The sequence below is a fragment of the Lepisosteus platostomus genome, unplaced genomic scaffold (assembly GCF_059453375.1).
Source record: "Lepisosteus platostomus isolate fLepPlt1 unplaced genomic scaffold, fLepPlt1.hap1 Scaffold_70_H1, whole genome shotgun sequence".
Taxonomy (NCBI): Eukaryota; Metazoa; Chordata; class Actinopteri; order Semionotiformes; family Lepisosteidae; genus Lepisosteus; species Lepisosteus platostomus.
Window position 1 is genome coordinate 323,380 of NW_028291682.1, and position 71,333 is coordinate 394,712.

General features: G+C 43.0%; 1 protein-coding gene, 3 long non-coding RNA genes and 3 other non-coding genes across 9 annotated transcripts in view; 6 read left to right on the forward strand and 1 right to left on the reverse strand.

Moving 5' to 3' along the window:
- Positions 1 to 7,621: 7,621 nt before the first annotated feature.
- Positions 7,622 to 7,763, reverse strand: LOC148632079 (U4 spliceosomal RNA). Its single transcript, XR_015934491.1, has one exon. It is a non-coding gene; the product is annotated as a U4 spliceosomal RNA (small nuclear RNA).
- Positions 7,764 to 8,408: 645 nt separating this feature from the next.
- trnag-ucc (transfer RNA glycine (anticodon UCC)) lies at positions 8,409 to 8,484 on the forward strand. Its single transcript has one exon. It is a non-coding gene; the product is annotated as a tRNA-Gly (tRNA).
- A 603-nt stretch (positions 8,485 to 9,087) lies between these two features.
- On the forward strand, positions 9,088 to 9,169 carry trnas-gcu (transfer RNA serine (anticodon GCU)). The gene has a single exon. It is a non-coding gene; the product is annotated as a tRNA-Ser (tRNA).
- A 7,982-nt stretch (positions 9,170 to 17,151) lies between these two features.
- Positions 17,152 to 36,125, forward strand: LOC148632082 (uncharacterized). Its single transcript, XM_088623913.1, has 2 exons — positions 17,152 to 17,396; positions 27,084 to 36,125. The coding sequence occupies exon 2, from the start codon at positions 32,680 to 32,682 to the stop codon at positions 35,770 to 35,772; it is 3,093 nt and encodes a 1,030-aa protein (XP_088480039.1). The 5' UTR covers positions 17,152 to 17,396; positions 27,084 to 32,679; the 3' UTR covers positions 35,773 to 36,125.
- On the forward strand, positions 23,416 to 25,134 carry LOC148632083 (uncharacterized). The gene is made up of 3 exons (XR_015934485.1): positions 23,416 to 24,121; positions 24,503 to 24,606; positions 24,900 to 25,134. It is a non-coding gene; the product is annotated as an uncharacterized LOC148632083 (long non-coding RNA).
- A 6,830-nt stretch (positions 36,126 to 42,955) lies between the features above and the next one.
- On the forward strand, positions 42,956 to 54,697 carry LOC148632084 (uncharacterized). Its single transcript, XR_015934483.1, has 3 exons — positions 42,956 to 44,688; positions 44,945 to 45,048; positions 52,552 to 54,697. It is a non-coding gene; the product is annotated as an uncharacterized LOC148632084 (long non-coding RNA).
- Positions 54,698 to 63,679: 8,982 nt separating this feature from the next.
- Positions 63,680 to 71,333, forward strand: part of LOC148632085 (uncharacterized) — a 13,586-nt gene continuing 5,932 nt past the window's right edge. Inside the window, exons 1-5 of one of the 3 annotated variants that reach the window (XR_015934482.1) lie at positions 63,680 to 69,577; positions 70,219 to 70,372; positions 70,560 to 70,655; positions 70,747 to 70,810; positions 70,907 to 71,333. The exon at positions 70,907 to 71,333 is cut by the window's right edge and continues 3,705 nt beyond it. This is a non-coding gene — a long non-coding RNA (uncharacterized LOC148632085). The remainder of the gene's footprint in view (positions 69,578 to 70,218; positions 70,373 to 70,559; positions 70,656 to 70,746; positions 70,811 to 70,906) is intronic. The other 2 variants (XR_015934480.1, XR_015934481.1) reach the window with 2 other exon arrangements.

Genomic DNA, 71,333 nt, shown 5'->3' on the forward strand with positions numbered 1-71,333 from the left:
CTGGATGAACTGCAGAGAACTACAGCTGAGGTGGGAGAGTCTGTCCATAGGACAACAATCAGTCTTACACTGCACAAATCTGGCCTTTATGGAAGAGTGGCAAGAAGAAAGCCATTTCTCAAAGATATCCATAAAAAGTCTCGTCTAAAGTTTGCCACAAGCCACCTGGGAGACACCCCAAACATGTGGAAGAAGGTGCTCTGGTCAGATGAAACCAAAATCGAACTTTTTGGCCACAATGCAAAACGATATGTTTGGCGTAAAAGCAACACAGCTCATCACCCTCAACACACCATCCCCACTGTCAAACATGGTGGTGGCAGCATCATGGTTTGGGCCTGCTTTTCTTCAGCAGGGACAGGGAAGATGGTTAAAATTGAGGGGAAGATGGATGCAGCCAAATACAGGACCATTCTGGATGAAAACCTGTTGGAGTCTGCAAAAGACCTGAAACTGGGACGGAGATTTATCTTCCAACAAGACAATGATCCCAAACATACAGCAAAATCTACAAAGGAATGGTTCACAAATAAACGTATCCAGGTGTTTGAATGGCCAAGTCAAAGTCCAGACCTGAATCCAATCGAGAATCTGTGGAAAGAGCTGAAAACTGCTGTTCACAAACGCTCTCCATCCAACCTCACTGAGCTCGAGCTGTTTTGCAAGGAAGAATGGGCAAGAATTTCAGTCTCTCGATGTGCAAAACTGATAGAGACATACCCCAAGCGACTTGCAACTGTAATCGCAGCAAAAGGTGGCTCTACAAAGTATTAACGCAAGGGGGCCGAATAATTTTGCACGCCCCACTTTTCATTTTTTTATTAGTTAAAAAAGTTTCAAAAATCCAATAGATTTCGTTCCACTTCACAATTGTGTCCCCACTTGTTGGTGATTCTTCACATAAAATAAAAAATTTATATCTTTATGTTTGAAGCCTGAAATGTGGCAAAAGGTTGAAAAGTTCAAGGGGGCCGAATACTTTCGCAAGGCACTGTAGCTCCCACCCTGGTGCACGGCCGGCACCAGTGGTGGCAGATACATGAGAAAAAAAAGAAATTGGGATGTGACTTCTTAAAAGTGTGTTTACGGGGAAAACAAAAACCTGGAAGAAAAGATACTTTACTCACTATGAAAGAGTATAAACAAAAGCGAAAAGAGGCAGTGCAGGAGAATCAGAAACTAAAAGAAGAATTAGTTCCTGGTCGCACTGCACTAGTTAATGTGTTATATCCTGCTCTCCCATAGGGGAACAGACAGGCAGGAAATGAAAATAATTGGGATCAATTCCCACAGTGACCATATGGAGACGGAGGGTCTGGGTGGGATGACACCTGGTACGAGTGTGATAGAGACGGAACAGGGACTCCCTTCTTAAACAAAGGGCGCCCGCAGACCTGTACTCTCACCCTAAGTGGGAGAGAGCCTGATGTAGCGGGGGCTGGCGCTGTTGATGACAGCGTCACTCTAAGTGTCTCGCACCCCGTCGAGGGGGTCCGCACTCGCACCTACCTTCCCTGATTCCCCCATACGATCAAATCCAAAACCGGAAGATATTGACCGGTGGGCTAAAGTACCGCACCCGAAATTAGGAATGCAGCGAACCTGGAGTGCGCTTCAGGAATTAAAAGGATTCATGTAGAAGTAAAACAAGAAAACAGCACATTGTAGTACGAAGAGAAAAATATATTCTCGAAGTGTATGTGTGTTTTATGAATTTGTGTGCCGGCATGTATGTGTGTAGCTGTGAGTTTTGGTATACTAAATGACGGTGTGAGTGTGTTTAGCCAGCGGGACTGGCTAGAGACATAACTAAAGAGACTTGACGAAAATCAACTTAAGGAAATTGGAAAATATAAGAGCGTCTGAAACATATAAGTACAGTACAGGTGGACGTAAAAGTAGTTAGATAAACAGTTTTTGTATTTTTATACAATTAGTTGCAATAATGGAAACAATTTGGATTTATTCGAATGTCTCGAAACCAGACATGCTGAAACGCTGTAGGTTTAGAATCGAGACTGGGGAGAATAACGTCTTGTGAGAAGATCTGTTTACCTAACGATTAGATCCTGTAAATCCCTTGTATATGGGAAGACGGCAGGAGGCCACAGGAGTATTGGGGCAGCAAGTTTTACTTGCCGAGTACCAGATTTTAATGGGTGGTTTTATTCCAGATCTATTGGGTTGGAATACTATGCATTACAAAGAATGACTATCCAGAACAGGGTATCACGTGGCTTCAACTGACTGTGATCACTCAGTATGTTGATGGTATTCTGAGTGCTTCCCCTGACGAGGAAACCCACAAGTCTGAGTTGCTTCAGCTTTAGAGTGTCTAATAGAAGCAGTTATGATAAGGCCCTTTTGTGTCTAGCATTGTGAAATTTTAACAGGGCCTGGGTGCAATGTTTTTACGGGGTGAGCACAACTCTTAACAGATCTGCTTAAGGGGGGAGTGCAGTACAAGGACAAGATTGCCTTGGTTCCCGCAGCAAAAGCCGCCTGTAATAATTTGAAACAAGCTCTCTTACAGGTGCTGAGACTGGGGTTTCCTCAGATGGATCAACCATTCCTTTGTATGTAAGTGTGGACAAAGGGTTACTGTATATGTATATAATGTATGTATTTGTTGCATGTAGGCCACAATTCTGGATGGCTATGGAGAAATAGGATTCTCTCACAACGGCAGGGACTCCAGTTAAGAATACTGGGCTTGTCTCTGAACTGATTTGTAGTTTTACAGCTGCCGACAGAAGCAGCTTGAGTAAGGTGTCAATAACACAATAAATAAAGAATTCCAGTAACTCAAGGTAACAACCATGCAGATGCAGATGCCAGACGAGCGGCACTGGGAGAGCGGGAGTCTGAGACCCCAGTGAAACCTCTATTGGGGAAAGGGGAGAATTCAGGTTGAGGCCTTTAATAGATGTTTAATAGTGGTTAGAACAAATGTGTAAAGAATGTGGGGTTGTATGATGATGTGATGTGGGCTGGCACATACCCAAGTGTATGACAAAGATGATCCCATGGTACGGACTGCCCTGCCCCTTGGATACTGATCTAGGGGCAGACTACACTGGGAAGGTGTGCCAGGCTGTAATTGCCTCACTAGGGGTAAGTTGGAAGTCACATTGCCCCCATCACCCACAGTCTGAAAGACCAACTAAGGAAATATCGACTGAAGGGACACCATGGGTAGATGCTCTACCTGCAGTCCTGTGCGGTTTGCGGGCTGGAGCAAACGGAACTTTGAGACTGAGCCCATTTGAGATCATCACGGGCAGCCAAAGAAACTCCCTGGAGGCCAAGTTTGGCTAACGCAATGATGAATTTACTAACTCTCTATTAAAGTGTTGTAGGTTTGTTAACTGAAGCGGTGCACAGGGCTCGTGAACAGGTGCCGGACCCTTGGGGACCTCCAGCAGAGGGGAGACACGACCGGATACCTGGCGAGTGGGTGTAGGTGAAGAAGAGATACCCTGCCAGACGTTGCAATCCTGCTGGGAGGGACCATATCAAGTGCCACCAACTACTGATTGTGCCATCTGAGTGACAGGATGAGATCGCTGGATCCGCGCATCGCACTTTCACCGACCCACGGCACCAGAGACTGAGTGAAGAGAAAGAAGGATGTTGTTACCTTTTCTGTATCTGATGCTTCCTAAGACCAACAGTGTGCTTGTTAGGCCTGAGGAGCATTACTGGGAATATGGTATCAATACATTCCGGGTGTTGGCATATCTATTCAGCCAAAAAAATTATAATCGGAGTTGGGTCAATATTGCTGTTCCAAGATCCTGACGATAGATCTCCACATGGCTGAGGTCTGCATTTGGGTCCTGTGGGGTAGGACTTTATGTATTTGTAGGATTAGGATTGTTTTATGTGTATAATTGTAACTATCACTTGTACAAAAACATCAATAACATCTTGTTGTAACCGTGGAATGCACAATGTCATGGTAATGCATGCCTGTACATCTAAAAAGGAAAGATCTGCCCTGACATTGTATGTGTAAAAATAGGCAATCCTGACGTATGCCATATTTTATAAAGGGGGAATGGGGGAATGAAGTAAGAGACAAGATGTTAAAAGAGTTAATAACTTAAGTCAGTTCTGCCTGAAAATTAGACTTCTAAGCAACAGGGGTTTATGGCAGGAAAGGGGGTTAACTGATAAGGATTCCAGATGCGAGCAAGGAACCCCCTGGGGGCATAATCTTAAACTGACCATTTAGCAAGGGCCTCTTAACTGGCCAAATACCATGACCCCCCCCCCTTACCATAACATCGAATGACGTCTGAAGCAGCAAGCAAGGACTATATAACCTAAAAGTTTGTACCGGCACATCGAACAATACTTCAGTTTTGTTGTTTCTTGCTGGAAACAAGACTTCGGCTTTATTGTTCCTTGCATGCAATAAACTCATCTGTTTTACTTCATCTCGGGATCAAGAACCTTATTCCTTCTGTTACAACAGGGCTTTCTCGCGCAGTTTCATGGTTCTTGTAACCCAAATCCTACACTGGCCGAAGTGCCCCCCCATTTCACAGAATTTGTCAGCTGATTTAAAATGTACCTAAAGGAGAAGCATTATTGAAGACCATCAATTACCAAGAGCTTTTGTCAAAGGTTTTGGTGGTCATTTTTAATGACCACAGAGCGCTGTGACCTCGGTTTTACATCTCATCCAAACGACAGCGCCCTTTTACAACACAGCATCTCTGTCACTATACTGGGGCATTGGGACCCGCACAGACCTCAGGGTGAGCGCCCCCCCGCCGGCACCATTAACACCGCTTCCAGCTGGAAGCTTTGTTTTTCCCTGTAGCTCACCCTCATCCGAGTACTGACCTGGCTCACACCTGCTTAGCTTCAGTGGGTTTTCAGTTACGAGTTGCAAGGGGATGCAAGTGATGGAGCCGCTCGCTGCAAAAGCCACTGCATTGGCCGGGAATCAAACCCGAGCCTCCAGCGTGGCAGGCGAGAATTCTACCACTGAACCACCAATGCTCAGTGCCTGGACCTTCAAAAAAGACGCTTTTTTGGTGCTCTGTGCAAAAAGCGTCGACATCTGCTTCCAGCTGCAAAATGCCATTCGTGGACGCTGAAGAATTTATTTCCAAGGGAGCGGGTACAAGCAATTTGGCGTTTTAAAACCACCAGGAACAGCAAAGAGGCGCGCTTCTTTGCTTGCGCCGGAACACAACGACAGGAGGTGGACAACGTAGTCGGCAGGATTCAAACCTGCGCGGGGAGACCCCAATAGATTTCTAGCTCATCGCCTCAACCACGCGGCCACGACTACAGCAAGCCCTGCTGCCGCTGCGTTCTTGCTACAATCTTACCTGGATCGCGAGGCGCGGGCGGAAGCCTGTTTCAAAGTCGTTCTCCGTTTCAAAAAAACATTTCCAAAATACAAGCCTTGCAGACAGACACGCCTCAGAGGACTTAAGGGTGGCTTCATGTCGGAATGATAAAGTCTCCCCGTCCGGACATGAAAATGCCACTTTGTTACACAAAAAAAGAATCATCAACAGAGACAACAGAGAAATGCCCACAAGCATTTGAAAAGCCGCACCACGCCGCACTTGAAATAGCTCTTACATTAGTGGTAGACGCAGGAATCGCCTTTTTATTTACGCTCTTATCAAACTGTCAAAGGACATCGCACAATCTCTTTTGAACGAGGACAAACAATTTCTTATGGGGCGCAGTAAGTACAGACGTTTAAACAGCTCCACTCATGCCGACGATGCAGCATGAAGAAGCGCAACCTAACGTTTGACAGACAAAAGCCGGGCGCCGCTACGAGCAATATGAAATCAAACTGACAGCACACGGCGTTTCGCGCTGACTCAAAAGTGATCTCGACAGACGCTGTTCTCTGCATAACGCTGAAAGAGCTAAAGAGCGTTTCTTTCTACCATGATGTCACCATGACCAAATCTGTCTTTAAACACCTTGCTCAGTCTCTGACGAGACTGTCAAAAATTGCTTTCGCCGATTGTATTGCAAACCGGCGGAAGCGGGGTATTGGGAAAAGTTTGCCTCACGATCTCTATTCTGTGGTAATCCACAATGACCCCGTTCTTCAGGTGATTCATCATGTCCTCCCTCGCCTGTTGAGAGGCCATCCTGATCTCTTCTGGCGTGGCGTGCTTCATACACGCCCTCTTCAAGTGAGCAGGAAGCTGATCAAAAGTATTTAGGCACATCTTGCACACCAGGGGAATCCTCGCGGGTTTCCTTTGAAAATAAATAATACCATCTGTGTATAGAAACAAGCTAAGACTGATTTCTTAAATTATCCTTAAAATTCTCTCTCATAGTTTGAGCATAATGATTTTATTGCATTTATATAAGAATTGCTCATTGCTCCAAAATAAATAATGGTTTAATAAAAAAGTGAACACTTACTTGGTCTCAGTCACAGACTTTCCAATAGAAGCCATTGTGGAGTTCAGCAACTGCAGGTCCTAGAAGTGGGGAAGGAATTTTAAAAGAGAAATTGAATTACAATACAGAAGGAATGGCTGAGGGATCACTGAAATATATATACACAATTTCCAAAGACTGAGTCCATATAGAAACAACTACCTTTCATTTTCAGTATAAGAAAAAAAAAACATTATCTTCCAAAGCATCATAAAATTGTCCCTTCTTCCAGACTCTACTTCTCTCTTGTAGTAGTACAGCAGACCTTTCCAGGTGAGCAGATCACAGAGTCCGAAATGAGCTTCCTCCATCAAGCAAAGTACCTGAACATGACTCTGTCTTCATAAAAGCGCCCCTGTAATAAAGAAATTAAATCCGAAATCAAGAGGGCAGTTGCCTACTGAAATACAAGAAGTCATCAATTTTAACCTAGCAACACATTAAAGGCCGCATCTATACAAGTACGATTCTAGAAATGCTCACCAGATTACGTTTTAAGAAGGAACTGCGCCTCAGGTTCCGCCGAGATCTTAACTCGGATGGCAGGATTCAGAGTCCGGAGTGCGGACTGATGGCGCAGACAGTCCGGAGTGCGGACTGTGGATCCCTCAGTGATCTTCCGCGTATTCAAACCGCCAGCGTGTGACTCCCCTGTCCCCGTGACCTCATTGCTCTGCTCTCTCCTCTGTGCAGCCGAGCCCGACTCACGGTAAAGTGAAAAAAAAGATGCCCTCAACGTGAGATTTACTCTGGAGCGAGGATAGATGTTACCTTTTTATCATTGAACAGGATGTATGTGATGTGGCGACTAGGTTCAATTTTGTATCCTCTTTAAAAGATTAAGGACTGGGGTGAGCGTGATTTACCACCCTTTCAGCTAAGATCCCGACGTGCGCACCGTTTAAGCTGCATAGACTCGGTTGTTTAACTCTTCTCCATTAGCAAGGTTAAGGTTAAAGAAAAAAAACATTGCTGACTTCTTTTTTTTTTTGCCTGCCGCTAGCGCTGATTAGCAAGGTTTGTATTTCATGTTTTGCAAGTTGCATTCATTTTAAGAAAAACAAGTCGCGTTTCTGCATAACGCTGAAAGAGCTAAAGAGCGTTTCTGTCGAGACGTAAAAAGCTCGTTTCTTTCTACCATGATGTCACCATGACAAAATCTGTCTTTAAACACCTTGCTTAGTCTCTGACGAGACTGTCAAAAATTGCTTTCGCCGATTGTATTGCAAACCGGCGGAAGAGGGGTATTGGGAAAAGTTTTCAACTAGCAATAATCGCGCCTCGGCTAAACCTCACAGGCTACGGTACTGCCACTGCGCAAAGCTGACGGGTTGCCAGGCAACTGCGGGGATCCTATGGAAATCGTTATCAATCGTCTCATGGCATGTCATTGCTGTAACGCTTCATATTTGCCGTCTTCTTCTTCTAACTTGAGGTTTTGATGAATTTCATGACAGACAAGGGCTCCGTCGGGAACAAAGGGTGTTGTGAGAAAACCGTTGCTTATTTTCAGCAGCAGAAATACAACCCTTTAAATACAAGATGACAGAACAATGACGAAGGGCATGCCGGGAGGAACTCATGCATTACAGAGGAAAGGGGGCGGGCACGTACAGTTCACATTCAAGCCACAAGTACTCTTCTCGGATGTTGCACAAACAAATCCTAACGTCTTGAAAGCATTGCAGCATGTTTGTGTCCCACTTCCCGTGGCTGCAGGACGACTGACACGAACGGACAAACACAATCTGTGGCGTTTAGCGTGACATAGTCTTGCAGGCATCGTGCTGTCTCACTGCAATACTATACCGCTGGAGGAAACAGTCCATCTGGCCATGAAACTCATTTGAATGTCTAGCTACAGCAACTAACAATATCATGATTTATTCAGGATGTGTGGAATCAGCACGTCAGCTTCAGCTTCCGAAATCGTGACCATTCTCTGGTGGTGTCCTGCAGGGCTCCCGTGGGCGTTTGTTGGTGGTATAGTGGTGAGCATAGCTGCCTTCCAAGCAGTTGACCTGGGTTCGATTCCCGGCCAACGCAGTGGTGAATGTTTTCAAATGCTGTCACGAGCCTTGGATTGTGACTAGCAAAGCGAAGCCTTTTGAAAGAGCTAAAGCACTGCAAAACGGAATTGAAGGAGAATCGTACAGGGGATTCTGAGCGGTGTCTGCATACACGCAGTCCGATACGGGTGCTGAAAGCTTGAGCTACTCTCAATGTCATGCTGCCTTTCCCTGGAGTAAATCTGTTACATTGAAACAGCCCCGGGAGTGCTGTCCTTTTGCAGCCACTTGGACACACCACTCAGACACATCTGCATTTGGTGTGCGCTCCGCCTGCTCGCTGAGCAAGTTGCCACCTTTACATACAATAGCAACATCGACACCAAGAGAAAGGATGACAAATGGCTTTTATCTGGAACTTTTCATGTCCAAGGAGCTCAATGTGCTTTCTGTGTACAACAGGGCCACTGAACTCCATACTGGCCACTGAACCACAGCAGTGGCTTGCTGGCTTGACATCTCCCAAGGAAAATGTTGAAATCGCATGTGGAACAGGAAAATGACCCTCGAGTACGAGGGAAAAAAAAGAAAAAGATCATCTGGAGCGCGCCAACCCATGTCCGGACAGCCCACTTTCGTTGACGAGGTGGCAGAGTGGTTAAGGCGATGGACTGCTAATCCATTGTGCTCTGCATGCATGGGTTCAAATCCCATCCTTGTCGCTCTCCATGTCTGACACGTGTGCCCGTTCGACGTTGGCCCTCCTGTTGTTTGCTCCGGTACTAGAGCCGTACATTTTCTAGCGGTGGCTGAACATGGTATAGTAGGCTAATGTCGGTATCAAGCAGTGACAGTAACAGTATTTACGTGCCGCTGCTGCCAAGTGTCTCTGGGTTGAGACCGCGTTTTCACTTACTTGCAACGCAAACGGAGAAAGCGATTTTTGACAGTCTCTCGAGAGACTGCGCTAGGTGTTTAGGGATAGACTTTGTCAGTTCCCCCTGGGATGATGGCCTCTCAAATAGTTTGTGATTCCTCTAGACGTTTATACAGTAGAAGCCTGCTTCATGGCTTAAATCCAAGCTAAGGAAACGAGTTAGAGGTCTGATGCAGAACTGCGAATTCAATGAAGGGGAACACTACAGTACATTGCACTGTATGTGTGAGGAAAGCTGCCCCCTTCTGTCCCTTGTTGACCGAACAGAGGACTGTAAAGGATACCACCAAGAAACTTTAGGATGCTGGTTGGAATCCAGCTCCAAAGAAGCCCCTTTGGGTGTTATGTCATCAAAAAGTAAGAACAGCGAATCTCCCTTTGATCAAAAGCGCAACAAAACTGTTTTCCTTGGAGCAGGTTTCAGACCCGTAGACCTGTTTTATTTGTAGGGCAGGGCGCATTCCCAAACGCGAATCTCCTGTTTTAGAAATGCTTTGGGTGGCGTGAAGTGAAAATAAGAAATGAGCTACAGATGCACATGGAAGCAATCAAGTGTTTCATCCGAGCTGTTTCAAAGACTGCTCAAGAGCTTTCCTTTCACCGAGGCGCAACGATAAGTGATGGGGGTGCACCCTTCAATGCGTCTTACGACTCTAGGGAGTGAGTGAGACAATTCGTAGCGTGTGCTCATTTCCCTCTATTCCCCGTGTTGCAGTGGTAGGATGACGTAAATTCCTGCTTCGACACATAACGGCATTATAATCAAGTGTAGGGACGTTCAAGATGGCGTTCAGGTGGGAGGTAAAGTTTAGTGGTTGAGGAGTTTTTTTGAGTTTTTCATGACCTGAATGTTAATTTTTGCTTTTTTTGACTACTGAAAAGTAAGGACTTAACAGTAGTTGTTTAAACTTCAGTTATAACTGAAAGAAAAAAAAACGATTTTTTTTAGGTTTAAGAATTTCGATATGAGTAACACTGGGAAAAGAAAAGAGAGTGCTGGGTCTTTGAAGGAGAAATCTAAGATACCTCAATCGTATATGTATAGCACTACAAGAAAATTGATGGCAACTAAAGGGAAAAGTGAAGCAGCTGGAGGGGACGTGGAAAGAGTGCTGGAGATGCGCTCGTACGCGAGCGCTCGCAGCCCTAGTGAGACTCAGCTGCCGGAGGAAGAGCCGGAGTCCCTGCCCAGCACACCTGTGAAAACCCCGGCAGCCAAGAGAGGAAGGGGCGACCTGACGCTGGAGGAGATCCAGAGCAACATCTTCAACATGATGGCACAGAGCATGGGTGAGCTGAAGGAAATGATTCGATCTAATACAGTCGCAATCGAAAGTCTTAAAAAGTCCATGGACTGTGTGTTTAAAGAGGTTGAAGACTTAAAGAGTGAAGTAAAAGTTCTTAAACAAGTAAATACCGAACAAGAAAAGCATATTAAAGAACTTGAATTGAAAGTGAACGATGTAGATAGATACCGTCGATGATGGAATTTAAAATTATTTGGAGTTAAAGAGGAACGTGATAAGGACCTTGTTGCAACAGTGAAGGGTATCTGTAAAAGGACCCTGCCGGACCAGGAGGACGTGATATCGGCCATTGACTTTGTTCACAGGCTCGGGAGAGCGTACATGTCTGGGCAAGTGCGCCCCAAATCGATTATAATACAGTTCACCAAGAGGACGGTGAGGGACATGCTGTGGCGAGCAGCGAGGGGGAATGAGTATTTGAATGGGAACAAACTGAGGTTTGCAGAGGACCTGTCTGCCGCGGACAGGAGCACCAGGAACCAGCTGTGGCCCCAGGTTGAAGCTGCCAGAAGAGAGGGGAGGAGAGCCTACTTTGTGGGAGCGAGGGCCTTTGTGGACGGGAAGGAGATTTGCTCCCAGTGACTGCTCAGTTAATGATTATGTTTGGTTTTATTTGTTATACCAGTATATACTAGTGTTTCTTTAGTGTTAGTTTGGAATGGTGTAGTTAAGTGTTAAGGACTGTTATAGTTCTGGTTCTTTGAAAAACTCAATAGTTTAGACAGTCTTAGAGTTAGTTATTTGCTTTTGTGTATGTCTTTTTCTATTTTCTCTATTAATGTCAGAGGTATTCGAAATGTTATGAAAAGAAAAGCAGTTATTTTGTTTTGTAAGAAAGCGAATGCTGATTTTTATTTTATACAGGAAACGCATGCATGTCAATCGGATTTGCAGTTTTGGAGGAATCAGTGGGGGGATGATATTTGGCTTTCCAATGGTACTAATCACTCAGCAGGTGTTGCTGTTTTGAAAGGAAACTTTAAAGGGAAAATTCTTCACAGTAGTATGCACCATTCTGGGAGATGGATCATTTTAACAGTTGATATTGGGGGGAAACAGTTTATACTTGTTAATGTATATGCCACCAATAATAAAATACAAAATAGACTTCTTTTTCAGGAACTAGAAGATAGTATAAAACAGGTTTTAAATAGATTTTCAGAAGCTAAAATAATTTTGGGTGGAGATTTTAATACAGTGTTTGATGAGAGTATGGATAGATGGCCTCAAAGGGTTAATCATAGAGGTGAGTCTGTTCATTTGGAAAATCTATGCTTTAGCTTGGGTGTAATTGATATCTGGAGATGTTTGAACCCGGGATTAAGTCAGTTTTCATGGAGTAATCGAGATTTTTCTAAACAGTCTAGAATTGATATGTGGCTCATTTCAAAAGAATTGGAGAACCTCACTACTGATGTCTATATGAGTCCTGCAGTTTTGACGGATCATAAAGGTATCTTTTTGTCGATTAATACATCTGGATCTTTAAAAACCAAAAAATTTAATTACTGGAAATTTAATAAAACTCTTTTGGAAGATGACCAATTTGTAAAGGATGCTAACTTAATTATAAAAAAATTGTTATAGAAAGGCATTACAGAACAATTCTTTCGGCAGTAATTGGGAATTTATGAAGTATAAAATTAGGGAGTTAGCTATTAAAAGGAGCAAAACCCTAGTTATGTTAAAAAGAAATAAAGAAGATACTCTTATTAAAGATATAATCGAATTAACGCAGATTACTGATTACAGTCAGGAAGAAAAAGAAAAATTGAATCTTTTGCAATTGCAATTAGATCAGATTTATGAAGAAAAAGCTAAAGGTGCATTTATACGATCAAGAAGAATGTGGATGGAAGAAGGGGAAAAAAATACTAAATATTTTTATAATTTAGAAAAAAGAAATTTAGAATATAAATTGATTGACAAATTAAAAATTAATGGCAGTATTACAGATAATCTCAGAGATATAGCTTTATATGTTACAGATTTTTACAAAACTTTATACTCAGCAAGACAGAACAGGTCGGATATGGATGTATTTTTGCATTCCATAAGGAGAGACACTAGATTTATAGATGAGGAATTCCGTATACAATGTGATCAACAAATTACTAAGAACTAAATAAATATTAATATTGATAAGTTAAAAGACAATAAATCCCCTGTGAATGATGGTTTATGTAGTGAATTTTATAAATTTTTTCAAGATTTGTTAATTGATTTTTTATTTGGTGTTTTTGAAGAAGCTTAAAAAAAAGAAATGCCACCTTCTCTGAAACAGGGTTTGATTTCACTTATTCCCAAACCTGACAAGGATAAGCTAATATTAGAAAATTGGAGACCTATAACTCTGTTGAATAATGATGCAAAATTATTAGCTTTGATATTTGCGAATAGATTAAAGAAAGGGTTGGCTCAGATTATTGATGAGACGCAATCTGGTTTTATGAAAGGCAGGCATATTTGTAATAATATCCGTTTAATTCTGGATCTGATAGATGACAGTGATCTTATAGAAGATGATAGTTATATCTTATTTGTGGACTTTTATAAAGCTTTTGATACAGTAGAGCATACATTTATTTTTAAGTGTTTAGAATTTTTTGGTTTTGGTGAATATTTTCAGAATGTTGTTAAGACTCTTTATAATGGGTGTAATAGCTCAGTCAGATTACATAATGGTACATCTCCGAGATTTGAAATTGGAAGAGGTATTAGGCAGGGATGTCCAATATCTCCTTTTCTCTTTTTATTAGTAACTCAGACTTTGACTCTTCATATTAATAATAGCATTATGGAAGGCGTTAGTATCTTGGGAAGGGAAATTAAGACTTGTCAACTAGCAGACGATACCACTATTTTTCTTAAGAATAGTAAAGAGGTTTCTAAAGCAATTGAGGTTTTAAATGTGTTCTCATCAGTTTCAGGATTGTCTTTGAATATTGACAAGTGTGAACTGTTTTCTCTGAAGGATTCTAATTTGGATGCAATAGTGAATATACCTGTGAAGAAAGTGGTTCGTTGTTTGGGTATTATAATCTGTAAAGACCAAGATGAAAGATGTAAATTGAATTTTATGCCTATATTAGATAAAACTAAAAAAAGATTTCAGTCTTGGTTAATGAGGGACCTATCGTTGGCAGGTCGGGTTCTACTGTCGAAAGCAGAAGGTATATCTCGCTTTGTGTACGCCTCGCTTTCACTGAATGTACCTTCGCATCTTATTGATGAGTTTGATAAACTATTATACAACTTTATTTGGAAGAATAAACCTCATTATATTAGGAAACACCTTCTGAGTAAACCGAAAAACCAAGGTGGCTTGAATGTTATAGACTTTTATATGTCAAATATAACTTTTAAAATAAATTGGATTAGGAAATTTATTAATAATAAAAATAGTATTTGGAATTTTATTCCAAACATAATTTTTCAGAATGTTGGGAATCTTGACTTTTTGATAAAATGTAACTTTGAGATAAAGAAAATCCCAGTTAAGTTATCTAATTTTCATAAGCAAGTATTATTATACTGGACTTTATTATACAAACACAACTTCTCACCACACACATATTATATTTGGAATAATAAAGACATTAAGTTTAAAAATAAAAGTTTATTTTTACATAATTGGTTTAATAACAAAATTTATTTAGTAGCTCAACTGTTGAATGAAGATGGTAGATTGCTTACTTATCCTGAATTCCTGGAGAGATTTCAGTTCCCTGTTACTCCAAAGGAATATGCAATAGTTTTTGATGCCATTCCGGAAGGTGTAGTGTGCTTATTAAAAGCCAATCAAAGTGTTAATAGGACTGACCTCCTTTTGGGTCCTACAACTGATTTATTCTTGGATGGCGTGGAAATAAAGGATAAGAAGTGTAACAATACTCATATTAGAAATCTTTGTAAACCCCATCTTATCCCTTCTTGTTTGTCTTTTTGGAATGCAATGTTTGAAAATATAAACTGGAAGTTAGTTTGGACAATTCCTGATAGATTTTGTATTACAAATAAAGTTAAAGAGATATCGTTTAAAATCATTCATATGTTTTATCCAGTGAAATTAGTACTCTTTAAATTTAAGCATGAGCAGGATGATCTGTGTGTTTTTTGTCGGGCGGAAAAGGAATCTTTGGTGCATTTATTTGTTAGGTGTAGGTTTGTGAAGTTGTTTTGGACGGATTTACAGAGTTTTGTTTGCAGGCAGTTAAAGGTGTTTTTTAGATTGAAGGATTTTGACATTTTATTGTACTGTTTAGTAGGAAATTTGGAAAAAGAGCATTTATTTATAGTCAATTTATTAATCATTCTTGGTAAATTTCACATCCACAAATCCAAATGGTCTAATAATACTCCCCTGTTTAGTTCTTTTGAGGTGGAGCTGAAACATTATTTAAATTCTATTAAAAATGTGAGCAATAATAAAGCACGGAAAACATATGATATATGTAAAAAATACAATATAATAATAATAATAATAAACTTTATTTTATATAGCGCCTTTAAAGGTGGCTTCTCAAAGCGCTTTACAGGATGACAATAACAATAAATAAGAAGACTACAACAATAAATAAGAAAATTTCACAAGACAGGACACAATTATAATTACAACAATACAGTACAATACAATAACAATAGAGGAGACCGTGGAAGATGGTATTAAGAAGAGCAGAGGGGTGAAGAATGGAACCAGTTAAGTAAAGGCTTTTCTGAAAAGGAGGGTTTTGAGTCTGGATTTGAAGGAGTTTAGAGAAGGTGACTCTCTAATATCCTTGGGCAAGGAGTTCCAGAGCTTGGGGGCATAGCAGGAGAAGGCCCTGTCGCCCATATATAACTTACCTATTACCTCTGGCGGTTAATTGTTTATTTTTCTGTTTGTGTTTGTTTACTTACACCTAATTTGATCCTCTGATTGTATTTGTATTTGTAAATTATTTACAAGTTTAATAAAAAAATATTTAAAAAAAAGACGCGAATCGATTACGTCAAAAGGAAGTCGCCCACAGGGCTTGTGGGAAATGTAGTCTCTCTAGTGCTCTATAGCGCACTACAGAACACGTGCGCTGCCCACGCGTTCCGCAGATTTGATTGAGCATCAGAATTAATTATACAATTTCAGCGTATTTATCGTGTCGCGGATTTCTATGTCTCTCTTACAAGACGGACTCGGCAGGAGCTGTTTCTTGCTCTCCGGAGTGAAGGTGCTCTGGGAAGAGACGAGCAAATCTTCAGACTCTTTGTAAATGAGACATCATGACAGCTGGTGGACCTGCTCTTTATTGACCTGTTGAACCTGTTTGTGTAAAGAGCACGAGTCTTGTGTACCCCTGATTGTGTTATGTGTACTCTAGTGTGTTTGCAGCGCTTGTCCTGCCTGGTTTATCTACTCGACACAGAAACAAAACCCACTGCCGTCGTGTCTGTGGGTTTCTGAACTCTCTTGTCTTGTTTGCAAACTTTTCTCCTGTGTTTATTTTACTTTGTTAAATAAAACGTGGTTGCCGGGGCAACGGAGCTGCAGTAGTTGTTGCCGGAGCGGGTCTGACCTCCAGCAGGTCAACAGGCGGCTTTTTTAATCTAATCTGCGAGAAAAACAGAAATTTAAGAAACTTTAGTCTAAAAAGCGCTGGCTGGAGTATTTTGTGGAAGAAACGGTGACTCGCAGGCTGTGGGACAGGACTATCAGTCTGCATGCTCTGCCCCTGTTCTCATGGGTCCTGTTCCCGGGGTGCTGTCTGTGTGGAGTCTACATGCTCTGCCCCTGTTCTCATGGGTCTGGTGTCCTGGGGTGCTGTCTGTGTGGAGTCTGCATGCTCTGACCCTGTTCTCATGGGTGCTGTTCCTGGGGTACTGTCTGTGTGGAGTCTACATGCTCTGCCCCTGTTTTCATGGGTCTGGTTTCCTGGGGTGCTGTCTGTGTGGAGTCTGCATGCTCTGCCCCTGTTCTCATAGGTCTGGTTTCCTGGGGTGCTGTCTGTGTGGAGTCTGCATGCTCTGCCCCTGTTCTCATGGGTCTGGTTTCCTGGGTGCTGTCTGTGTGGAGTCTGCATGCTCTGCCCCTGTTCTCATAGGTCTGGTGTCCTGGGGTGCTGTCTGTGTGGAGTCTGCATGCTCTGCCCCTGTTCTCATAGATCTGGTTTCCTGGGGTGCTGTCTGTGTGGAGTCTGCATGCTCTGCCCTGGTTCTCATGGGTTCAGTTTCCTGGGGTGCTGTCTGTGTGGAGTCTGCATGCTCTGCCCCTGTTCTCATGGGTCTGGTGTCCTGGGGTGCTGTCTGTGTGGAGTCTGCAGGCTCTGCCTGTGTTCTCATGGGTCTGGTTCCTGGGATGCTGTCTGTGTGGAGCTGATTAAAACAGTGACCTCCTTCCTCTACAGATATTTTTTTTATTCCGGTGGGATCATCTGCAGACTTGATTCCTTTCACAGCAGTAGATACACAGTTGTTAGCATAGGAGGAGTACAGAAGAGGTGACAGCAGTGCTGGGGACCCTGGTATCTCTTCCACTGAGGACCCTCTGGTACAACCAGAGGTGTGAAATTGCCTCCATTCTTTGTAAAATTACAGGTTTCTCTGGACTGCAGTCCCCTCCCGCTTCGCTTTGGATATGCTGTGCTGTTCTCTACAACAGAAGGCCCTTTGTTTGGAAGGAATGGGAAGCTAAAAGCAGAGTCACAATCTCTGATACATCTAATCAAAACAGTAAGTTCTTTAAAACAACTAAAAAAAACTGTCATAAAGTAAAAACGAATTTGCAAGTCAAGGTGCACCACTTAAACCCCCAGGAAAACAAAATCCCCACCTGATCGTATCCCAGTCGAGGAGAAAGCCAGGGCTGCAACGCCAACCAGCCATGTTTCATTCACACCAGAACTCACAACACACACTAACAGTGCAAGTTAACGTGACCGTAAAAATACGCATTGTATTACGTAATATATTTGTAAAGCAGCCCGAAGGTGCTGATTTCACAGGCGTCTGTCTGATGTGCTGTAGAGTGGGCCTGCTGGACGATGGATGGACGAGTTGCCCCTTCCTGCAGATGCAGTACTTTGACACCAGAGGAGTGAAAACATTTGTAGAAAAGTCATTTTCAGATGCGTTGTGTTTTCTTGAGAGAGGGAGTCTTCATTATCCCCGAGGTGGACGTGTTTCACGGCAGCAGGCAATATATAGAAAAGCACACAAACTAACAACACACAGGCGCATGCCCAAGAATCATCTGTTGAGATCACACACTGTGTTATTATTACTGAGAGACAGACTCACTGTTCCTCAGGCTGGGACAGGAGATCACACACTGGATTATTATTATTGAGAGACAGGCTCACTGTTCCTCAAACTGGGACAGGAGATCACACACTGGATTATTATTATTGAGAGACGGGCTCACTGTTCCTCAGGCTGGGACAGGAGATCACACACTGGATTATTATTATTGAGAGACAGGCTCACTGTTCCTCAGGCTGGGACAGGAGATCACACACTATTATTATTATTGAGAGACAGGCTCACTGTCTGTTCCTCAGGCTGGGACAGAAGATCACACACTATTATTATTATTGAGAGATGGGCTCACTGTTCCTCAGGCTGGGACAGGAGATCACACACTGGATTATTATTATTGAGAGACAGGCTCACTGTTCCTCAGGCTGGGACAGGAGATCACACACTGGATTATTATTATTGAGAGACAGGCTCACTGTTCCTCAGACTGGGACAGGAGATCACACACTGGATTATTATTATTGAGAGACAGGCTCACTGTCTGTTCCTCAGGCTGGGACAGGAGATCACACACTGCATTATTATTATTGAGAGACAGGCTCACTGCTCCTCAGGCTGAGACAGGAGATCACACACTGTATTATTTCTCTTCCAGCAAAAACATTGGAGGATGTTTTTACTCTTTTGGATGGAGTATCTACAGGCTGTTTGTCCCATTTAGTGTAATCTTGCTCACTGAGGGGATCCCACACTTCACTGCAGTATAGGGTAAAGGGTTCAATTGCACTTTTGAATATTCAGAGCCAATTGTATTTGGGGGACTGATGTTGTAGAGCCTCTTTTTACTGCCATGGAAAGCCCTGTGTGCCTTCTCCTTCAGTGACTTCACTGCCAGGAAAACTCCCAGATGAACTGATTGTCCGTCAGAGGTATGTGTAGTAGGTTGTGTTTCAAAGTGTTGTTGTTCACTGTGAAGTTGTAACTGTTTTCCTGAGATCTGAATCTGTTCTGGGAACCAATGACTCTGGTCTCACGCAGAAGGGCTATCAGTGTCCAGGTGTGACCATGCTGCTCCAGCAGTGCCAGGCTCTGCACTTCTGGGTCCAGATGGGCTGGCAGTGCCCAGGTCTGACAGTCCTGCCCCAACAGTGCCAGGCTCTGCTGTTCTGGGTCCAGATGGGCCATCAAAGCCCAGGTGTGAATGTGATGGGATGTGTGGCGGTTTGGTAGGAAGCCAGTCTGACTCGAATGCAGGACATTGTGCTCAGTAAGGAGGGCCGGTTATCAGATATTCAAGATACGACAGAGTTCCTTCCCCAGGTTACTGTTCACACTGAAGCCCCGGTACCTGTTGGGGTCGAGTCTGTCTCCATTCTTACAGACGGGCGTGATCAGTCCTTGATTCCCGGCCTCAGGGAAACAGCCGGCCGTCAGGACGAGGTTGAGGAGTTTGAGCAGGCTTTGCTGCAGGTCTGAGCTGCAGTTGGGTCAAGCGTTGTTGACTGTGTCTTGGCCACAGTTCTTTCATGGTCTGAGAGTTGTCTGTTTGTGTATGTGCTTATCTTCTTTAGGGTGTGCATGTAATGTCTAACCATCTCACAGTATCTGAGGTGCAGTTCAGAGTGGTGTGGTTGTGTTTTTGTTGTTTTAGTTCTGGTAGTTCTCTTCAGTTGTTTCTGCACTCTGTATCAAACCATTTGATATTGTTTCTGAGTGTGTTTCATATGAATTTAGTCATTTTGATTTTAAGGCTAGTTTCTCAAAAACATGGTTTAAATTTATGCCCGATTTGTTGGTTTGATACAGAGCGTTTTGAAATGTAAGGGATCAAGTAATGGGTTTATTTGCTGCTGAAAAGAGAAGAATGAAAAAAAAGAAATGAGACAATTAGCTTGTAATGAGTTTATAACAACAGTAATTAGATTCCTGCAAGCACTCTTTTCATTATCAAACAACTGAAAGCTTTTAGGTATAAAGGAAGGGTCCTCTAATATTTGATGTGTGAGATTGTCGTTCTATTGGAGATGTTAGTGAGTCTGAGGATTTGTGTTAATATGACAATATTGCTACTACTATTAATAATACAGCATGGCAAGACTTCTTTCAGTCATTTCCCACCCCTCCACCTCAGTGAATCACACATGTTAAACTTCCATCTCGTGTTCCAGATCAGACATGAGCAATCCTATATTACAAATACTTACCACCAGACAATTTAACCAGACAATAATTTAAGCAATTATTAATTCAACAGAAGCAGCAGGACGAGTAAAGTGCCCCTCTGATGGCCGGTCAGTGGAATTAAACTGGAAAATTTCTTAGAAATGATTATTCTTACAATGATGTGCCAATGGCGCCGCTTGGTGGTCATTCAGCAAAATTTCACCGAAAGTTTTTTTAAATTAAAATACCGTTAGTAATGTTCGTATTAAACCAATTTATAAAACAGTTGCCTTTATTGGTGTCTGATGGGAATGCCCTGCATTTTTTATTTTATGTTGTGGGAATATTGCCAGATGCCATTTTGCACCACCAGCTTCCTACACCATAGAATAAATAGTGGAGACTGATTTTTAGATTTCAGTTTTTGGATTGACATTAAATTCTATGCTGTACGGTTTATACAATATTTCATATACAGTCCTATTGTTTCATTTTTGCTGATTCAAAAATGCATTTAAAACATGCAGATAAATCCTATTTAAAAAACATTCTCTTTAAAAAACAAGACACCCATCTTAGATACACTTCAAACAGAAGATCTTTAAAAGATTGATTATGTATTAGAAATCTCCAAGTGAAAGATCTTTTGCACTATGCAGTACTGTATATCTAGTACAGAATTTAAAGAGTTTGAACTGTCTTCAAAATTACTAACCTCCAAAGAGAGTTTTAAATTCATATTGTCTTGTCTTTTATTTGGTTTGTATATTGTATGAACAGTCATTAAAAATGCATTAAATAAGTATTGGAACCAACAACATTTGTTTTGTTTTAATTTTTCTCAGTGTGCAATTATGTTGGCATATTTTGATGAAAATACCAAATATATATTCTATTTAAGAATGATTATACATATTATACACAAACGTGTGAGGTAAAACAGTACCCCATGATATATTTTAAATCAATATTTTTGAAACTTTAGTAATGAAAGTGGACCATCTGTGCAGGTAAATGTATAACTTTTAAATATAAATATGATTATTGTACCATAATACAGTAATTATTTTGTAGATAACTGTGTGCAATATATGAATAAGTTATTTTAATTTTAAAAATATTTAAGCATTTTCAACAGCAAAGAATACATTGCATTACAAAGAGTAATGAATTAATGTATTGTACATGGATACAAAATACAAAATAAATACAATAAACCAAAAATTAAAATAACATTCAAAAGGCGCGAGTAGATGACGTCAGAAGGAAGGCGCCCACAGGGGGTATGGGTAATGTAGTTTCTGTAGTTATCTGGCCCGCGCTGCCCACGTGTTTCGGTGATGTGATTGAACATCAGAATTAATTATATTGTACCATGTGTGTTTATCGTGTCATGGATTTCTATGACTGTCTTATGGGTTCTCTTGTGTGTCATGTTTATTTTAGTGGGTGGCAGTGCTGGGGCCCTGAACTGTAATCATTCGTGTTTAGTATTTGTTACTGTGACCCTCCTGGGAGGAGGGGACCTTTGTAAGATTCCTGTCCTGGCAAGCAGCAGGTGAGAGTTTGCTGTCCGACTCAATTACACCTCCGCTACCTCGTTTCACCTCTTTCACCAGCCTGTAAAGGGGGTTGTGATAGTATGGGGTCTTTCTCTTTAACAACCTCAAACCGCAGGAAAGAAATGCTTCATTTATAAGATTGAAATATAACCAGAAAGTATAAAAATAGCTATTTGTGTGTATCATGTCAGAAATATTTGTTTTTATTTTAAAAGAATTTAGAAGAGAAATATGATTAATAAGGCAGTAGAATCAATTTAAATTTTCCTGTTTAGGTTGGAAAGTTTAATTTGATCAAGTCCACTTGAGTGCCTAAGCAACTGTTTGGGTAGTTTGGCTGGTGTGGTTTTGCTCTCCAAATACCTGATCCAAATGGACAGAGAGACAAAGTGAGAAAGAAAAGGTGTAAATAACAGACATATCATATGCAGAATACAGTAATGTGCTGTACAGCACAGTGACCTAGAGTGAAGATGGAAATCAGTCATTCTAGTGCTCTCAATGGTTTTCCATTACAAATGGACCAGGGTTTCCTGAGACACAGGCAGTTGGAGTTATATAGAGTTAGAGGTTGTTTTCACGGCACCAGCCGACTAAAGCAGAGACCTCCTTCCACTCCAGAATTTTTTTTTTTATTTGGTTGGGATCATCTGGAGTCTTGATTCCTTTCACGGAGTCAGCAGTAGATACACAGTTGTTAGCATAGGAGGAGTACAGAAGAGGTGACAGCAGTGCTGGGGACCCTGGTATCTCTTCCACTGAGGACCCTCTGGCACAACCAGAGGTGTGAAATTGAAATTGTTTGGAAGGAATGAGAAGCTAAAGGCAGAGTCACAATCTCTGATTCATGTAATCAAAACAGTAAGTTCTTTCTTCAGGCAGCTTCATTAGAACATTTTAAATAGATGTAAAAGTGTATTTACAGACTATATCAGCCCTTATCTTTATTAACCTGGTTTAATCTTTTTTTCAGAAGTGTAAATATATTATACTATGTACCCCTGATGGTATTATTGATGTGCTATAAATATACTCTTGTTTTTATTGTATCTATTTTTATTGCTACAATAAAAAGTTAAAAAGAACTGCACTTTCGAGAAACGTCCACTGGGCGGCGACAGAGATACACGAGTCTATGGCGGCGAGTCCAATAGCGCCTCCGTACAGATCCTCGTTGTGCAGAGATTGAAAATCAATACAGATGATAACTGTGACGTTTGTGACAGCAACTCTGAAAGATAACGTAAAGAAGGAAACTAATATTGACATTACTTTTAAAGAAGTTAAATAATACTACATTTTAAACCTATTGAAAGTAATATGAAAATATCGTTTGTATTTAAAAAAAATATGATACTTCCACGCTATAATAATTAACGAAATGCTATGAGAGGAGACTCATGTTTAAACACTTTAAAACGGATGTAAATGCGTCTGTACAATTTGAAACATGTATGGACCTTATCTGCTTTTGTTTACTATTAAACAAGATTACTTGTTTAATCTTTTTCCATAACATGTACATGTATTATCGTATGTATCCCTGACTATACTCTGTGTTATATGTATTCTTGTTTTTATGGCATGTATTGTTGTTCTAATTAAAAATAAAAAGACGCGACTCGATTACGTCAAAAGGAAGTCGCCACAGGGCTTGTGGGAAATGTAGTCTTTATAGTGCTCTGGACTGCGCTCCACACGTGTGCCGCAGATTTGATTGAGCATCAGAATTAATTATACAATGTCAGTGTATTTACCGTGTTGCGGATTTCTATGTCTGTCTTACAAGACGGACTCGGCAGGAGCTGTTTCTTGCTCTCCGGAGTGAAGGTGCTCTGGGAAGAGACGAGCAAATCTTCAGACTCTTTGTAAACGAGACATCATGACAGCTGGTGGACCTGCTCTTTATTGACCTGTTGAACCTGTTTGTGTAAAGAGCACGAGTCTTGTGTACCCCTGATTGTGTTATGTGTACTCTAGTGTGTTTGCAGCGCTCGTCCTGCCTGGTTTATCAACTCGACACAGAAACAAAACCCACTGCCGTCGTGTCTGTGGGTTTCTGAGCTCTCTTGTCTTGTTTGCAAACTTTTCTCCTGTGTTTATTTTACTTTGTTAAATAAAACGTGGTTGCCGGGGCAACGGAGCTGCAGTAGTTGTTGCCGGAGCGGGTCTGACCTCCAGCAGGTCAACAGGCGGCTTTTTTAATCTAATCTGCGAGAAAAACAGAAACTTAAGAAACTTTAGTCTAAAAGGCGCTGGCTGGAGTATTTTGTGGACATTATGCAGAAGAAAAGAAAGAAACGGTGAGTCGCAGGCTGTCGGTAAATATCAGCGCTGGACACCAGACTCACACCGCTGGGCTCACTGCACCATGAGCGAGTCCGTCGGCGCCTCCTCCTGCTGGGGTGTGTTACTGCAGGAGTGAGGAGTCTCCGGTCTCAGGTCGCGTCATGATCTGCAAGTGGAGGTGGAAAGGTGAGAGACGGCGGCGCAGTGGGTGGCAGTGCTGGGAGCCTGGATTTAGTTCCTGGGGAGCTGTCTGTGTGGAGTCTGCATGCTCTGCCCCTGTTCTCATGGGTCTGGTTCCTGGGGTGCTGTCTGTGTGGATACCTGGTGAAGAGACCCAGTGAGTGTTTGTGTGGCCAGCTGCGTCAACTTCAATAAAACTGGCCTTTTGGTTTGTTTGAGTGCTGACTTGCTATGGTGTATTTTTTCTCTCTGTGAACAACACGTCCTACGGTCAACACTACCCCCACAGGAGGTGTGTGCGTGACAGCTCCTCAGCTGCAGCAGGAGTCCAAGTGTGCACAGATTTCTTGTTGGGGTTTGTTGTTTGAAGTTTCTGTTTGTATGTAGGAAGCAATTGTGCCATCGCGTGGTCCGAGTTATAGCACGGGACGAGAGCTCCCGAAGAGCGCCTGCCTCCTGCCCGATTCGACGTCTAAAATCATCACAGAACGGTGAGGAGCCTCTGACACAGCCCCCAGTACTGGGTGTGCAGAAAGAATCCTATTGTACAGTTTTGGTGTGAAATGGCCTCCAGTTCTTGTAACATGATGGGTTTCTCTGGACTGCAGTCCCAGTGCTCTCCGCTTTGGATTTGCAGTGGTGTTTTCTACAATGGAAAACCCTTTGTTTGTACAGAATGGAAATGGCAGTCTGCATGTTTTAATAATCTAATGTGATCATGTACTACAGCTTAAACACTGAGCCAGGTGACGTTTGATTCTAAAAGATTTCTCTATCATTTCAGCGGCGCCTTGTCTGTGGCAGCCCGGCAGCTCCTCCTCCCTTCCAGCTGAGACTCTTCCCTCTCCAGAGGTGGGTTAGTGCTCTCAGGTCATCTTCTCTCACACAGCTGCGGGGCAGAAACGCTACTTCCACTGGGCAGAGAGCAGACGGGCAGTGGGAAGGGCAGCCCTGTGTTTGGGGATCAGGGCTGTCCCTGCTGAGGGATGCTTTCAGAGCCAAAGCAACTGGCGGGGTTATGAACTTTATGGTGTGATCCAAATAAGACATAAAAAGACAGAGAATGAGAAAGAAATAGTATTGCATGCATCTAATCAAAATAGTCTCTTTCAGACAAAACAAATATTGAACAAAAACTTAGTTGCAACACACTGCACTACACTTTCTTCTAGGCTGACATGACCGATAGTTTGTGCTGTCTTCCTTTCAGTCTGCAGGGTGTGCATCTTTTTCCTCAGCTTCCTACACGAGGAATCAGTTTCTCCTGCCCTGGTTTCACTCCTTTATATCTCACAATCTTCTGCAGCTTCTGGAGGCTGACGACGTTTGCTGTTTCTGAAAAATTGCTGACTGGCTCATCAGCACAATTGCTGATTCAAAATCCTTTACTCACATGTTGCCTTAGCCTCTGTATCACAGAGATGTGTGCTTTTCTGGGTTGGATAGATCGATAGTGTGCTTTTGCTCAGTTGCTCTGCTCAATGCGTGGTCTTTTAACTCCGGCTGGGTACGAGCACCTCACTCTCCACACGGCTTTCCAAGGCTCTGTCATCGTGTGTTGTGTAGCTCGTGAAACAGTTCCCCCATTTGAGCCCTGGATTTACTGGGTACTTGAAGACCTGAATCTTGCCGTCAGTCCTGATCACCTTGTTTGTGTTCTGCAAGGACAAGGCACCTCCCCAGCACTGAACAAAAACTGATACTGGCGGGTTGATTGTGTTGTGGGAAAATGGGCTGTGGTGTGAGTTTGTGTGTGTGTGCCCTGTGGGGGTGAGGTGTCCCCTGCAGCGCGAACAAACATGCAGACTCCCCACAGACAGCACCCCTGGAATCAAACCCAGGGCCCCGGTGCTATGAGGCAGCGATGCTAACCACTGTGCCGCAGTGTTGCCCCCTTTGAAAATGTCTGACTTCCGTTTAATTTGAGGTCACAAGCTTATAAATGGTCTCACAACGTTTGTCTCATCTCAGGTTTCTCTGACCAGTCCCAAGGACCTGTAGTCACTGACAGCTTCTGCAGTCTGACGGTTCATTTCAGTAGGCTGGAGGGATGGCGCAATTATCCTCAAATCAGTGAGTATTGTTTTGCTCTTGTAACATGAAACATCAAAGAGAAGTCAACAGACTATTCCGTGAAACTGTTCAGACTGGCCCGTGGTGATTTTCTGGGTCCTTTAGTAAGCTGACCGGGACTGTGTCATCGACACACTTTGTGAGAAGTCAGTCTATGTGTTTGCTCTTGTGATCATTCGTGAACGAATGTAAGAGAGTGTAAGAGAGGGAGAAGATTCGGCCCTGGAGTGATCCAGTTTTCTATTTAACAACCTCAAACTGCAGGAGAGAAATGCTTCATTTCTAAGATGGAAATATAATCAGAAAGTATAATTAGCCATTTGTGTATATCATGTCAAAAAATGTTTTATATATAAAAAGAATTTAGTAGAGACATTTGCTTAATAAGGCAGTAGAATAAATGTTGTGATGCTGGTGTGATGGTGCTCTCCAACAAACTGATACAAATGGACAGAGAGACAAAGTGAGAAAGAAAATGTATACATAACAGACATATATGCAGAATACAATACAGTGCTGTAAAGTACAGTACCCTAGAGTGAAGATGGAAATCATTCATTCTGGTGCAGAAGAAGTGAATCTGCTCTCAATGGTTTTCCTGTACAAATGGAACACATTGTGAATTCTACATAATTCACAGGAAACAAAATAAACAACTCATTCACTCCCCTGCTGTCCGTGACCCAGAGCTCAGTAATCATTTCACTACTGAAGATCATGCAGTTTTTAATGCTTTTCATTTTAACATCCTACTTGTTAATATTCCCTCTTAGATGAGAATATTCTCTTCGGCGTGTCTTTACAACTCTTCTCTTATTGCTCCTCTTGTCAGTAATCCGGTGTGAAAGCTCTCTCTGTCGGAATCAATGTCTTACCTCTCCGTCTTGTGTTTCAGGTCTCCTCTGGCTGCTGACCCTGCCGTCAGGACAGAACACATCCCGCACTGACCACACTGCTGGGTTTACTGTACGTGACAATAAAGAGCTTGAGCAACACATCTAATGTGATCTCTGCACGCTTCCAGAGGAGCAGAGATGATAAGGTCTGTGTCCGTTCCCGAGTCTTTGCGAGAGGCCTGTTTTGTCCGTCACTGAGATGATTTTAGATGCCTGTGAGTCGTGCCCACTGAAAAATGAAATAGTGCAGCACAATGAGACTTCAAGCAAAGATCTCATTAGCCCCTTCTGTGAATCGGTGTCTCGCAACAGATCTTCCATCTCTTTGAAAGTTTCACAGCTTTGACCTCTAGATTAGAAATGACACCAATTGCACATGGGTCCAGCAACATTCTATATAGTGCACATCCCCATCGTTAAAAACAAAAATCCCCAGTGGGAGTCCAGTCTTTCCCTGCTACGCAAATTGCTTTTCATTAGGTGAGGTTATTGGAGAATGTTGTACAGTTTCTTAATGCAATAGGGCGAGTAAGACTGAAGTGCCCCCCGTATGGGATATGGGAGCTACGTTTCTTACATGTATCCTTTTGTAAGTTGATTCACAAAGCTTTCACTGCCTCCACTCCAGTGAATCACTTTGTTTAGCAAGTGATCAGGTGGAACAGTTTAATTTCTTCCTGCAAATAATGCCTTTTCCTTTTTCATCCCATTCAAGTCTCCGTCCTAGTTAAAGTCATTTTGATGAAGAACGGCAGTGGTCCAGTTGAAAGGTTCAAGGTTTCACTGTGTTTTAGAGTGCAGATAAAGAAGATAATAGGAGAGGAAACTGGAAAAGCCGTGACTCTGCCATTCCATTCAATTCAATTTATTTTCATATAGCGCCTTTCACAACAAGGTTGCCCCAAGGCGCTTAACAATGCAGGTAAATATACATTTTGTGAATACAGAACTGAAGACAATGGAGGAAAGGAACCGAAGACTCCTCAGTAAGGAGAATAAAATCCTCTAGGGGTCCATGGTCAACTGGCTGCCCAACCCCTTTGGGCATGTTAACATTATATCATTAAAAAAAAAGAAATAAATGAATGCGGGCAGAAGCTGAACGAGGCGGAGAGGTATCGCCGGAGATGGAACCTGAGGCTACACGGCACTCTGCGGGGGTTGCAATATTAAAGGGTACATTTAAAGGTAAAATTATTAGTAGTAGAGTTCATCATTTGGGCAGATGGATAATTCTTGTAGTGGCTCTTAATGGGAAAATGTTTTTGCTGGGGAATATATATGCTTTTAATAATAAACAGTATAGCAGAGACATGTTTCTTGAAGTTGAAGAAGAAGTGAATAAGGTGAAGGACAAGTTCCAGGATATTGAAATTATTTTAGGGGGTGATTTTAACACAGTCTTTGATGTTAAGTTGGATAGATACCCTGTACCTGCTAGATCTCCCCCTCCTGATATGGAGTTGCACAGGTTATGGCAAGGCTTAGGAATTAGTGATATATGGAGATGTAAACATCCAGGACTAAAGGAGTTCACGTGGTGTAACAAGGACAGATCTAAACAATCAAGAATAGATTTTTGGTTAAGTTCAAATGCAGTAGAAGGACAGATTAACAAGGTTTCTATTGAACCATCAGTACTATCTGACCATAAAGCAATTTATCTTTCTGTTAACTTGAGTAACAATGAGGATGCTAAAGTCCCTAAGACTTATTGGAAACTCAGTAATAGGATTTTGGAAAATGACAGCTTTAAAATGGAAATTAAGGAAATTATACAAACATATTGGAGGCGATCTCAATTAACAAATTTATATAGCCAAAACTGGGAATTTATGAAGTATTAGATAAGATTAATTGCTATGAAAAGAAGTAAAGAAGCTGCACGCTCTAATAAAATAAAGGAAGAGGAAGTTATTAAGGCAATTTGTGATCTTACTGATGACAGCAATACTAATCAAACAGATGCTTGTAAATTAATTGGACTGCAAGCTGAACTTGACGAACTATACATGGAAAAAGCAAAAGGAGCTTACTTCTATAATTTGGAAAAAAAGAATGGAGATTATACATCTCTTAGTAAACTTAACATAGATGGCTGTGAAACCCAAAATCCTGTAGAAATTTCAAGATGTGTATCAGATTTTTATGGTAAGTTATATACTAGTAAGGCCTGTTCTACAGATAAAATGTGTGATTTTCTGAACTCATTAAAAGAAGACTTTAAAACTATAGATGAAGGGTTTAAATCCATCTGTGATAGAGAGATATCCATCTCTGAAATTAAGAAAGTTATTAATAAGCTCAAGGTTAACAAATCTCCTGGTAATGATGGCCTTACCACTGAATTTTATAAAACCTTTCGAGATGATTTGGCTGAATTTCTTCTTCTGGTGTTTAAGGAGTCAATTGAAAAGGGAGTTTTACCAACCTCGATGACTCAGGGCTTAATAACCATAATTCCAAAACCAGATAAAGATCATTTGTTGATAGATAATTGGCGGCCTATCACTTTGATTAATAATGATGGAAAGAGTCTTGCTTCTATTTTTGCAGAGACTGAAAACAGGTCTTGACTCAATTATTGATGAGTCACAATCAGGTTTCATGAAAGGAAGACATATATGTAATAATATTCGTTTGGTGTTGGACCTTGTGGACTATGGTGAACTTATTAATCAGAATAGCTTTATTCTATTTGTGGACTTTTATAAGGCTTTTGACACAATTGAACATTCTTTTATTTTTGAAACTCTCACTTTTTTTGGCTTTGGTGAGCCTATTTTCAAAAGGTAATTAAAACTTTATACAATCAAGGTAACAGCTCTGTTAAATTGGCTCATGGAACTTCTCATAGATTTAGAATTGGTAGGGGAATTCGACAAGGATGTCCCATAAGCCCATTCTTATTCCTGCTGGTCACACAAGTTATGGCTATTCATATAAAAAAAGATGTGTTTCAGGGTATTCAAATACAGGATAGAGAGATTAAGTGTTCCCAATTAACTGATGACACAACGCTATTTTTAAGAAACCATGCAGAGATTGAGAAGGCAATTAAGTGTATAAATGTGTTTTCCTCTGTTTCTGGTCTTTCTCTTAATTTTAAAAAATGTGAACTGATGGCTCTTGGGAACTGTGATGTTGCATCTATATGTAATATTCCTGTAAAAGATGTAGTTAATATCTAGGTATTAAGATTTCCAAAAATCCAAAAATTAGAAATGATCTAAACTTTTCTCCAATTATGCATTCATTTGAAAAAAAAACTTGACTTATGGTTGTTAAGAGACCTTTCTTTAAATGGTCGAATACTTTTGTCTAAATCTGAGGGTTTATCTAGATTAGTTTATGCTTCACTGGTTCTGGATGTACCACCTGCAACTATTAGGAAAATTGACTCCAAACTTTTCAAATTTATCTGGAGGAATAAACCCCATTATCTCAAAAGAGAAATTATTTGTCGTCCACAGACAGAAGGGGGCTTAAATGCTTTAGACTTTAGGACATCTAATGCTATTTTTAAGATTAAATGGATACAAAACTATTTAAAAAATAAGCAAAGTGTAAGGCATATAATCCCCAATATGATATTTCAAGAAGTAGGGGGTCTAGAGTTTTTACTAAAATGTAACTTTGACATTGGAAAAATACCCTTGAAACTTGCCAGTTTTCATAAACAAGTACTTCTGACGTGGTCACTTATGTATAAACATAACTTTTCCCCACATAGATTTACTATCTGGAACAACAAATATATACAAATTAGAAATAAAACCTTATTTTTTGAAAACTGGGTCAAGAATGATATAATTTGGATTAAACAATTAATCAAGGCTGATGATGAAATATATAGTTACACCGAGTTTATTAATAGATACAATATTTCTATTACTTTGGATCAGTATTTTGCTGTAATTAATGCGATTCCTGGGGAAATATTAACTCTTTTAAGGAGTTGTAACAGTAGTCCTTTAGAAACATTGGAAGAATTTACAGCTCATATTAAACTACAAGGAAAGGATTTTGTGAGTTGTGGATGTAATAACCAATTTTTGAGATCCCTGTTAAAAATGATAATTTACTTGCGACTACAATATATTGGAATTCCGCATTTGGAAAGCGCATTGATTGGAGAAAAATTTGATTGATGCCCAATAAATATTGTATAACCAATAAAATTAAGGAGGTTTCATACAAAATAATTCATCGAATTTACCCAGTAAAAACTATTGTTACCCGACGATTTAAAATTAATATAGATGACAAATGTGTTTTTTGTGACAATAGCCCTGAAACTATTCAGCATTTGTTTTGGTTATGTCCCAGGGTAAAAATGTTCTGGACTAAGCTGCAGAATTATATAAAAGAAGAGACGAATATTGATATTTGTTTTGTTGAAAAAGATATTATGTTAAGTTTCAGCCCCAGTGAAAACAATATAAACATTTCTTTTGTAACAAATTTAATTATTATATTGGCACGTTATCACATACATAAAATGAAGTGGTCTGGGAGGTACCCTGTGTTTGAGCATTTTAAAATGGAAGTAAAGGGGTATTTGCAGACTATTTCGAAATGCAAAAATATGAAAGCGGTGCGGACATTATTTTTACTTAATTTGTTTAATCTTTTTTCATAACTTGAATTGATGTAGTAGTATGTACCCCTGACGATATTTTTGTTTGGAATTGTTATATGTACTCTTGTTTGTATTGTAATGTTTGTTTTTTTGTTAAGCATAAATAAATAAAAAAAGAGTTATTGAAAAAAAAATTCCACTGGATCCGGACTTCCGGCTAAGGAACACCCGGAGTGGATCAGCCTTTCCACCGGATCCGGACTGCCGGCTAAGGAAAACCCGGAGTGGATCAGCCTTCCACTGGATCCGGGCTGTGAGCAGCTTTTGTCCAATCGGCGCTGAGATTTCAGCAGGAGGCGGGAGACATGCGGCTTTTGTCCAGTCACACAGCTTCAATCCCGGGACTTTTCCGAATTCCGGCGGGCGGTGACACTTCCGAGAAATGTCCAGTGGGTGGCGACAGAGATCCACGAGTCCACGGAGCTGAGTCTCAAAGCGCTATCGGAAAGACTTGAAATCGGAAAGAAATACATTTGTTACATTTTAATCCCATTGAAAAGAAGATGAAAATATCGTTTGTATTTTTAAAAATTATTATACTTGCGCAACATAATTATTAAGGGAATGGTGTGAGAGGAGACCGTGTTTGAACAGTTTAAAACGGATGTAAAGACATTTTATTTCAGAATGTCTTTCTGAAATGTGTCTGTTTCTGTGTTGTAAGAACGTTGAAGCATGGACAGGCCTTATCTGCATTTACCTTGTTGAATCTTTTTTTCCATAAAATGTACATGTATTATTGCATGTACCCTGACAATACGACTGCTACGTTACGTTTTCTTGTAGTTTTTGGTCTCATAAAGACCTATTCAAGATGGCGCCATGTTAGTGGCAGCCTGCTACAGCAGCTCCGTGTCTTTTTGTTGTCTTTTTGTTTCTTTCAGTTAGTTAATGCTAGTGTGTTAGTGTTTTTTCTTCATACCTTTGCCGGCAACTAGATTTGCGATCACAACATGATGGATACTAGGAAGCTGAGAAACTTTTTCTTGTTTTTTCTGATACTCGGACCTCTGTGGCTATCGAGTTGCAATGCCGATAGCCACAGAGGCATTGTCTACACGCGGGACCAGCTGATCGCGCTAGCGCGTCCGGCTCTACTCACTGGAGAGAAGCCATCGGTGCCGGAGGAGCTGAGGAGGAGAAGCCGAGGCTGTAGGGCTGGTGCGACGCGAAAGGCGAAGAGAAGGAGATTTAAACCCTACCTTCCTTCGATCATCATGGGAAATGTGCGGTCCTTAGCGAACAAGATGGACGAACTGGGAGCATTGGTGAGAAGCCAGAGGGAGTATCGTGAATGCAGTATCATGTGTTTCACCGAGACGTGGCTGCAGGAACTTATTCCGGACTCGAACGTTACCATCGGCGGCTTTCAGATGGTGCGGGCGGACAGAAATACCGAAAGCGGTAAGAGGAAAGGAGGGGGGCTCGCGGTGCTTGTAAACAACAGATGGTGTAATCCTGGACATATTCATGTTAAGGAGCGCGTCTGTAACCCGGACATTGAACTGGTAGCCGTAGGACTGCGTCCGTACTATCTGCCGCGGGAGTTTACATGCGCCATCTTTGTTGTTGTTTACATTCCACCTACGGCAAATGCAGAGGTAGCGTGTGACGTCATAAACACAGTCACAGCCAGGCTACAAACAAAGCACCCAAGCGCTTTTATAGCTATTTCAGGAGACTTTAACCACGTATCTATTTCCACCACTCTGCCTACTTTCCACCAGTTTGTTAAGTGCCCGACCAGGGAAAACAAAACACTGGACTTATTATATGCCAATACTAAGGATGCATATAGTTCCACAGCCCTTCCCCCCCTTGGCAGATCAGATCACAACCTTGTCTTGCTTACACCACTATACAAGCCTATTGTCCAGCGCCAACCTGTGACCATGAGGACCGTGAGGAGATGGTCTCAGGAGGCTATGGAGGATCTACGTGGTGCTTTGGAGGCCACCAACTGGGATGTGCTGTGCGAACCACATGGGGAGGACATAGACAGCATGGTGGACTGTGTCACTGACTATATTAACTTCTGCGTAGACAACACCATCCCCACCAAAGACGTACACTGCTTTTCAAATAACAAACCCTGGATCACCAGCGACCTGAAGGCTCTTCTGAATGACAAGAAGAGAGCCTTTAGGAGGGGAGATAAGGAAGAGGTCAAGCGTGTACAGAGGGAGCTAAAGCAGAAGTTAAGAGAGAGCAAGGATGCCTACAGGAGGAAGGTAGAGGACAAGCTGCAAAGGAATAGGGTGAGAGATGTATGGAGCAGCATGAGAGAGATCACTGGCTTCAAACAGGCTGGGGTTGCAACAGAAGGGAACCTGGAGATGGCCAACAAGTTGAACCAGTTCTTTAACAGGTTTGATTCTGGGTCCTCTGTGGCGCAACACCCATCCCCCCACAGCCACACGCTCCCTAACCCTTCACAGCTGCAACTGCCCAACACCTCCTCCATCCCCCCACAAACATGGCCGCCTACAGCTACAACCCCCGACGGCTGCTCACCCACCCATCCCCCACAGCTGCCACTCTCCAACACCTCCGCCATTAACACCTCCGGCACTGAAAGCACTATGAGCATCATCCCCCGGGCCAGGCTGACCATCACAGCTGACCAGGTGAAGAAGGAGCTGAAGAGGCTGCACGGGGGTAAGGCCACAGGACCAGATAACATCTGTCCCAGAGTTCTGAGGGCCTGTGCTGATCAGCTGAGTGGAGTGCTCCAGCGACTGTTCAACTTGAGCCTGCGCTTGGAGAAAGTCCCGGTGCTCTGGAAGACATCATGCCTGGTCCCGGTACCAAAGAAAGGGCGCCCCTCTGTCCTCAACGACTACAGACCAGTTGCACTGACTTCTCACATCATGAAGACACTGGAGAGGCTGGTCTTATCCCACCTGAGACCCATGGTCAGCTCATCACTGGACACCCTACAGTTTGCCTACCAGCCCAGTGTTGGTGTGGAGGATGCGATCATCTACATGCTGCAAAGGGCCTACTCACACCTGGACAGGGCTGGCAACACTGTAAGGATCATGTTTTTCGACTTCTCCAGTGCCTTCAATACCATCCAGCCCTTACTTCTAAGGAGGAAGCTGGAGGAGATGCAAGTCGATGCCTCCATGACCTCGTGGATCACTGACTACCTGACGGGCAGACCACAGTCTGTGAGACTTCAGAACTGCGTGTCTGAACTGGTATTGAGTAACACAGGGGCACCTCAAGGGACAGTTCTTTCTCCATTCCTCTTCACCCTCTATACTTCGGACTTTAAGTACAACTCAAAGTCATGCCACCTGCAAAAGTTCTCAGATGACTCTGCAATTGTGGGATGTATCAAGGGTGAGCAGGAGGAGGAGTACAGAGGACTGGTCAGCAGCTTTGTGGAGTGGTGTGGGGTGAACCACTTGGAACTGAATGTTACAAAGACAAAGGAACTGGTGGTAGATTTCAGGAGGAAAAAGGTCAAACCTACTCCTGTCTACATCCATGGGAGTGGCGTGGAGATGGTGGACTCGTACAAGTACCTGGGAGTGCACATCGACGATAGACTGGAATGGTCTAAGAACATCGAGGCCATCTATAAGAACGGACAGAGCCGACTTTACTTCTTGAGGAGGCTCAGGTCCTTCAATGTGTGTAGTAAGATGCTACACATGTTTTATCAGTCGGTGGTAGCGAGTGCCATTTTCTACGCAGTGGTGTGCTGGGGCTCTGGGATTAGAGCAGTAGATTCCAAAAGGCTGAACAAGCTCATCAGGAGAGCGAGCTCTGTCATTGGGTCTGACCTGGACCCCTTGGAGGTAGTGGCTGAGAGGAGAATGATGTCCAAACTGGAGGCCATCATGGACAACTTCTCCCATCCCCTCTATGACAGGCTTGCAGGAATGAAGAGCACGTTCAGCAATAGACTGATTCATCCACGGTGCGACAGGGAGCGCTACAGGAGGTCATTCTTGCCGTCTGCCATAAGACTGTACAACGCATCCACCTTGCGTCTTGGCAGAGGCAACAGCGACAGTGACCTGTTTCTGGACTAAACGCATATACACATATACTGCTACATCTGTTCTCTTTCTTTTTCTTTTTCTTTTTCCCGTTTACAACCACTTTTGTGCAATATATGCCAGGGACCTGTGCAATACATTTATATTTATATTTATATCTATGGTTACATCTATATTTATATTCATACGTGTGATACGATTTTCTGTGTACTGTTCTGTTCTAGTTTCCTCTTGTGTGTCCGGACTGTGAGTAACTCTTGTATTGTATTGTATGTATTGTACTATTAGTATATAATTCGTTACACTGTGGCTGTGTTGTGTGTGTTAAGCTGCTGTTGCACTGCAATTTCCCTCACGGGATCAATAAAGTATCTATCTATAAAAAATCCAAAAGACGCGAGTCGATGACGTCAAAATGTTGTCGTCACGGGGCTTATGGGTAATGTAGTCTGTAGTTCACTGGGCTGCCCTGCCCATGTGTTTCGCTGATTTGATTGAACATTAGAATTAATTATATTGATACAATTTCAGCGTATTTATCGTGTCTTGTATTTCTTTGTCTCTCTTATCTGTTCCCTTGTGTGTATGTTTTCTTGTATTTCACGTGTCTGCAGCGCTGGTTTATCGACCCGGCACATAAAGCAAACCCACTGTCCTCGTGTTTCTTAGCTCCCGTCTTGTTTGCAAACTTTTCTCCTGTGTTTATTTTACTTTGTTAAATAAAACGTGGTTGCCGGGGAAACGGTGCTGCAGAAGTTGTTGCGATCTGACCTCCAGGAGGTAAACAGTCGGCTTTTGTAATCTAATCAAAGCTACTTCCTGGTCAAAGACACATTCGATTACTGCCGTTTTACTGGGATTTTACGACCGACTCGCTACATCCATCGCAGCACAGGACGCCGTTCTTTTCGTTCGTCTGCCTGCGGAGTCTCTATCCCTGCCTTTCGGCGCACGTCTGTAAGTCCATCACGTACCGGCGCCGATCTAAAAAATCTCCTCTCACTACCGCACCTGGACCGCACTCCGCTTCCCCCTGCATCCCCGAGACTGGCCAGATCAGCGCTACTCAACACCCGCTCCGTTAACAGCAAGGCTCTTCTTTTATGTGACATTATCAAAGAAAAACAACTGGACCTTCTGTGCTTAACCGAAACATGGCACAAACAAAACGATGGACTCCTGTTCAACCAACTAGTTCCTCCTGGATATGGTTTCTTTGACCTTCTGCGTCTTTCAGGCAGAGGCGGGGGCATCATTGTTATTTACAACCTTTTTTACAGTCTAAGTCCTATAGCTATACCTCCTCCCTCTTCTTTTGAGTGTCTTGTTTTAAATGTTTCTATCCCCCAATCTACTATTATTGCCACAGTTTACAGACCACCCAAACCCAGTGGAGTCTTCTTAGGTGAGTTTGGTGATTTTCTCTCATTCTTATCCCTTAAATTTAAAAGGATCCTTATTCTAGGGGACTTTAATATACACATTGATTCAACCTCTTCCAGTCTGGCTAAAGACTTCCTTTCTCTTTTGGGATGCTTTGACCTTGCTCAGTTTGTTTGTACCCCTATACATAACAAAGGACACACCTTAGATCTAATTATTGCAAATGACTCCTTTGTCTCCCACTGCTCCCCCCTTGATCTAGGCCTCTCTGACCACTTAGCCATTCTCTTCAATCTGGAATTACCTGTTTCTAACACCTCCCCCTCACGCTCTGTAAATTTCCGCAACTGGCGATCAATTGATCACCCAAGGTTTGCAAATTCTGTTCTGTCCTCCTTATCCTGTTTCTCTTCCTCTGACCCTCTAGAGGACAAAATACAGTTACTTGACAATGCTCTTTTATCTACCCTCGACACCTTTGCTCCTTTAAAAACTCGAACCATCTCCTTCTCTCGCCCTGCCCCCTGGTACAATGACCATCTGCGTTTCATGAAGGCAGCCTCTCGCAAACTTGAGCGTAGGTGGCGTCTTTCCGGCCTAAATGTACATTATCAGGCCTGGAGAGATTACTTATCTGATTATAAGGTTACTATATAGTCTGCTAGATCCACCTACTTCTCTCACATCATTGAAAATCACCAAAACAATCCCAGACATCTTTTCTCCACCATCAACAGACTGCTCAAGCCAAACTGCCCCACCACATTACCTGCCTCATCACAACTTTGCAACACATTCTTAGATTTCTTTAGTTCTAAGATTGACAACATCCGGCATCACATTCTCTCCACTACGGATATAATTTCCACACCTCCTCCCTCCTCATCCAACTTCTCTGGTTCCCGTCTCTCCAGCTTCTCTCTTCTTGACTCAGCATCCCTAAACAAACTAGTTACGCGCATGAAACCCACCACATCTATTTTAGATCCCATTCCCACCACTTTATTCCAGTCCTGTTTCTCATCTCTCTGTCCCATTGTCCTCAATATAATACATGAATCCTTGAGAACCGGCATTGTACCAACGGTCCTCAAAACTGCTGCTATTACCCCAGTGCCAAAGAAGCCTAACATGGCTCTCGACAATCTTAACAACTTTCGCCCCATCTCCAACTTACCCTTTCTCTCTAAAATTCTAGAACGTGCTGTCACACTTCAGTTACATAACCACCTCATGACAAACAACCTTTTCGAACCCCTCCAATCTGGCTTCCGTCAACTTCACAGCACAGAAACCGCCCTAGTCAAAGTCACCAACGATCTCCTAATAGCTTCTGATTCTGGTTCTCTTTCCATACTCATCCTTCTTGATCTCAGTGCTGCCTTTGACACTGTTGACCATAACATCTTGCTTTCTCGTCTCGAGACTGTGTTTGGAGTCTCTGACACTGCCCTCAAATGGTTTAAGTCTTACCTCACTGATCGCTGTCAATTTGTCTCTCTCAATGGGTACAGGTCTGAAATCGGTCTTGTCAAGTCTGGTGTCCCCCAGGGCTCAATACTGGGCCCCTTGCTCTTCAGCATTTACATGTTCCCACTTGGTCAGCTTTTAAGATCACATGGCCTCAGCTTTCATTTTTACGCTGACGATACTCAAATATACATCCATACCAAACCCGACACTGACATGGCTGTCTCTATTCTATCTAATTGCATCTCTGACATAAAAATTTGGATGACTCAAAACTTCCTTCATCTTAACTGTGACAAGACTGAAGTCATGCTTATTGGTACCCCCCATCAACTTCGTAAAGCCAGTCCTGTAACCCTGTCTGTAGATGGCTCTGTACTTGAGCTTCAATCAAAATTGAAAAACCTTGGGGTTATATTCGATTCTGGCTTAACATTCGACCCACATGTACAGCATACTGTCAAAACATCTTTTTTTCACCTTAGAAATATCGCAAGACTACGCCCTATGCTATCATTAACTGTGGCTGAAAAGCTGATCAACATATTTGTATTCTCTCGAATTGACTACTGCAATGCTCTGCTCCCTGGTGTATCTAAATCTACTCTGAACAAGCTGCAGTATGTCCAAAATTCAGCAGCCAGAATCCTGACCAGGTCTAGTACAAGTATTCACATTACTCCTATCCTGGAGTCCTTGCACTGGCTTCCGGTCAAATTCCGCGTAGACTTTAAAATCCTCATGCTCACCTACAAGGCTTTACATGGCTTGGCACCTCAATACCTGTCTGAACTTTTATCGCCCTACTCCCCACCTCGCAACCTCCGCTCTTCAAATTCTGCCCTCCTTACTGTCCCCCAAGCCCGTCTACATTGTATGGGCGACAGGGCCTTCTCCTGCTATGCCCCCAAGCTCTGGAACTCTTTGCCCAAGGATATTAGAGAGTCACCTTCTCTAAACTCCTTCAAATCCAGACTCAAAACCTTCTTCTTCAGAAAAGCCTTTACTTAACTGGTTCCATTCTTCACCCCTCTGCTCTTCTTAATACCATCTTCCACGGTCTCCTCTATTGTTATTGTTGTATTGTTGTAATTATAATTGTGTCCTGTCTTGTGAAATTTTCTTATTTATTGTTGTAGTCTTCTTATTTATTGTTATTGTCATCCTGTAAAGCGCTTTGAGAAGCCACCTTTAAAGGCGCTATATAAAATAAAGTTTATTATTATTATTATTATTATAATCAGCGAGCAAAGCAGAAACGTTAGTCTAAAAAGCGCTGGCGGCGCAGTGGGTGGCAGCGCTGGAAGCCTGGATTTAGTTCCTGGGGTGCTGTGTGTGTGGAGTTTGCATGCTCTGCTTATGTTCTCGTCGCTCCAGTTTTCTGGGGTGCAGTCTGTGTGGAGTTTGCATGCTCTGCTTATGTTCTCGTGGGTCTAGTTCCTGGGGTGCAAAATTCTGTTTATTTCACAAGACGGAGCCGGGCAGCAGCATGTGTCTGCAGCGCTCATCCTGCCTGTATGCAGTAGTTGTTACCAGAGAGGGTCTGACCTCCAGCAGGTCAACAGGCGGCTTTTTTAATCTAATCTGCGAGAAAAACAGAAACTTAAGAAACGTTAGTCTAAAAAGCGCTGGCTGGAGTATTTTGTGGAAGAAACGGTGACTCGCAGGCTGTGGGACAGGACTATCAGGGACACATCAGCGCTGGACACCAGCCTCACACCGCTGGGCTCAATGCACCATGAGCGAGTCCGTCGGCGCCTCCTCCTGCTGGGGTGTGTTACTGCAGGAGTGAGGAGTCTCCGGTCTCCGGTCGCGTCATGATCTGCAAGTGGAGGTGAGAGACGGCGGCGCAGTGGGTGGCAGCGCTGGGAGCCTGGATTTAGTTCCTGGGGTGCTGTCTGTGTGGAGTCTGCATGCTCTGCCTGTGTTCTCATGGGTCTGGTTTCCTGGGCGGCTGTCTGTGTGGAGTCTGCATGCTGTGCCTGTGTTCTCATGGGTTTGGTTTCCTGGGCTGCTGTCTGTGTGGAGTCTGCATGCTCTGCCTGTGTTCTCATGGGTCCTGTTCATGGGGTGCTGTCTGTGTGGAGTCTGCATGCTCTGCCCCTGTTCTCATGGGTCCTGTTCCTGGGGTGCTGTCTGTGTGGAGTCTGCATGCTCTGCCCCTGTTCTCATGGGTCCTGTTCCTGGGGTGCTGTCTGTGTGGGTCTGCATGCTCTGCCTGTGTTCTCATGGGTCTGGTTTCCTGGGCTGCTGTCTGTGTGGAGTCTGCATGCTCTGCCCCTGTTCTCATGGGTCCTGTTCCTGGGGTGCTGTCTGTGTGGAGTCTGCATGCTCTGCCCAGTTGTCATGGGTCTAGTTTCCTGGGGTGCTGTCTTTGTGGAGTTTGCATGCTCTGCCTGTGTTCTCATGGGTCTGGTTTCCTGGTCTGCTGTCTGTGTGGAGTCTGCATGCTCTGCCTGTGTTCTCATGGGTCCTGTTCATGGGCTGCTGTCTGTGTGGAGTCTGCATGCTCTGCCTGTGTTCTCAAGGTTCCTGTTCATGGGGTGCTGTCTGTGTGGAGTCTGCATGCTCTGCCCCTGTTCTCATGGGTCTGGTTTCCTGGGGTGTTGTCTGTGTGGAGTCTGAATGCTCTGCCCCTGTTCTCATGGGTCTGGTGTGCTGGGGTGCTGTCTGTGTGGAGTCTGCATGCTCTGCCCCTGTTCTCATTATTCTGGTGTCCTGGGGTGCTGTCTGTGTGGAGTCTGCATGCTCTGCCCCTGTTCTCATGGGTCTGGTGTCCTGGGGTGCTGTATGTGTAGAGTCTGCATGCTCTGCCCCTGTTCTCATGGGTCTGGTTTCCTGGGGTGCTGTCTGTGTGGAGTCTGCATGCTTTGCCCCTGTAATCATGGGTCTGGTGTCCTGGGGTGCTGTCTGTGTGGAGTCTGCATGCTCTGCCCCTGTTCTCATGGGTTCAGTTTCCTGCGGTGCTGTCTGTGTGGAGTCTGAATGCTCTACCCCTGTAATCATGGGTCTGGTGTCCTGGGGTGCTGTCCTAGTGGAGTCTGCATGCTCTGCCCCTGTAATCATGGGTCTGGTGTCCTGGGGTGCTGTCTGTGTGGAGTCTGCATGCTCTGCCCCTGTTCTCATGGGTCTGGTTTCCTGGGGTGCTGTCTGTGTGGAGTCTGCATGCTCTGCCCCTGTTCTCATGGGTCCTGTTCCTGGGGTGCTGTCTGTGTGGAGTCTGCATGCTCTGCCCCTGTTCTCATGGGTCCTGTTCCTGGGGTGCTGTCTGTGTGGAGTCTGCATGCTCTGCCCCGTTGTCATGGGTTCAGTTTCCTGGGGTGCTGTCTGTGTGGAGTCTGCATGCTCTGCCTGTGTTCTCATGGGTCCTGTTCATGGGCTGCTGTCTGTGTGGAGTCTGCATGCTCTGCCTGTGTTCTCAAGGTTCCTGTTCATGGGGTGCTGTCTGTGTGGAGTCTGCATGCTCTGCCCCTGTTCTCATGGGTCTGGTTTCCTGGGGTGCTGTCTGTGTGGAGTCTGCATGCTTTGCCCCTGTAATCATGGGTCTGGGGTCCTGGGGTGCTGTCTGTGTGGAGTCTGCATGCTCTGCCCCTGTTCTCATGGGTTCAGTTTCCTGCGGTGCTGTCTGTGTGGAGTCTGCATGCTCTACCCCTGTAATCATGGGTCTGGTGTCCTGGGGTGCTGTCCTAGTGGAGTCTGCATGCTCTGCCCCTGTAATCATGGGTCTGGTGTCCTGGGGTGCTGTCCTAGTGGAGTCTGCATGCTCTGCCCCTGTTCTCATGGGTCTGGTTTCCTGGGGTGCTGTCTGTGTGGAGTCTGCATGCTCTGCCCCTGTTCTCATGGGTCTGGTGTCCTGGGGTGCTGTATGTGTGGAGTCTGCATGCTCTGCCCCTGTTCTCATGGGTCTGGTTTCCTGGGGTGCTGTCTGTGTGGAGTCTGCATGCTTTGCCCCTGTAATCATGGGTCTGGTGTCCTGGGGTGCTGTCTGTGTGGAGTCTGCATGCTCTGCCCCTGTTCTCATGGGTTCAGTTTCCTGCGGTGCTGTCTGTGTGGAGTCTGCATGCTCTGCCTGTGTTCTCAAGGTTCCTGTTCATGGGGTGCTGTCTGTGTGGAGTCTGCATGCTCTGCCCCTGTTCTCATGGGTCTGGTTTCCTGGGGTGTTGTCTGTGTGGAGTCTGAATGCTCTGCCCCTGTTCTCATGGGTCTGGTGTGCTGGGGTGCTGTCTGTGTGGAGTCTGCATGCTCTGCCCCTGTTCTCATTATTCTGGTGTCCTGGGGTGCTGTCTGTGTGGAGTCTGCATGCTCTGCCCCTGTTCTCATGGGTCTGGTGTCCTGGGGTGCTGTATGTGTAGAGTCTGCATGCTCTGTCCCTGTTCTCATGGGTCTGGTTTCCTGGGGTGCTGTCTGTGTGGAGTCTGCATGCTTTGCCCCTGTAATCATGGGTCTGGTGTCCTGGGGTGCTGTCTGTGTGGAGTCTGCATGCTCTGCCCCTGTTCTCATGGGTTCAGTTTCCTGCGGTGCTGTCTGTGTGGAGTCTGAATGCTCTACCCCTGTAATCATGGGTCTGGTGTCCTGGGGTGCTGTCCTAGTGGAGTCTGCATGCTCTGCCCCTGTAATCATGGGTCTGGTGTCCTGGGGTGCTGTCCTAGTGGAGTCTGCATGCTCTGCCCCTGTAATCATGGGTCTGGTGTCCTGGGGTGCTGTCTGTGTGGAGTCTGCATGCTCTGCCCCTGTTCTCATGGGTCTGGTTTCCTGGGGTGCTGTCTGTGTGCAGTCTGCATGCTCTGCCCCTGTTCTCATGGGTCCTGTTCCTGGGGTGCTGTCTGTGTGGAATCTGCATGCTCTGCCCCGTTGTCATGGGTTCAGTTTCCTGGGGTGCTGTCTGTGTGGAGTCTGCATGCTCTTCCTGTGTTCTCATGGGTCCTGTTCATGGGCTGCTGTCTGTGTGGAGTCTGCATGCTCTGCCTGTGTTCTCAAGGTTCCTGTTCATGGGGTGCTGTCTGTGTGGAGTCTGCATGCTCTGCCCCGGTTCTCATGGGTCTGGTTTCCTGGGGTGTTGTCTGTGTGGAGTCTGAATGCTCTGCCCCTGTTCTCATGGGTCTGGTGTGCTGGGGTGCTGTCTGTGTGGAGTCTGCATGCTCTGCCCCTGTTCTCATTATTCTGGTGTCCTGGGGTGCTGTCTGTGTGGAGTCTGCATGCTCTGCCCCTGTTCTCATGGGTCTGGTGTCCTGGGGTGCTGTATGTGTGGAGTCTGCATGCTCTGCCCCTGTTCTCATGGGTCTGGTTTCCTGGGGTGCTGTCTGTGTGGAGTCTGCATGCTTTGCCCCTGTAATCATGGGTCTGGTGTCCTGGGGTGCTGTCTGTGTGGAGTCTGCATGCTCTGCCCCTGTTCTCATGGGTTCAGTTTCCTGCGGTGCTGTCTGTGTGGAGTCTGCATGCTCTACCCCTGTAATCATGGGTCTGGTGTCCTGGGGTGCTGTCCTAGTGGAGTCTGCATGCTCTGCCCCTGTTCTCATGGGTCTGGTTTCCTGGGGTGCTGTCTGTGTGGAGTCTGCATGCTCTGCCCCTGTTCTCATGGGTCCTGTTCCTGGGGTGCTGTCTGTGTGGAGTCTGCATGCTCTGCCCCTGTTCTCATGGGTCCTGTTCCTGGGGTGCTGTCTGTGTGGAGTCTGCATGCTCTGCCCCGTTGTCATGGGTTCAGTTTCCTGGGGTGCTGTCTGTGTGGAGTCTGCATGCTCTGCCTGTGTTCTCATGGGTCTGTTTCCTGGGGTGCTGTCTGTGTGGAGCTGATTAAAACAGTGGCCTCCTTCCTCTACAGATTTTTTTTTTATTCCGGTGGGATCATCTGCAGACTTGATTCCTTTCACAGCAGTAGATACACAGTTGTTAGCATAGGAGGGGTACAGAAGAGGTGACAGCAGTGCTGGGGACCCTGGTATCTCTTCCACTGAGGACCCTCTGGCACAACCAGAGGTGTGAAATTGCCTCCATTCTTTGTAAAATTAAAGGTTTCTCTGGACTGCAGTCCCCTCCCACTTCGCTTTGGATATGCTGTGCTGTTCTCTACAACAGAAGACCCTTTGTTTGGAAGGAATGGTAAGCTAAAAGCAGAGTCACAATCTCTGATACATCTAATCAAAACAGTAAGTTCTTTAAAACAACTAAAAAAAACTGTCATAAAGTAAAAACGAATTTGCAAGTCAAGGTGCACCACTTAAACCCCCAGGAAAACAAAATCCCCACCTGATCGTATCCCAGTTGAGGAGAAAGCCAGGGCTGCAATGCCAACCAGTCCGTCACTCCAGGTGTCCCGACACACGAGTAAAAACCTTTCCTGTTCATCACCTGTCAGGTTTCAAGTCAGAAGGATGGGCGTCTCCAGGCCGGTCTCTGCAGCTGAGGCTCTGAGGAGCTCCTGACAGACATGAGTGGAGTTTCGCTTTCAACACCACTGTGGTCAGTAAAGGTTTAATATTCTTAAACACTGAGAGCTGGAGTTTCTCTGAACGTTATCTGATCACAGCAGCCATGTTTCATTCACACCAGAACTCACAACACACACTAACAGTGCAAGTTAACGTGACCGTAAAAATACGCATTGTATTACGTAATATATTTGTAAAGCAGCCCGAAGGTGCTGATTTCACAGGCGTCTGTCTGATGTGCTGTGGAGTGGGCCTGCTGGACGATGGATGGACGAGTCGCCCCTTCCTGCAGATGCAGTACTTTGACACCAGAGGAGTGAAAACATTTGTAGAAAAGTCATTTTCAGATGCGTTGTGTTTTCTTGAGAGAGGGAGTCTTCATTATCCCCGAGGTGGACGTGTTTCACGGCAGCAGGCAATATATAGAAAAGCACACAAACTAACAACACACAGGCACATGCCCAAGAGTCATCTGTTGAGATCACACACTGTATTATTATTATTGAGAGACAGACTCACTGTTCCTAAGGCTGGGACAGGAGATCACACACTGTATTATTATTGAGAGACGAGCTCACTGTCTGTTCCTCAGGCTGGGACAGTAGATCACACACTGGATTATTATTATTGAGAGACAGGCTCACTGTCTGTTCCTCAGGCTGGGACAGGAGATCACACACTGTATTATTATTAGTGAGAGACAGGCTCACTGTTCCTTAGGCTGGGACAGGAGATCACACACTGTATTATTATTATTGAGAGACGGGCTCACTCTCTGTTCCTCAGGCTGGGACAGGAGATCACAAGGTGTATTATTATTGTGAGACAGGCTCACTGTCTGTTCCTCAGGCTGGGACAGGAGATCACACACTGTATTATTATTATTGAGAGACAGGCTCACTGTCTGTTCCTCAGGCTGGGACAGGAGATCACACACTGGATTATTATTATTGAGAGACAGGCTCACTGTCTGTTCCTCAGGCTGGGACAGGAGATCACACACTGTATTATTATTATTAGTGAGAGACAGGCTCACTGTCTGTTCCTCAGGCTGGGACAGGAGATCACACACTGTATTATTATTAGTGAGAGACAGGCTCACTGTTCCTTAGGCTGGGACAGGAGATCACTGTATGATTATTATTGAGAGACAGGCTCACTGTCTGTTCCTCAGGCTGGGACAGGAGATCACACACTGTATTATTATTATTGAGAGACAGGCTCATTGTCTGTTCCTCAGGCTGGGACAGGAGATCACACACTGGATTATTATTATTGAGAGACAGGCTCACTGTTCCTCAGGCTGGGACAGGAGATCACACACTGTATTATTTCTCTCCCAGCAGGACTCGACATTGTTCTGATTCTGACAGGTTTGCGATATGATCTGTTTTATTGGTGAATAATGTTCGTCTTGTTCAATAATATTTCTCACCGTGCGGCAGAAAGTGTATCTCTCTTTCCTTTTTTTCTTTCGGCAATGGGAGCAGAGCCTGTCCTCTCTGGACATTCGAGTCTTTGTCAGCCAGTTGCTCTGGCCTGATTGTGTCTCTGAACCTGTACTTGACAGGGTCTGTATCTCTTTGCTGTTTCTTAGCCTGGTCAAATATCCAGCTAGTGTTTATTGTGTGGATTGTCTGTTTAGGATTCTGTAGCATTCCAGTTTGGAGGATGTTTTTACTCTTTTGGATGGAGTATCTACAGGCTGTTTGTCCCATTTAGTGTAATCTTGCTCACTGAGGGGATCCCACACTTCACTGCAGTATAGGGTAAAGGGTTCGATTGCACTTTTGAATATTCAGAGCCAATTGTATTTGGGGGACTGATGTTGTAGAGCCTCTTTTTACTGCCATGGAAAGCCCTGTGTGCCTTCTCCTTCAGTGACTTCACTGCCAGGAAAACTCCCAGATGAACTGATTGTCCGTTAGAAGTATGTGTAGTAGGTTGTGTTTCAAAGTGTTGTTGTTCACTGTGCAGTTGTAACTGTTTTCCTGAGATCTGGATCTGTTCTGGGAACCAATGACTCTGGTCTCACGCAGAAGGGCTATCAGTGTCCAGGTCTGACAGTCCTGCTCCAGCAGTGCCAGGCTCTGCTGTTCTGGGTCCAGATGGGCTGGCAGTGCCCAGGTGTGACAGTGCTGCTCCAGCAGTGCCAGGCTCTGCTGTTCTGGGTCGAGATGGGCTGGCAGTGCCCAGGTGAGACAATGCTGCTCCAGCGGTGCCAGGCTCTGCTGTTCTGGGTCCAGATGGGCCATCAGAACCCAGGTGTGAATGTTATGGGATGTGTGGCAGTTTGGTAGGAAGCCAGTCTGACTCTAATGCAGGACATTGTGCTCAGTAAGGAGGGCCGGTTATCAGATATTCAAGATACGACAGAGTTCCTTTCCCAGGTTACTGTTCACACTGAAGCCCCGGTACCTGTTGGGGTCGAGTCTGTCTCCATTCTTACAGACGGGCGTGATCAGTCCTTGATTCCCGGCCTCAGGGAAACATCCGGCCGTCAGGACAAGGTTGAGGAGTTTGAGCAGGCTTTGCTGCAGGTCTGAGCTGCAGTTGGGTCAGGCGTTGTTGACTGTGTCTTGGCCACAGTTCTTTCATGGTCTGAGAGTTGTCTGTTTGTGTATGTGCTTATCTTCTTTAGGGTGTGCATGTAGTGTCTAACCATCTCACAGTATCTGAGGCGCGGTTCAGAGTGGTGTGGTTGTGTTTTTGTTGTTTTAGTTCTGGTAGTTCTCTTCAGTTGTTTCTGCACTCTGTATCAAACCATTTGATATTGTTTCTGAGTGTGTTTCATATGAATTTAGTCATTTTGATTTTAAGGCTAGTTTCTCAAAAACATGGTTTAAATTTATGCCCAACTTGTTGGTTTGATACAGAGCGTTTTGAAATGTAAGGGATCAAGTAATGGGTTTATTCCCTGCTATAAAGAGACGAAAGAAAACAATGTTTTGGCTGTGGAGCCTTCTTCGAGGTTTGAAATGTAGTTTATTTTGTTTGAAGTTTGTCTTTAGGGGTCTTTGGCATTCGTGATTGTTTGGAGCCCATCTGTGTGCCTGGTGCAGGTCATGCAGCTGGCTGGGCTGTGTCAGTGTGTCCCTGTGCTGCTGTGTTCTCTTGAGCTGAGTATGGCCTAAAAGTGAAGGCACTCTTACAGCACAGTGCATCACGCTGATTTCCCGAGCTGAGCTGACAGTGATCTTACTTGCAGTAGTTTTGTTTGCACCAGGTGGCAAAATCTTCTATAGTTGGCCCATGACCCCACACACCTGCCTGCAAGAAACTATTAACAGAGTTGTCTGCAAATCTGTGTCGTACTCGACTGGTAATATGTTACAAATTGTATACTGAACAAAGAGAAAGGAAGACCATACAGATCCTCGGGAAACACTTGTGCAAGAATGTAACTTGTGAGACAAAGTATTGTTGACTCTTAGCCCCTGAGTTCTGTCTGGAAGGAAATCAGCAACCCAACCGCAAGATTAAGATCAGCACCAAAATTAGACAGTAGTGTGGTTGCCAGTACATATGATGCCAATATTATGATTTATTTTACCTACGCATGAAAATAAAATGCAACTGTGAATTGTGATGAGTAAGAATGAAGGGATTGAATTCATCTTTAGTGCCCTGAAGGTAATTTGTTTTGCACATCAAAAGCTCAAACATGAAACATACATGACAATAATAAAACGCAACAACAGTACAGTACCATAATACATATCAATTAGCTTGTAATGAGTTTATAACAGTAATAAGATTCCTACAAGCACTCTTTTCATTGTCCAACAACTGAAAGCTTTTAGGTATAAAGGAATAGTCCTCTAATATTTGATGTGTGAGATTATTAATATGTCGCTATGCTGGATATGTTGAGTCTGACAATTTTTAATATGACAATACTGCTACTACTATTAATAATACAGCATGGCAAGACTTCTTTCAGCCATTTCCCACCCCTCCACTTCAGTGGATCACACATGTTAGGGGTGGAGCGGTGGCTCTGTGGCTAAGGATCTGCACCTGTGACTGGAAGGTTGCCGGTTCAAATCCCGCAGCCGGCAGAGGAATCCTACTCCACTGGCCCCTGAGCAAGGCTCTGAACCCCAACTGCTCCAGGGGCGCCGTATAAATGGCTGACCCTGTGCTCTGACCCCAAGCTTCTCTCCCTGTCTGTGTCTCCATGGAGAAAAGCTGGGGTACGCGAAAAGACGAATTCCTAATGCAAGAAATTGTATAGGGCTAATAAAGAAACATTATCATTATTATTATCATGTTAAACTTCATCTCGTGTTTAGAACAGAAATGGGCAATCCTATATTACAAATACTTACCACCAGAGAATTGAACATTTTCTCATAAATAATCCATTTATATTTTCACAAAATAGTTTTTTTCAAGTCCATAGTGCACAGGCTTCAATTTTCCTGTGCAGAATAGCCCTATATAAGTGTAAGTAATTTTTAATTCAACAGAAGCAGTAGGACGAGTGAAGTGCGCCCTCTGTTGGCCGATCGGTGGAATTAAACTGGAAAAAGAAATTCTGATTTTTACATTGATGGGCCAATGGCGCCACTTGGTGGCCATAAAGCAAAATTTCACCTTTTAAAGTTTTGAACAGAATATATTCATATAATAGTTTTTATTTTTTTAAATTTATTAATTAATAGTTTATTAAATTATGTAAGCCTTTAAAACAATCACAAATACAATACAAACAAGAGTACATTTCATGACAAAGCAGCATCAGGGGTACATGCTACAAAATAAATACACATTTTGACAAAAGTTTTTACAAATTAAATAAAGATTATCTACATCAGTTTCATATTTTTACAATTTGAAATAGTCTGCAGATTCTCCTTTACATCCATTTTAAAGTGCTCAGACAAAGGATTCTTCCCAGACCACTTCATTTTGTGTACATGATAATGTGACCTCCTAATAAAGTTCATTACAAAGGATAGTTTTGTATCATTTTCGATGGGGCTGGAATTGAACATGATGTATTACTTCAGAACAAATATCAATATTGGTCTCTATTTTAATATAGGTTTGAAACTCAGTGCAGACAGGTTTTACCCTGGGACATAACCAAAATACATGTTGAATAGTTTCAGGGCTACAGTCACATTTATCATCTATATCAGTGGTTCTCAAACTTTTTGGACCAAGTACCACCCCTAATCCAACCAAAGCATCCAACCAAGTACCACCTACAAGTCATCATCTCATAGGAACCCCAGAAATTCTCAATGACCAACATGAGTGTACGTGCACATACTCACACATACATGTAATAAATATTATTATAATAAACTTTATTTGATATAGCGCCTTTAAAGGTGGCTTCTCAAAGTGTTTTACAGAAAAAAAAAACATTAACAACAACTAATAAAAAAGCACAATTTCAGTGAGAGGGGTGTGCCTGTTTAGTTGAGCAAAGGAGATGTGAATTAATTTTTCAAGCCTTGATACAATTCACAACAGAGTCTAACAGATATTAGATCATCAGGCATTTTCTTGACGGCAAAGGTCTCGCGGTGGATGTTGTAATGCGTACATTAATTTCTGGAGCAACCTCTCTAATTCGTGCAACTACACCGTTATGTCGGCTTGTCATTGCTCTAGCACCGTCTGTACAAACTCAGACGCATTTTATCAAGTCGAGGCCATTCTCTTCGATAAATTTATTCAGAAGCTGAAATATGTGTTCTCCTGTAGTTCCTGTTGGTAGCGGTTTACAGAACAGAAAGTCTTCATGGGACATACCCTCAAACTCGTATCTAACGTAAACGAGCAAATTGGCCAAATCGACTACAGACTCATCTAATTGCAGTGAAAAACATCTGCTCATCTTAACGTGCTCTATCAGTGTACTTTTGATATAATCCTTCATTTCAATAATTCTATGAATGACTGTCTTTCAGGGGGAGGGGGGCAGCAGGTCGAGCTGTTTAGCAGCTTTTTCTCTACACATAATACGTGTCAGCTCTTTTGCCAACGGTAAATAAGGTTCTTCAAAAATAGTGTAGCTTACCTGCTTTAGCAATCCGCAAGCTTGCATTTTTCCGTGTTTCCGTTTTTATTTCCGTATTTATTTAAAGTTTTTATTTCATGCGCATGGGAGCAAAACACAGAGACGCTCGGTGTATTTTTCTCAAATTAGAACAGTTCTTAAATATTTTTTTTGTTATCACGCTTTCGTGTGTTCACAAGATTACCTGCGTTCATAGCACGCATTTCTATGCATTCCTGTGTTTACAATGTTGGCATTGTTCCAAAATCACGCACATTCTCCTTTCTCCCTATTTGCTGGAGATACAGTAGCTTTTTTTAAGTACAATTGGTCACTTGCATCCGTAGCACGCATTCCTATAGAGTGGTATAGAATTACAGAGTATCTCTTGTGTCCACTGAAGTATTAGCGCGCACTGTATCGTAGTACGTAGGCTGCGTATTCGACACGTATTAAAATACAAAATATGAAAACCCGTCCCGATTTTTCAGTGCACACTACACAGTTCCAGGGTCATTTGGCGTACCACCTGGAGGCACTCCACATACCACTGCCGGTATGTGTACCACAGTTTGAGAACCACTGATCTATATTAATTTAGAAAACTCTTTCATGTTTAAATACAGTGGTCACCTCTTAGGATCCCAAGAGCTTCTGATATCTAACTAGTTTCAGGAAAAAAAATCAAGAAAAATCATTTTGAATTTGTGCAAAAAGTGGAAAAATATAAGGAAAAAGGAATATGAGATAAAAATTTAATAAGCTGATGAACTGCTTTCCATTGAAAATTTCCATCCATTGTCTAACGGCTTCATCCAATCAGTGATTCATTGTCTTGTGTGGTTGGTATAAGAGACGTACTGAAATCGATTGCCAAAAGGATTTGTAAGTCGGTGATGAAACAGTACCAATTATTTTTCAAGTACTTACATTTCTGAAGTACTAAAGCCATCAAGTTTTTCTTTGGTAATGTTTTTTATGTAATTATTTGCATGTAAATGAGAAAACATAAGACAATCCCTGTGTATGAGTGAGATCTTTAAAAATAAAATGCTACTGCAATGCCAGTTACATTATTAGGTGACGCTTCCAGTGAATGTTCACTTTTACACCAGTCTAATGAGGCTCAATCATTTTATGCTGATATAGCGTCTTTCAGGCCAGAGCATGCTCAAGGCACTTTATAACAATGTTCTGTAGGCAGAAAAGAGAAAGAAACAGGCATACTTGAGTGACTTAAAGAAATAGTTTAAGAATGGTAAAGCCTTTAGTTACAGGGACCCTAGCTTATGGATCAGCCTCCTACCCCATGTTCGGGAGGCCGAGTCAATCTCAGTATTCAGATCTAGACTGAAGACCCATTACTTCAGCTTAGCCTACTCACACCTTACATTATAGCCTGCTGCAACCATGGCTGGTGGTGCTGCTGTACATGCCACTGTGTGTCTCTGTGTTGGTCCACCAGGTAGATACATCTGTTCTGACCCAACTATCCTATTCTCCTCCCCACATGTCCAGATGGCGCCCGGATGTTGGATGCTGCATCACTGCCATCAAAACACGAGGGACATTGTGAATATAGCTATCATGTAGGAGGAATTTACTGGTTTACAGAGATCTGCATGGAGTATTGACACATAGAAGACATGATGGATGGATGGATTAATACCCTCATTAATTTATTTCCTTTTTTTAAATTATATAATGTTAGCATGCCCAAAGGGGTTGGGCAACCAGTTGACCTTGGACCCCTAGAGTTTTTTTTCCTCCTTACCAAGGAGTTTTTGGTTCCTCTCCTCCATTGTCTTCTGTTCTGTAATCACACAATGTCTGGTTACTTGCATTGTTAAGCACCTTGGGGCAACCTTGTTGTGAAAAGTGCTATATAAATATAAATTGAATTGAAGGCCACTGGAAGCAGGTTGAGGCAAATGAAAATCGTACCCCCTGTTGTTCAAGGGGGTCAGAAAAAGTATTCCCCTGCTGTGAGGGGCTGCCGCTGAAAAGGCTCGATGGGGAGAATTAATCCAGAGGGCTGTGTGAAAGAGCCCTTTCATTTCCTCCCACTGATCCAGTTGTATTTTCATGGCTTTGCTCTAAAACCACACTTACTGCCCAGGGTTCTCAGTACAGTCTCTCCCCAGTCACTTTGAGCAGAAGTGAAGCCTCTGGCTCCTCAAACTTTGGACAATCACTTCAATTTTTATCACTTTCTGCATAAGCAAACTCTAGCAATTATAACTGGGACCTTATTAACAACAGTAATTTCTTTAGCCAGTCCTAGTGCTCATTAAGAGATTTGTCTTATGGTTGAGTAGGCAGTGAGGATCATGATAGCTCACTCAATACTCTTCTTCCCCTGTTTGTTCTGGTTACTTGTGAGTCTGTCGGTTAATACCTGCTAATTGTATTTGATGGTTTACATTAACATAAGAATGAAATGTGCCTGCACTAGAAGAGCCCTGGGGTCCTAGAGGATGAAGGATGCCTCCCAAAGTAGATTGGAAACTCAGGTAAGAGAACCAGCAGCAAAGAGGCCAGAGCTCCAGGGCAAAGGCCAGAAACCACAGTGCAGACTGGAGTGCAAGTTTGGAACTGGGAGCCATACTGCAGAGTGAAGGTCATTGAGAAAGAGCAAACTGGAACAGGAGATTCAGTGTAGAGTGATGTTGCAATTGAGCCCAGGCTATTTTGTTTGCTTTTTACATTAGCTATCGCACATAATATTTTTAATTAAGTTTTAATGCAAAATCACTCTTTCATTGTGTTTAAAAATGTATAATATACATTACTTCTCTCTAAAAAAAGAACCTACTGTACTTGCATCTAACATTTTGAAATTTAATGGTGCAAAATCTTATCAGAAAACAACTTAAACTTGATAGGTTTGTCTAGTTATGAACGTTCTGAGCAAAACCATTTCCCCTCTATGTATCCTGGGTCTCAGTTCCTCCTTATTGTTGTCAGCCTGCATTGAGGTGCACATGTGAAATTGCTACATATCCAGAAGACAATATTGATCTTGGCCACCTTGTGGATTTTGTAAAGAGTAGTGAGATTCTGGTAAGGTCAGACTGGAAAGGCAATGGAAAAGCTTCATTTCTAAAACAGTCAGTTAACTGTATAAACAAAACAAACATTTAACCAATGATACGGTTACCATTTTAAAGGACTGGTGGCTTGTAGCATGCATAGGCAGACAGTTAAACTCCAGATTATATCCTGAGAAGACATGGGTGTGAACTTCTACTTGTGACACTTTATATCTCATCTGGCACCGCCACCACATGCTGGTTGTAGTTGCAGGTAGTAGGTATGTATTACTAGTACCACAGCAGCTAAAAATTAATGTTTTAAACTAGTAAGTGCTTGAGGAGGAAGCTGTCCACATTTGTTGGTTGTATAGGAACAAGAAAGAGTTAATTGCAAAGTGAACAATAGATTGGTTTCCACTGCTGAGCCTTAAAACTGGAAGATAATTTTAATATTGCCTATAGAGCACTATTCCAGTAGGAATGTGTCCAGCGTTCACCTCCACTTCCCCTCCAGTTTAATTGCAGTACTGTGCCCATGGATTAACACTTGCAGTGTTACATGCTGCACCCAAGTAAGATGGTAAGATTTATAACTTTTATAAACCTAGAATAGTACACTTGCCTATGGAAAAAAGACAATAGTAACAGATTAAAAAACTACACCATTGATGAATCAATCACTTAAAATGCCATTATAGTTCAAAACTTGGCACAAACTAGTATGTGTTGTAAACCATATTACACAGTTATAACCTGTGCAGTTCAATCTGTGATTCAGGGAAACTAGTACATTTACTCACCTTTTCCATGCTCTACACGAGATGCAAGTGTTACTAAAGAACAGTTTGCACCAGGAAGAAAGCTCTGCATCACGTTTTGCAAAAATGACAGGTAGAAGCACTGAAGATGAACCACCTCCCAGGGTTTGATGCTGTACATGAGGTAAGGAAAATGGATACTATTGATGGGCCATTTGAAGTTTAGTATTCAAAGCCATAGTCCATCCTTCTCAAGGGTAGAGGTACACCTATATCTGTATTTTATGGTTGTTTACACAATCTAATTAAGGAAAATAACATCAGTTATTTTGTTAATATAGCTTTTGAGCTGTAAGTAGTTAATCACATAAGCATATTACCCAGCCCTTTATTGAGAGAATCCAGGGCGTCTGCCTCCATGACGTGGCTAAGCACTGTTTGAGACTCCCACAATGGCAGGAGTACAGCACCTCCTGTTCTCCAGAGCACGCTTCACAGGGGTCCTCCTTCCCAAATCCAGGTTCATTGCAGCTGGGAAATGAAGGACAAGGGTTTTAAACAGCTCTGGTTAACACTGCTCATGAGGTGCCAATTCTTTAAAAACATGGGAAACCTGAAGAGTAAGTTTGTCGGGTCAAGATTGGGTATCTATGCTCTAGAGCAGCAGTTCCAAGTCTTGGTGACCTGCACACCAGTCAGTTTACTACAACTACAAGTTACTACAAGTGAACTAATCCAAGAGCCCCCACTCACAGTCAACTACAGTAATACAGCTGAAATGTGTTTTTTTCTTCTCTTTTCAGCATGGAATATGCCTATTACTTGTTCCTTTGCAGACTGCACATGCTGATGCAGGTACCCACCTACAATATCAATTAGTCCACCAGAAATGGCTTCATGCAGCTTAGCTGCTTTCTACCAGGTAATCAAGAAAAGTAAACTAGTTGTATTTTACCTATGAAATATAATTATACTATTATACGAATGCAAACTAAATGGTCATAATCAAGGGTTTGATGAAACACCCTTGTAAAAACTCATTTAAATCAATATTTAGCAACAATACAAACAGTTGCTGCTCTAGTCCAGGAGTGGTCGTCCCCTTTAACCCCAGAGAGTGAAAAGCCAACTGGTTCAGCCCTGTAAACTTAAAGCAAATCTCAAGAACATATTCTACCCCCCAGAGCAGCCTGTACTCACCCCTGTTCTGAACCACTGAATGGAAACAGGAGCAAAGGGAGTCCTCTGTTTTATACCCTGAGCCAGGCTGGCACCTCCCCCATGGAATGTAGCAAAAACAGAGACTGGTGAAGCATCCACAGGTGACAGTCGTAGTGGCTGTGAAACAGGTTTAACCCACAGTTAAAAGGGGTGTTCCTTAATGTCTTTTTATAGGACCATACATGTGAATAAGGATTTAATTGCACTTGTGTATATATGAAATAAACTGTCTTGAATAAAAAACAGCCTTGTAAACACACACATATGTAGGAGAGATGAGTTTCTAGGCATCTGCAGATATAAATGTGACATTTAAGAGCCCAACCATTACTTATTGTACTTCCACCATGTTCATTTGTCATATAAATTAACTGTTTTTATTTTTTCAGGAGTGTAGGAGTGTCATTTTTTGTGATTTTGTATTTTTTTTCTTGTGATTAGTGATTGTTTTGACCGAATAAAAGTTAATGACAAGGTTGCAGTTATGTTTGGTTACACAATGAACTGTGTTGTGTTTATATATGTGACATACAGTATGGATATATATATATACACTTTGAACATTTTGAATTATGTTAAGGACACTTTAAGGATCTTGAATAATTTGCAGTTTGGCTTCAAGTCACCTTTTACTATTTATGAATGGAATTGCAGGGCTAAAAAAGGTGGTTTAATCACTAAGAAACTGCAACTAATTGAATAACAGGAGCAGGGTGCTATTTAACGAGTGTTCTCGGTAGTAATTTGGAAATTAATTTGGCTTTGGGATGAAGAGATCAATAGGTTAGCTGGCTAATGCTTGTTTGGTCGTTGGAAGCAGGTGTGTGTTGTATTAGGAGCGGTGGGGGTTTGGTAGTGGCCCTTTGAGGAGCCGTTGGGATTGGCTCCTGGTGAATTAGCTACAGCCGTGAGGTCATCATGAGGCTTATAACAAGGCAGCCCAGGAGGGTGGGTGTCTGGCTCTCTTTGTCTCTTACTACAGCAGGTAAAAGAGAGGCTTTATGTTATTAGAGTGGTGGTTATTAGTTTTTAGTGTTATTACTGTATAAGGTAACTGATTTTGCTATGCTTTTTTTAATCAAGAGTTGTAGAATTGTAATGCTTTTCATAGATGTGTTTATAAGAACTTCATGAAATGTAAATGCTTGAGAGTATGGGGGGAAGTCCCTATCTGCTTTTGGTTTAGACATACTCTTAGTTTTCCAACATTTGTCTGATTTTAGTGTATGAAACTCTTGTTGGTAAATACTATAATCTCTTCTCTAGAGCTCAAACCAGCAATAAGAAAGAGGCTTTATATCCTGACTTGGCACTTTCACTGAAACATCAGTGAAGACCCTACTCTGTTCAACATGCTGGTGTTCCAGTCTCTGTTGGACTGTAGAAAACTGTGCTGCTGCTTGTGGTCTTGGGGCTTCCCTCAGTGAACATGGTGAGCTTTTAAGGCTGGGAGAAGTTTGCATGGCACTTGCTCTGGTCCTCTTTCTGTGGGAGTTGAGTGGTCATCACTGTTTTGCTATCCTTGTCTCTTTCAGGTGCCATTCTGAGAGGCAGATGGTGACAATGAGCACATTCACTTGAGAGAGGATGCTGGTAGAGTTTCCAGCTGAGATTTTGTTGGAACAGTGTGTGTGTAAACCTTAGGCTTCTTGCACAGAACGGCTCTTTATAAGGTTGGTCAGCAGTGGTTCTGATTAATTCACAGAAACAAACTACACTGCAATGCTCGGAGCTTCTCATTCCCTGGCTATCTGAATGCACAGTGTGGAGTGAGGGCTTGGAGAATTGTTCAGAGGAAGCTCACTGGCTGGCTAAAAGGATACTGACTGTGTGACCTGTTGATGCCCACCTGTAAGTATTGAAGTCTTGTGGTTTTAACAGTGGAAGGTGAAGATGTGCTGCAAGCAGTCCTTGAATATTATGGATGCCCATAAATCTTAAGCAGTTGCAAAGGTAATGTCTAGAAGGAGGTGAGTTTTACTCTTGTATCCTGTTTATGTAGAGTAGGTTAAAGATTAATTTTCTGTGTACATGTGGCTTTTTAAAACCAGTATGTGAGTATTAATGAAGTGATTCCTTTTTCCCTTAAGAATTGGCCTACTGTTAGTTTTGGAAGCCTTCTGTTGATTTTCTATCATGTTTAATTTGAGGTGTAGGTTTTTTTTTTCCCTCAAGTTCTGTGCACTATATACTGATATGTATAGTATGGAACCGAGAGTAAAAATTCTTACAGTTTCCAAGTGCAGAGGATCATATCTAAATCTCCACTTCAGGTTCTGCTGTCGGAAGGGTTGACCAGGCCTTTGCTCCCAAAGGGATGACCTTTATTTGCCTTGAATGTGCAGATGTGGCAAACTATAGACTGGGTGCTTTCTCTTCTGTCAAGATCTGCTGGAGGAGTTAAGTGTTTCTAAACTGACAACAGGAGTGTTGGGGTACCCAGTCAGAGCTGCTCATTGAGTTTTCTGCCACCCAGGAGTACAGACTAGGGGAGATTGTGTGGGGGCAGCTCTGGGCTTGACATTACTTGAGCCTCTTTCAAAGGTAGGAGTGGCTTTCTGTTCAGACTGCCACTCTGCACACCAGCCTTGACATGGCTATTTCTAGGAGCACTTGAGCCACCTTGCTGGTTGAGCCATAGCTGACTGTTGCCTACAGGCAGGAGGGGACCCTGATTTTTAAAGCCTTTGTTTAGTTGTAGCTGCTGGGCTTCATTGGTTTTCTAGCTTAAAGGATAAAGTGGTAAATCAATACTGAATGATTTCCATAAATTATTTTGCTTATGGTACCACAGGAAAATAGAGACTTGGCAGTATGTAAGATTTATTTCATGGGTGCACACGTGTAACTAAATCTTACATTGACTGAAATTTTGAACTGAATTAAAGTTAAAAATGCAAAAACCTATGCTCCATTTAGTGTAAGGTGGACTTCATGATTTAGCCCAGTGAGGCTCTATGTTTCCAATTTCCTACACTAAAAGCAATGTTGTGAGGTTAAGTACAGAAAGCGGAGGGAGTGGAAGTGGTATGTATTCTCTTGTGAGAAGGGAGAGAGCAGTATGGAAACCTAGGAAGTAGTAAGCCAGTTTAAACAGGAGCACATTTTTCCCTTGGCTCCTGCGTATTGACCTGTGACCATACAGGATGCTATGGTAGTAAACTATTCCTATTTTTACACCTTTTAGAACATTTGATTCCCTTGATTAGGGAATGTGAAGCTTAGTTTTACCAATGGCTTGTTCTGTATATGTACAAGCTGTAATCTCCCTAATGGTAGAGAGCATGCTGTGGCTGGAAGCCTGAAATCAATTTGAAGTGTTAAAGCTCAAACCTTTCCCCTCTTATGGAGCTCCAATCAAGGCTGCTGCTGTTGGTACTGAAGATGGTTAGTGTGTTTGGTCTTGTACTGCTGTGGGACTTTTTTTTTTTTTTTGGAGGGGGGGGGGGCATTTTTATACAAAACTTACCGCACCTCTTGGGGTGTGTTGATGCTTGCTTTTTTTTTTTAAAAAAAAAAGCATTGTCCACCACTATTTGATGGGGTATACAACTTTGCCAAATTTCTTTGTACTGTAAGCTTGGTACTGGTTTTCTGTAGATGTGCTGGTACTTTTTATTTAGGTGTACATTGTGCTTATATACCCTATGCCCACATTGGGGGGGGGGGGGTCAATGGAATTGAGTATTTTTTTTTTTTCCATTGCTTTAGGAATGTTAAACTTCTGTAAACTGACTTGAAGATCTGAGTATTTGTGGGGAGGGGGAAGCTAAGGTGAAGAATTCTAGTCTCTTGCCTCAGAAGCTTGCAAGCTAATGTCAAGGAAGAGAAGCAAGGGTATCTATTTTCTTGGTGAGCAGGGCAAGGATTTGTTTTTTTTTTTCCTTTTTCAACCAGTAAGGAGCCAGCAGTGAAGGTTAGGATCCGTGATCCATCAGGACTGGGGTGGAGTTGAGTCCATCTGTATGTTTTGAGATGGATGCACTGAATTTGAAACTGGACTTTTTGGATTCGTTGCTTTTGTTTGGTTCTGCATGTTAATTCCAGTGAGCCGCTGACAACCATTAATGGATATTGCAAAAGGATCCAATTTCCCTGGATGTCTGCTGTGTTAAAGGAAGAATGTTGAGGAAGCAGAAGGCCGTGCCTATTTCAGCTATTGTCTGAATCTCTGACCTTGGCTGCTCTGTGATGGGCAGTTTGCAGGAAACGCTGGTCAGTAATCCAATCAGCCCAGCCCAGCATCTTCAATGCTGATCCAATTATTGCTCTTAACTCAAGTGCACTCTTGTGGCCAAGGTAAAGGGGAGTTTGAAGGTAAGTAGAAGGGAGGTGCAGGTCAAGATCTCTGTGAGGTTGGTCAACACTGGTGCTGATTGTTTAATTGGTTTTAATACAATGATTGGTGTTCCCCAATCCCTGGCAAGATGAATCTACAGTGTGAAGAAACAAGGTTGGTGAATCCTATTCAGAAGGAGCTCACTGGCTGACTAAAAGGATACCAGCTTTGTGACTTGTTGTCCATTTGTGAGTATGGAAGTCCTGTGCTTTGAACAGTGGGGAAAGTGAAGAGGTGTTGCAAGCTGTCCTTAGGCTTCCTGGATGCCCATGGATGTTGGAGCAGGTGGAAGGGTAGTGTCCACTGTCCCTGGAGCTGATGTGGGTTTCACTCCCCAACCCCCCCCCCCCCTTCAATTTTTCCTTAACCTACTCCAGATCTGTGACCCCTTAATTTTGTATATGTGTTATCCTTTCTTCTGAAGGATGAAAAGTCCCTTTTGGCATAGTCCAAGTTAAGCTCTTGGATATCTTTGTCTGCAAATGTCATGGTTTTTAATGTGTTAAACCTTTTTGGCTTTCTTCCTGGGTTTGTTCCCTGCTTGGTTGGAGCTCTCCCACACTGTCATGCACTTGACTGGCTGTCATTCTGACTCAAAGACTGAATTACTGCATTGTATGCGATTTATTTCATGGGTGCACACATGTAAGTAAATTGCTTTTGATACACTGCAGTACAACAGTGACCCTGCTTACCAGCAGCCTCCTCCACTGCAGACATCTCTTGATGGGTGTAAGCACAGGAACTGCTCTCTTTATAGGAGAGGAACTGCACTGGATCCTTTCCCTGTGGAAAGAGACCTGGACTGGGGTTTTTCTCTGCTCTCTACACTGTTTCCTTGTTGGGTTTGTCCTGGTTTGGTGCTACATTGAATATTTTGGAAGCTCATTACAAACCTGGATCTGGGGTCGAGCTTCCTTACTGTTTCTAACAAGTGCAGAGAATGGTCTGAATCTTTTCTCCATTTCAGGCTCTCTGCTGTCAGAAGGGTTGACCAGGGCTTGGGTCCAGAAGGAAGACCTTTCATCACCAGGCATGTAGCACAGGTGGAGCTGGTACCTGGCATCTTTCTGTGAAGATCTGCTGGAGGTGTGGGGTACTTGTTTCAAGACTGGAAGTCATATTTGGGGGTGAAGATAGTCAGGTGAGAGGATGAGATGAGTTTCCATCCAGGAGGAGAGACTTCATACATAAGGGTTTATTTGGTTACTTTCAAGTACATTGGTGCATACTATGTTCAATTGAGTACTGTGGGTACATTTTGATTAATCTGTTACATTGTATATTTGAGTCTGATACATTTGGGTTCATTCTGGTGCATATGGTAATTGGATACATATTTGTTAAAATGAGTGTGCTAGCTTGGCTTCAAGTTGTATTACACTGCTGTGGGAGATGAATTTTCCCTTTTTCTTTTCACAAACAACAAGTAATTCTTGGCATGTCCATGGGAGTTGGAACATTCTGTGCGGTACATCAAGAAACTCAACATTTTTCTCTTGGCTACTTTTACTTTTGAGAGTGTGACAACATGCAGTAGTCTGTTGTACTTATCTGTGATGGAGTCTGTTAGCAGAACCTGTATGTTGCTCTGTACCCATATAGTGGTAGGAGATGGGAGCTCTCAAGGTGAATGGATACCTCAGGCTTGAATCTCTTGGTTATATATGCATTTTATCATTTTAAAACGGTTTTGGATCAAGTGTACTGTGCTCCCTCCAAATAAGGACGTTTTCAGACATAAGACCTCTATCTTAAAGTCTCTTGCTCACCAGTTTCCATGCAAATTCTTGTGACCAGAAAGTGCTTTTGTATTTAAGTTGTATATGCAAATGAATCATTGTCTGTACTGGTTAATATTTCTGTTTTACTTCAAGTATGTTTCAGATATCATACCTTTCTCTAGTCTTCCCAAACTGAACACATGGTTATTTGTTCCTCCACCCTTTTTAAAAAGTTACTTTCTTTTGTTTGAGATAACCAATTGATACCTAATGGATAAGTAGTGGTGGGATAGTTCTCTATGGCTGATTGTAATGTCTTCTGATTAACAGATGAAGTGGTAAATGCTTGTTTAGTCATTGGAAGCAGTTGTGTTGAATTGGAAACAGTGGAGGTGGGACCTGATCACAAGTTGGGATTGGCTCCTGTTGATCTCCCTGAGGAGTTTTATAAGGCATCCCTGGAGCCAGTGTGTTCCCAGCTGCAGCAGGTGAAGGAGCTCCTGTGATTTGTGGTAGTTTTTGACTTTTAAAATGTTGGTAGTACTGTGGTAGGTAAGTGTACTGGCTTCTTTTGAGTTTTTAATCTAAATATTTCTATGTTTGTTTGTAAGCCAGTGTAATCACATTTACTGCAGCCCTGAGCTTTTATTAGATGAAAATCAAGTGTTTTGTTTTAGTGATCTGTTAATCCTTTTACAGTGGTATATTAATAGGTTTGGAGTTTTGTGGTTTTGTTTCATTCAGTTTATTAGTATCCTGTACAACAGTCAATACACAGGAGCTGTGGTGGTAAAGGTGTTAACTTGGGTAAGTGGTTGTTGAATTTTCAGAGGTGTTTCTAGTCATTGTGGACGTGAGACTTGCTTTTATGAAGGGTTTGATCTGTATGTGTACAGGCTGTAATCTCTCTGTTCATAGAATGCATGGAGTGGCTGAAAGGTTTCATTGGTTGTGGCCTATCACTAGGTTGAGTGGTATTTGTGCTTTTGAGTTGCAAGTATTCTGAATGTTTAAGCTCTAAAACCTTTTCAGTCTGGGCTGCAGCTGTTTGGTGTTGAACATGATCAGTGCTTTGGTCTTTCTTACTACTGTGGATCTCGATCTTTTAGAACACATTTGTAGGCGTGTCTAGTCACTTTGCAATGTGGAGTTTAGTTTTATAAGTGGTTTGATTTGGATTTTATACAAGCTGTAATCTTCCTGGTCTGACGGAAGCCTTTAATCCTTTTACAGTGGTCTATAGGAAAAATAGCTGGTTCTGCAGTAAATGTAGTGGATGACATTTAGTGTTTTAATGAGACTTTTTTTTTAAAATGTACTTTAGATGTATATTCAATCACATGAAAAAGCACTGTAAATGGAATTGTCAACAGCTTCTTTCTGGGTTATAGGGGAATGGAATAAGCGAAGCTAGAGAATGTTGGCTTTGTTTTACAAATGTTCTTGCTTTTGATACATGTTTTAACCTGTTTCAGTCAGTATCCTGTCATCTGCTTGTAGCAAGAGCATCTGTATCTTGGATGAACAGTGCAAGGAATTTGGGTTTCCTTTATTCAGGCCAGTGTTTTAAGAATAGGCTCTGATCAGTCAAGGTTCAAGGTGGACTTGAGTCAATTTGTTTTGAGATGGATGCACTGAACTTTGTAAATTAAACTTTGCTGGTGACAACCATGGCGTATTACAACAAGATCTTCCCTGGAAGTCTGCTGTGTCAATGGAGGAACTATAGCTGAAAGGTGAGTTCAGTAATTGCATGACTGTCCATCACAGAGCTACCAAGGTCAGTTTGTAGGAGTGGCTATTGATCACTGCATGTGCTCCAGGTCTAAGAAGAGGTAACGAATTGGATGGATAAAGCTGAGGTGATGCATCTGCTCACTTTTTTTTTTTTTTCCCCCCCCCATCAGCTGAAATTGTCAGGACTCTGCATACTGTAGACTGTAAACCAGTCATCCCACTACCTGAAATTCCTGACCCTAACCTATAACCTGCAACTTCAATGCTGATCTGATTATTGATCCTAACCCAAACAGTGCACCCATGTGGCCAAGGTAATGGTGAGTTTGAAGGCAAGTAGAGGGGAGGTGCAAGTCAAACTTTGTGCATTTGGTCAGCAGTGATTTGCTTCTCGGTCCCTGGCCAGCTGTATGCACAGTGTGGAGTGACGGGCCCAGAGAATCCTGTTTGAGGAAGCTCATGGACTGGCCGAAAGGATGCCAGCTGCGTGACCTGTTGATGCCTTACTGTGAGTATTGAAGTTCTGCACTTTTAAATGGGAGAGCTAAGACATGCTGCAAGCTGTCCTTAAATTTCCTGGATGCATGCATCTTGGAGCCGTTGCAGTTAGTCTAGGAGGACACTGTACCAACTCTTCTCCTGTCTAACCCAATCCAAACCAAATTTTAAATCTCTCTAACCATTTGGTATCGGTGTGTGAGTTTCACATTTGGGTATCTTTCATGTTGCTTAGTCCAAATTTTATCAAATGACCCCATCATTTGCAAAAATGTTATAATGGAGGAAAAGGTACTTGTTGTAGGCTTAGTGTTAAACTCTTGGACCTCATTGCTAACATGCTATCCATTTAGAAATTAGGTGTAACTTTGATTTGTCTAGTCTGTCTTTTGGGTTTGCTCCTTGATTGGGCGAGGCACTGACGTGCACTTGACTGGCTGTCATTCTGGCTCTCAAAGACTAAATTAGTGCTTTTGTAGGTGATTTATTTCATGGGTGCACACATGTAAATGAATCGCTTTGGATATACTTTAGTTCAATTGTGACCTGATGAATCGGACTCCTGGCTGGTTACAGCTCTGAGGAGACAGTGTGTCAGCCAGGTTCTCTTGATGGGTGTTTGCACAGGAACTGCACTTGCTCCCCTGTGGCACGACAGTGGACTGGAGGATTTTCTTTGCTCTCTGCAGGGTGTTGTCCTGTTGGTTTGACTTGGACCTTGTTGGTAGTGAAAATGCAGGGTTGACTGTTTCTAAGAAAGGTAGAGGACTTGGGTTAAATCCTTCTCTCCATTTCAGGCTCTCTGCTGCCAGTAGGGATGAGAAGGCTTGTGCTCCTGAGGGAGGACCTTTCATCTCCAGGAGTGGAGCGCAGATGGGGCCGGTCTCTTTCTGTGAAGGTCTACTGGAGGAGTAGGGAGCTTGTTCCAAGTCTGAATGTCATTGACATCAGACGATCCAGGTTTGACTACAATGTGTACACTAGCTACATGGGTAAAGTTTTCATTGGGTGCAGTACATACACCCGGATACTCTGGGTTCACGTACAATTGTGTAGACTGTTGTATGGTGTATATTGGGCAGCTGACTTTTGGCATGTGCATGGGACATGTAGCATAGTGTGTAAACTGCTGTTACTCTTGGCTATTTTTTTGGACTTGAAAGACGGTTATCAGGTTAGAGATGCAGGACAATCTGAAAGCCATGCCTTATCTTTAGTTTACTGCATGGAGAACTGAGTCTTTGATTTTGAAACCAATTTTAACTTGCAGTCTGTTAGTTGTCATCTTCAGTATTCAAGCCAGTGTTTTGATACAAGAATTTCTGGAGTAAGCAAGCCAGAACAATTGTTTGGGTCAGGGAGAGACCAGTATTTAAGGTTGGGGTTATGTTGAAGTGTATGCATTTGAGATGGCTCCACCAGGAATTTAAGGATCTGTGTAGTGATTAAATACTTTTTACACTGTATTCCAATGAGCAGGTGACAGCTGTCAGACTGGGGAGTAGGGAGCATTACTGCTGGTGAACTTGGGCTGTGCCGAGTGAACAATGTGAGCTGAAGGTAAGAAAAGGGGAGATTCAGGTCAGTGTGAGGAGAGCTTTTAAAGTTGGGAGCAGTCTGCACAGCACATCCTGGTCCCCTCTGTGTGGAGGATGGGAGTGGTTAGTCTTGCTTCTTTTACAGTGGTTGAAGATGAGGATGGTCACTGGAGAAAGAATGTTATTGAGGTTTCTAGCTCCTGGTCTCAAGAGAAGAGTGGTATCCTGGTTATTTGTTCACAGAACAGCCTCTCAATGTGGCTAGACCACAGTGGTGCTGAGGGGTACGAGTGACTCTAGAATGTTTTTTTTTTATTTAGAGTGGAATGCTCTGATTGGCGCTCCCCAGTCCCTGCCCACCTGAATGCAAACAGTGCTGATGGACGTCTTGCTTGGAGATGAGAATCCATTGAACAGTATTGGCCGTCTGAATGGATATCGGGAATGTTCTGTGAATATTGAACACGTGGGGAGGTTGTGGAGACCATTGTCCACTCATTGAGTTTTGGCACTTTGCATCTTGGGACTGTGGTTCTCTACCCTTTCCCAAATCAAAGACAATGAAAATATCAAACTATAGTGTTTGATTAAAAGTATCTTGTTTAAGTGTCTTTTCTAGCAAATTCCAAATGCAATGCCTTTTCAGTTTTATACTAGGCTTAGTTTTGGGATTCACTGGGCAAGTTTAGCTTCCTGTTGAACTGTAGGCTTTTTTTACGGTAGGCGTTTGTTTTGGTGATGTTTCTTGCTTAAGCAATTGTAGCACCAGCAGCCTCCTCCTCTTGAGACTCCTTGGAGATGGGTTCAAACAGTGAAATACCATGTCGGGAGACCCAGTCAGATCGGCAAGTTCCTTACCACTCAAGAGTAGACACTGCAGAGGTTGTGTGGGGCAGCTGTGGGCTTGAACCACCTTCAAAAATAGGAGAGGCTTTCTTTTCCGACTGCTGCTCTGCACACCAGCCTTTTGATGGCTGTTCCCAGGAGCACCTGAGCCACCTGGCTGGTTGAGCCAAAGTTGACTTTGGTCCAGGTAAGAGGAGACTCTGATTATGTAGCCTGCAGCTGCTGGGGTGCTTTGTTGGTTTTTTAGCCTTAATGGTAAAGTGTCACTGTAGCATAAGTACTGGTTAATCAGGGGATGGAAGTCAAATACTGAAAGTGTTGTGCAAGCACTGGGGAGGATTTGGCAAAATTGTTTATGGTATGACTGGAAAATTAGAGAATTCAGTATGTAAGATTTATTTCATGGGTGCACACATGTATCTAAATCTTACATTGGAAATTTTAAAGTGAATTGAGTAAACTAAAGGGGGAACTAAGCTGAGTATGGTGTCTTCCTGATTACCCACTGAGACTGTTCTGTGAATGTCCACCACAATCAATCCTGTCAGAGGTTTAGTGCACAAAGGAGTGAGTTTCCAGCTGATTTGGAAGTGGTTGTGTACTGTGCCTTGTGAGGGAGAGAGCTGCATGAAGACTGTCTGAGGACTTTCTTATACTGGATGTGTACTCTTACCAATGAGCACAAACTGTTATTGGTGTAAAACTGGCTGTGAAGCTTGGTTAAGTGGTTCTGTTGATCTTTCAGAAAGCCTTTTTAAAGGTGCTTCTAGTCATTGGGGAACGCGAGTCTTAGTTTGACCATGGGTTCATCGGTATGTGTTCAAAGTGTTATCTCCATGATAGTCGAGTGCATAATGCAGCTCGAAGACTTCAGTCCACTTGGTGCCCTATCAATCAGTTTCGAGTACTGTGTGCTTTTGTTTCAGTTTAAAGTGTTTAAGCTCTAAAGCCTTCTCACCTCAGTTAAGGCTGTAGCTGTTTGGTACTGAAGATGGAGAGTGTTATGATTTCATACTGCTGTGGATCCTTGGTGTTTTGGATTTTTTTTTTGCAAAACCAGAAGCGGCTTGGCTCAAATGAAGTTTAAGGCAAAGGTTCTGCTGCACTAGGTATACACTTTTAGGGTCTCTTTAAAAAGACTGAATTTCAAGTACTATTTTATTTGGATATGCAACTTTGTATGCATAATCAATTTTGTTTTTTGGTAGTGGTGGTTGAATTTTAAGGATGGGTTGTGCTTGAATGTGCAATATGTCTACATGAACTACTGTAAATAGGTTTGGTAACATGTATCTTGGTCAGTTGGTTAAGCTAAAGGTTTTTAGTTTGGTTCTCAAATTTTCTACCTTTTGTCTTTTGACAGATTTGAATAGTTTTCATTTCTGGTTTCAGTCAGTATCCAGGCTAATCTCAAGTGAGGCAACAGCATCTAAGTCCAGCGTGAGAACTGGCCTGGGGTATTGCAACAAGATCCATGATGGTCCACCTCAGAAGAGAGGAGGCTAGCTTGGTCCTGATTAAGGTGAGGTGATCCACCTGCTTCAAGTTCTCATCTACAGAAAGTCCCGAACCTCTGAATAAGGTGGAAAGAGTGGTGGGTAAACCAATCATCCTACTGGCTGATGTTCTTGGGCCGTAACCCTCATCTTCAGTGTGGATATGTTATTTGCTCTCACTCTAATCGGTGCACTCTTGAGGCCTAGGTATAGGTGGGTTTGAAGGTAAGTAGAGGAGGTGGAAGTTTAGCTGTTTTTCCTGTGATGGGTCAGCAGTGATGCAGATCTGTGCATTTGATTATAGTTCAATCAGTGCTCTGCAGTTCCTGGCCAGCTGAATGCACAGTGCAGTGACAGGCTTGGAGAACCCTGCTCAGAGGAAGCTCACTGGATACCAGCTGTGTGACCGGTTGATGCCCATTGGTAAGTAATGAAGTCTGTGGTTTGAACAGTAGAAAGTGAAGAGGTGCTGCAAGCAGTCCTTGAAATTCCTGGATGCACATGGATCTTGGAGCAGGTGCAAGGGTGGTGTAATAGAGGACATGTCCCTGGAGCAGAGGTGAGTTTCACTTTCCCATCTAACCTTATCCATAGCAAACTTGATGCTATATAACCATTTAGTGTTTAGTTTTTGGACCAATTCTGGTGGATAATGTCAGACTTTAACATGCTGAATACTTACACTACGTTTCTAGAGGTGAAGCTTTTTTCTGGATAATTTTTCCTCCCTGCTTGGTTGGGGCATTTCTATACTAATGTGCACTTGACTGGCTGTCCATTCTGGCTTTGTAAGACAATTACTGCTTTGCATCTGATTTATTTCATGGGTGCACACATGTAAATAAATCAGTTTAGATGCACAGTAGTACAATGTTGTGGCACACCAACAGCCTCCTCTACTGTAGACTCCTTGCTGGTTACGACCAGGTACTCGTGATGGATGTTGCCACAGGAACTGCTCTCCTCACAGGGGAGGAACCGCACTGGATCCCTCCCCTGTGGCAAGAGCCCTTGACTGGGGGTTTTCTCTTGGCTCTCTGCAGGGTGTTTTCCTGTTTTATCCTGGACACATGCTGCACCATAAACACTTTACAAGTTTAGTACAAAACTGGAACTGGGAGTAAATGTTCTTGTGGTTTTCCAAGTGCAGAGGATCATGCCAAAACTGTCTACTAGGTTTTATGCTGCCGGAAGGGTTGACCAGACCTTTGCTCCCAGACGAATGACCTTTCATCACCAGGAGTGGAGTACAGATGGGGCTGGTCTCTGGGATCTTTAGCAAGATCTGCTGGAGGAATGGGGTGCTTGTTCAAAGGCTGAAAGTCAATGGTAACATCAGAGGATCTAGTCAGGTGAGTGGGTGTAGCGAGTCTTTCTACCCAGTAAGAGAGATGGTTCATCTTGAGAATACTGGTTACAAGGGGTACTTCATTTTTCATTGGGTACATTTGGGTACTCTGGCTATGTTGGTTCATTTGGCTACATAGAGTATATTGGGCAGGCAACCTTTGGCATGTGCATAGGAGTTGCAGCAATGGTGTAGTACATGGTAGATTCAACTTTTTTTGCCTACTTAGTTTTGCACTTACAATGGACTTGAAAGACCCTAATATCTGGGTTGGAGGAATGTGGGACAATATGAAAGCCTTGTCTTTAGTTCATTTCATGGAGAACTGAGTATTTGATAGTCTGTAATTTTAACTGATCTTGGAAGAGAAGCAAGAACAATTTGGGTTTTGTATCTTTGGGTCAGTGAGATGAGTCTTTGAGGTTGGGGTCAGTTGTGATCAGTCACAGTTAAAGGAAGGATTAAGCTGATGAATAAATTTTTTACACTACATGCATATTCCAGTGACCTGGTGACACCTGTCAGATGTAGTAATTCAAAAGGGTCACGAGCTTCCCTGGAAGTTGGCTGTCGGTAGTATAAAGGGAGATGAAGACTGCCTTCTTACTGAACTTGATTTGTTTTCATTGGTTTCATTGTTTGCAGATGTATCGGTCCCTCACCTCATGCGAGTGTGATGCCAACCTACAAGATTGCCCAGCTCTGGGACAAGGAGCCTGCATTTGGTCAGCTGAAGTTAAGGTGATACTTCTGCAAGAACCTGTGACTCTACATGCGCATTCCAGCAGAATGGAAAAGTGTAAATACTGTTGATGAATAAACTTTTTATCCCACTGCCTGATTAGTTTACTCCTAACTCATCTTGCATTTTTAGTATAGGTTTTCAAATAGTTGTTTAAGATGTTATCCTTGTTTGATCTTTTTGGCATCAATGTCAAAAATGATTGAATGGGGGGGGGTTCTGATTTTTCTTTATTTTCCACAAGGTGCTGTTTTCCCAGATCTGTCTCCGTGGGGAGCAAGGAGTGCTACTGGTTGGGAAGTGGACTTGGGCTTCTCTCGGTGAACAAGGTGAGTTGAAGGTAAGTAGAGGAGAGATGCAGGTCAGTGTGAGGAGAGCTTTTAATGTTGTGTGGAGGAGGGAAATGGACATTTTGTGTTTTGTCCTTACAGTTGGTGCACTGAGAGGCAGCTGTCAGAGTTGGGATGGTTTTCAGCCCCTGGTCTCAAGAGAAGTGTCAGTATCTTGGTCAATTGTTTACAGAACAGCCTCTCTCAATAAGGCTAGACCATGGTGGTGCTGAGTGGTATGAATGACTCGTTTTGTTTTTAGAGTGGAATGCCATGATGGGTGCTCCCCAGTCCCTTCCCACCTGAATGCAGACATGGAACAGTATTGGCTGTCTGAAAGGCATCAGGAGTGTGATCCAATTCCTTTCTGTGAGTATTGAAGTCCTGCAGATGGAACACCAGAAAGCAAGGAGGGGTTTGAAGCTGCCCTTGCTGAATCTGCTGGGTAGCTGTGGATGTAGGAACACATGCAAAGGTAGTCATGCAGGGCATTGGTGAGTTGTGTCATTTTTAGTTTCTGTTCTTTGATTTGGGAAAGTGTAGAGATGTTCAAGTTGGTCATTATACTCATATAGAGGTATATGGTGTAAAATGCTATATAACTATCCTCGGATGGTAAGTAGTACAAAAAAGAAGCAATGTGCAAAATCATGCATCAACTATGGATCTAAAGTTCTGGGGGGTGAGGT

Excerpts from the sequence above, each read along its gene's own strand:
- LOC148632082 (XM_088623913.1), top strand. The coding sequence starts at position 32,680 with ATGATGGATACTAGGAAGCTGAGAAACTTTTTCTTGTTTTTTCTGATA.